Here is a 69,639-nt window from a genome sequence, read left to right as displayed (position 1 = left end):
GGGGCTGGGCCACTGTGTCTGGGGGTAGGGATCCCCTAGAGCTGCTGCTGATGTCCTGGGGTTCCCCTGGCCCACGGGGGTCTCTGAGCAGGGCAATGCTCTCCATCAGACACCAGCACGCTGATCACAGGATTTCTGTCCAATAACACTTAGAAAACCAGGGTGGAAGCCCTGCCTTGAGACCAGGCTGACACAGAGGGTCAGAAGGGACACACAGCATTCCCTCCAGGTGCCTGCACTCAGGCTGACCCCAGACACTCCCAGTGAGGACAGGGCTTCTCAAATACCCCTGAGCTGCAGACCCTGACACATTGGGGGCTCCCGAGTGAGCACCAGCAGTGGCTTTTGGGGTGGGGGGTCCATTAGAATCTCAGGAGAGAGACTTACTGCTGGCTAAAAGAGGATTCCAACACTCCAGGGTGGGGGTCTCCACGGGCGGTGACTGCTGCACGCCCTTCCTCCACGTCACCACCAGGGGGCACTTGTGAACAGCCCATGCCTGGCTCCCAAGAGACGAGCCACCAAGCTTGTCCTGGTTGGTGCCCAGCCTGGAGCTCAGCTCTGTTCCCAGTGCCTCTCACGCCACTTCCTGCCATGCACTTTACATGGCAGCCACCCCCATCCCTGGGGGTCCTGCCACTCCCCTTAGTGGTTCCCCTTCACAACCAGCTCTGCTCCCATACCCTGAAATCCTGGCCGCATTGCACCTGGCTCACTCCTGCTGTCACCTCAGATTACTGACTCAACTGAAGGCTGTCTCTTCCAGGAAGCCCTCAGGGCACTCTCCATCTTGCTTCTCCTCTCCCCCCACCCCCCTGCCCAACCTCCTGAATCTTCCATCTATGTCTTGGCATTTATCACATTTTCTCCTTGCCTCCGCTTGCCTTCCCTGTTGGATGGGGTGCCCTTGGGGGTGTGACTGGGGCCCAGCCCATCCTGAGCTGCTCCTTCGGGGCCTCAGGAGTGTCTAGTCAGTGGCTATTAATGTTCCCGAAGGCACAGGGGTGGGCCACCTCCTTCCACTTCATCCTGAACACCTCCTCCAGGAAGCTCTCCTTGATCTGTTCTGCCTGGGACAAAGAGATTTGTGTCAACCAGGCATCTTCCAGTTGCAGAAAGTCAGACAAGCCTAAGCTTGTTCTGGGCAGGTACAGGCAAGGCTGCCCCAGGGCTCAGGTGTTCCCTGGGGCCATCGCTTTCTCTGTTCCCATCTCTGCGCCTCCCTGCTTCTCCTTACACACTAGCCTCATCCTGTCCTGCAGCTCCCGTCGCTGCTGGGGAATACGCTCCTAAATAGTTCCCCTGGCATTGACCTCACCACCCACAACCCTCCCCGCATCTATGGGAAGGTCTCTTGGAAGGTCGGATTGGCTTCCTGTTACATGCTTACTTTTTGAGCCAGTCAGCCTGGACACGATTATTGGATACCTCGCTTGGCCAGCAGGGGGCGCATAGAGCCCGGAGCTCGACGGTCCCTCAGCTGTGCCCAGTGCAAAGAGCCCTGGGGACAAGAGCGGTGACTGAAGTCCCCCCCCCCCCCCCCCCCCCGTGCAGATGAAGAAAATGAGGCGAGCAGAGGTGAAGCAACCTGCCTAGACACAGTCCAGGGGCAGGGGCTTTTCTCTGTTAAGGGAACCTTCTGGAATGTAAGCAGTGGGCCATTCTGTCTGGGCATGGTTTGCAGGGAGCTGGGACCTGGTGCTCTGAGATGAGAGACCCTCCTCCTTGCAGGTGGGGAGGGGGCTCCCTCTTCCGCCCAATTTTGTGGGTTGCCAGTGACTTTAGTGACCTCACTCGGCCTTCCCCTTGGTGGATCAGAAGCCGGGGTAGGGGATTGGGGGCGGCTGCCTTCCTCTTTTCTCTGCCTTCCTGGCCTGGCGGTGGGGGGGCTCCAGCAGCACCCTTCCCTGAAAATCATTCCTCATTCACTCTTTCCTTCCACTCCCCTAGTTGGGGCGTCCTGTCTCAGACCAAGCCGGGGCTTCAGGCCAGGGGAATGATTAGAAGCAAGAAATACCTCTTGGAGTTTCCTGAGCCCCACACTGCCCCGTTTTACCAAGAATCCCATGCCGTGCTCACCAGGAGTTGGGGTTCCTCGTTACCCCCATTTTATTGATGGGAAAACCTGCATGGAGGTGGGGGGAGCATGTTAAGGGCAAAGCTAGAATTTGGACCCAGGGGGTGCTGGCCCGAGCACCTGCCCACAATACCTGGGTTCGGGGCGTGCCTTTGCCTTTTAGGCCCAAGTAAAGCAGGTGGAGAGAGAAAGGCCTCTGACCCCATTTTTTACGTGAGGCCAGTCACCAGCCCCAGACCGCCCAGCGCCTGGGGCTGCCCCACCGCATTCCTGACCCCAGTCTGAGCTCCGCAGCAGCTGCTCTGGGCCCAGGGAGGGGAGGCCTTGGCCCCATGGGGATCTCAGACTCACCATCCAGCGTGGGTGTTGGAAACCACAGCTGCGCCCTGGCCCCAGGCTCCTGAGTCTACCCCCGAGGAGGGCTGCTGTGGGTTTTGTGAGCACCCTGGGTGGGTCTGCGGCCAACAGGTGGCCCCTCTCGTCTGCAGGCTCTGGGAGTGACCACCAAATAGGGCAGCCTGGTGCAGGGCGGAGGTCACAGGGTGAGGCCAGACAAAGGAGGGGGTGCCACAGCTGCTCGCCCTGGGGGAAGGGGAGAGCCCCCTTTGTCTTGCTGGCATCTCAGCAATGTCCCCTGAGTCCCAGGGCCGGGCATGGTGGGTGACGAGGAGGGAGCGAGAGCAGGAATCACCTTCTAATAAAGCTTGCGGCCAAGGGCACCTGGGCTCATCAGCACGGCCTACCTGTGCATTTGCTGTGGGCTCCTGGCAGGTGGGGGCCTTCCCCGTGGCCCAGCCCGGCCCAGCACCTGACACCAGGGGGCACCTGCTGTGCAAGTGAGGGGGGAATCTGGCAGGGCCACAGGCGGGTCCCTCCGACTCCGCCCTTGTCTGCTGAGCCAGACAGGCCTGATGCGTTGCTGTCCTGGGTCAGGAGGTCAGAGTTCATCCCAGCTGGTGACCCGGAGGTCTGAGCATCCCCCTCTGCAGGGCATGTGGCACAGTCTGCCCTTAACATGCTTCCTGTCTGTGCAGGTATGAGCCTGGGATCTGCAGATTTCAGTCTTGGGACCCCCAAGAGCACAGGGCACCAGGGACACAGCAGAGATGGGACCCGGTGCCTACGTGGCAGGACCCTGTGGTTTGCAGGGCACAGACTAGAGCAAAGCTCAGAGGGAAGCCCTGGGCAGGAGGGGAGTGGCTGGGGGCCCATCAGGGGAGGGGTCTGGGGATGGCCTCCTGGAGGAGGTGCCCTCAAGTCTCAAGAAACCAGTAGGAATTTGCCCACAGAGGGTGGAAGGGCACTGGGGCATAGGGAACAGCATGGCAGAAGCCTCAGGAAAGAAGTGGCCATAGCTGATGTTGAGGGCCAATGGATGTGGCCATAGCTCGGTGCTGAGGGCAGAGGTTAAGTCTCAGGGTGAGTAAGTGCTCTTGGGCCTCCCTGGGGTGGGTGCCGTGAGAGAGTCCAGCATGGGGGATAATGGGCTTGGGGGTCAGAAGCAGGGGGACCAGTGAGCAGGCTGTTGTAGCCGTCCCTTGGGGCCAGAGACGAGGGTGATGTGTGCGGTGAAGGTAGAGGAGAAGGGCTGGAGTCAAACCACCCTCAGGGTATCTGAGGATGGACAAGAGCTGGGTCGCGTACACCCTCGGGGGTGGCCCCGGGGGCCGGGGTTTCCCATCCACTGTCCACCACAGGGACCCGGGTGGAGCTTTCGAGAAAACATACCTCCTTTTCTGGAAAGCAAGAGATGTGTGCAGAAACTCCCCAGTGGGGTCGTCACCTCCCGGGCTGCATGAGGATCTGTCCCTGAATGTCCACTCATTATTGCAAGAGTTAACCAACGAGCCCCCTGCAGCCCCCCTGCCCGTCAGCCTTGGGACTCTGGCACTGGGCCGCAGGGTGGCCCCTCTTGCCCCTCAGCCTTGGTGGCAATGCTGACATCATCTGGTCCTGGTCCCCAGCTCTGTCCTCCGGCATGGGCCTTCTAAAGCCCCGAACACGGGCGCTCCACGGGCTGGGCCCCGGGAGCCCCCTGGACTGACTGGCGTCCCTAGGTCTCCAGTGGGTTCCCTGGGGCCTGATGTTGGGGGCCTGTCTTTCTGCAGGAGAACAGCTCTGGGTCTCTGACCTGTTGTCCACTGTCCCCTTCCCGCGGCCTGGTCTCAGTTCTGAGCTGCAGCTCGAGGGAGGGTACTCGGGTGATGGCCTGGCCCGGCCGAGCGTCCCACGCTGGACCGTCTGCTGTTGGCTGTGGTGGCCAGATGCCTGGATTCCAAGGGCTGCCACTGGCCCGCACGCCAGCTCTGAGGGCAGCCCTATGGGCTTGGCTTCCAATGACGAAGTCACCGGCCCACTCCCCGTTCTCACACGGGGGGAGCCGTGCTACGCAGGAGAGGCCTCACGGGTCATAACCTGGGGGGACGTTCGAGCCAACCCGGCCGTCCTCGGGACAAGCTGATGTGTGAGGAGAGGGGCTTCTTCTGGAAGGTGGGAGCGGGAAGGCCTCTCCCCACCCGCCCCCAAACAGCGCGGCCCTGCACCTCCCCACGAGCCACATCTTTGTCTGTACAAGCAATGGGTTTGTTCCCACAGATTAAGGTTATAGAGACGGAGTTAGGGAACAGAAGAGAGTAGAGCCAGCCTGCCTTCCCCGCCAGAGATGCCACAGACCTCCAGAAAAGGCCGAACTGCCTGGCTGCACCCCTCCCCCAGGCACAGCTGCAGAGACGCCCCTCCTCCCGCCCCGCCCTGTCCCAGGTCAGGTGCAGAGCGGGGATGGGTGAGGCGGCCTCCTGCTTTCCTAGGACTGCCCCTGGGGGTCTTTGTGAAGGCCCGTGACCCTTCTGCTGCATTCACTCACTCATACCCCTAGAGCACCTACGGGGTGCTCTGATATGCAGGTGCCATAGTGAACAAGAGAAGCTTCTGGCCCTTCCTTCCCTACGGTTCACAGAGCATCTGCGGCCTTCTCCCCGAGCACCGGGCCAGGGCGCTCGGCTTGGCCCCGTTCTGTTTGGCTGCGGCTGCGGGTCAGCATTTGCTCCCCCAGTGAGGCCAAGCCAGGCCTTGGGGCTCAGGCGAGACACGCCTGCCCCAGGAGCCCCCACCGAGTGGTAGAGACAGGCCCCCCAGACGCTTGCCCATGGTGGCTAGCACCGTGAGGCGTCCCCCGCCTGCCCCTCTGGCTCCCGACCACCAGGGGCTGGCTCGGCCGTCGTGCCCTCTGGCTTGTGGCCAGCTTTAACCAGTGGGGACACCAGAAGGAGGTCTGAGGGCAGCAGAGAGAGATGGGGTATTTGTCCCACGTCCCTCCTTGTCCTCTGAGCCAACTGTGTCCCTGTGGGCACAGGTCTAGTCAGCTACCTTCTTCACACAGATCTGTCTCTCTGTCAGCCTTCCTCCCCTCACCCCTCAGGCCTGGGGGGATGTTGCAGCCCCAGGGCTCGGCACTTTCCCTGTGGTTCCTTTAGAACCTTCCAGAACATTTGTGCATAACCTCTTTATGGAGCTCTTCTCCAGTCACCCACTTGGCATGTGCCCTCCGTCCTCTGCTGGGGTCCAGGTGACCCCCGCCTGGGTCTGCCTGGACACCCCAGGAACATCGCAGAAGAACCGCTTTTTGGAGGAGGTGTTCCACCCTCACTGCCCTCAAGCACCCTCCCTCGCCCACTGATCTTGCAACACAAGGTCTGACAAAGCAGTTTGGGTGGCAGGGGAGGGGACACCAGAGGGTAGCACTGCGGATTGTGGACTCTGGCACAAAGCCTCGCCTTGTGGGTGCAGGCCGTCTCCAGAAACCACATGCGCAGGGCGGGCAGTGGAGGCGCTGAAGCCGTTCGTGGGTGGGAACCCAAAGCCTCTACTTCCCTCCAAGGAACTATTGGCCCAGACTCGCCAGGCCCCGAGAACCCGAGGTCCTTCCTGGGAAGGATCGGAACTCCGAGGGGCCGCCTTCTCAGTGAGAAAGGAGTCAGACGGTTGTCAGCCCAGCCCCTGCCCTCTGCCAGGGAGATTGCTCCCCTTGGGCAGGTCCAGGAGCCAGGCCGCTGTGAGGCCTCCCCACCATCTAGAAGGGGCTGACATTGAGAGATGGCCCACCGGCTCTGGTAGAGATGCTGCGGGGAGGGAGGGCCCTGCGTCTACTCTCCCCGTGTCTGTTTACCAGCCCACGTTCTCCCACGGAAGGGAACACGTTACAAGGAGACATGTCACTTTCAGGCTGTGACTCACCATCATCCAGGGCCCCCGAACCCCTCCGTGAGCGTCTGACCTCCCAAGCCCAGGTGCCTGATACGACAACGTCTCCTGGTCTGTCCGGGGGACGTCTGCCTCTGGCATCTCCTGCTCGTCTGCATTGTTCCCCTGACTTGGGCGATCTTGAAGACATGGCCCATGTGCATAACCCTTGTAAACTAGGGGTCCACGGGGCTCTGTCTCGGAGCAGTGATGCCCCCAAGAAACACGCTCAGCTTCCCAAGGGAGGAAAGGAATTCCAATCTGTACGCACCCCCCTGAAGAACGTTGAGGGGAACCTCATTTCCTGGAATCCCCTCCCTCCTCCTTATTTTGCCCCCCTCTCCCTGCCTGGCTGCTCCAGGGCCTCTCCTGAGCCAAACCCCAGAACCCCTTCTCTAGGCCCAGGCCCCATAGCTGCATCCTCGCTGTCCCAGCAGACTGACACGGCCTTTCTCCCACGCCCCAGGAACCCCTTCTCCTTGGGGGAGGTGGGGGGAAGAGAAACACAGTGGATCACGAATGTCAGATTCTCTAGCAGGACAGGGAAGGGCATGAACGCCTGCCCAGCACTGGTGTGCAAAGAGCACTTAGTCTTGACTCAGAACAGGAGGGTGCTGGGTGCCTGCGGTGAAGGGTGCGGCGGCTGGGGTCGGGGCCAGCCCTGGGTCGGCCTTGGAGTCTGCAGTTGGGCCGGCGGCTTGTGTGTTGACTTGCCCTCTGCTGGTGCCTAGTCTCTCTGGAAGGCCAGGCCTCTCCTGGAGGCAAGGGAGAGCGCGGGAGAATTTTCTCCGTGGTGTCTGGGGCAGAGCATTAAGGGGTCTTAGGGGAGCCCGCGTGTGGATGGCAGCTGAGCTGTGAGGGAGGACCAGAGCCCAAGAGGAGGGAAGGTGGGGACCGGACTGTCTCTTCCCCTGGGGGAGGGGGTGGCCCTGCAGCCCAGGGTTTGTCCCCGGGGATGTGGCACATCGCCACTGGCCTCCTCCCCACCTGACGTCTCTCCTCCTCCCGCCAGCGTCATCATGACCGGGGCCTACAACAACTTCTTCCGCATGTTTGACCGGAACACCAAGCGCGACGTGACCCTGGAGGCGTCGAGGGAGAGCAGCAAGCCCCGGGCCGTGCTCAAGCCGCGGCGCGTGTGTGTGGGTGGCAAGCGCAGGCGGGATGACATCAGTGTGGACAGCCTGGACTTCACCAAGAAGATCCTGCACACGGCCTGGCACCCGGCCGAGAACATTATCGCCATCGCGGCCACCAACAACCTGTACATCTTCCAGGACAAGGTGAACTCCGAGATGCACTAGGTGCGCGTGGAGCCCCGTCCCGGACACGAGCAGCGCAGCCTGGAGCGGCCCTGTCCCTCCGGCCCAGGCGGCCTCTGCTGGCCACACTCTCTGTTTGAAGACAGGAGTCAGGAGGGCTCACAGCCACAGACCGTGAAATGGACGTGATCGTGGCCTTGGGGTCTAGGCCCTTCATTCCCGTACTTAACCGTGAGCTGCCTGTTCCACGATTAGGACTTAGACATCTCTGGGTTCATGCTTGTCTTCTTCCAGCAGCAACTTTCAGGGGAAGTGGGCGCCCTGGGAACCGCCCCCCCCAGGCCCCAGATCAGGGCTCTGGGGACAGAGGACAGACTCAAACAAGCCAGCCAGGGATTCTTTTGGTTATCAATGGAGCAATTTCCACTGTCTCAGAGCCGAGGGTCTTCCCTTGGCCTTTTGGATCGTGAATTCATGCTGAGAATTGGCAGGTGCAAGCTCCTCTTTTAGTGTCTTTCAATACCCCAGGTCCGGCGTTTCCTGAGAGGAAAGGGGGCACTGGAACCCGCCCGTGTGTGTGTGCCTGTTCTTCTCACCATGTACCCAGCCTTTGCTGAGCGTGGGCCGGGGGCCAGGCACAGTACTCGGCCCGTTAGGTGCGTGGATTCAGTCCCCGCTCCGTGGGGCTCTCCTGTCCTGCTTCACGGTCACTGGGCACCTCGTGGGAACTCACATGGGCCCTGTCCGTGACCCTGTAAGGTGGGTGTCCGTTCACTTACTCCATAAACACCAGCCCCTCACTGAGTGCCAGGCTCTGTGCCAGGCGCCAGGGACGAAAGGTGGAATAATTACCATCCCCACTATACACACGAGGCAGCGGGCCCCGACAGAACGAACAGTTTGTCTAAGGCACGCAGCGACCAAGTGGTGGAGTCAGGAATCCCGAGCACTGGGCGCTTTCCGAGCCACCACGTTGGCAGCTCGCATTAAAGCAGCGTTCTTGCCTGGAAGGTTCTGGAAATACCTCTTCATCTTGGGAGGTGGGCGATGACGAGGGTCCGGGGCGACCCGAGCCGCAGCACGGAGAATGGAGAAGACCCCGGTGGTGCCAAGCTCTGTGTGGTGACTTCAGACCCCCACCCTCTTGGGGGCGCCTCGCTGCACCCACATCTGTGCCCCAGCCCCTTGTTCAGGTGCACTGAGCTGCCTCCAGGTGGAAATTGCATGTTATGACCATTTCAAGATACATTTTCTTTAATGACCCGGCCTCGGAGGACTCTTTCCTGAGGGCCTCAGAGAACGCCTGTCTCCGCAGCACCTGCTCCTACCACGTGGTGGTGGAGACCATGTCCCCCACCCCCTACTCATCTTCTCTGCCTACAATTACAGCGAACCACTGGCTGTGCGTGGGATTCAGAGAACAGAGTGCAGAGGCCGAAGCCAACATTTTTTTTTACAAGAAGTAACCCAACCCAGGAATCAGACCCACCCGAGATTTTTCTCAGTGGATAATGGTATACCTTTGTGTGTGTCAAAGCACAAAACGCATGTGCATTCACTTCTCGCCATATGATATTTACACAAGGAAATGAGTCCGTTGTTTCGTTTTGGGTTTTTTTTGTTTTTTAAATCAACATGAATGAAGAATGTTTGTTTATATATCACTGTAAAATCCAGGTGACCTGGACAGTATTATATGTACATATCTATTCTAATTAAAATTAACAATCACAGGATTGGATTCCTTTTTTTCCCCCCTTTGTAAAGAGGTTCAAGAATGTGGTACCTTGTATAGAAAACCTGTTGAAGCCAAAATCCAGCTCTGAGGGCCTTACACAATTACGCGGATATTTGGCACAATCCGTTTCCCTTTGTGATTCAGACGCTAAGAGGAGACTTGCTTTTGCAGTTGGAGGTTACTACCAGATGGTAGATTTCACATTTACCGTCTACAGAGTAACAACCCTTAACACTGCATTCAAAGGGAGGTCTTAATACAGTTCCTGGTTCTTTACTCCTGTTTTAAACTTTGGATACCAAGCCAAAAAGGAAAAGAAAGAAAGAAAATTGATCTTAGAGGAAAAGCATGTCTTCAGATCCCTGGAAAGTCGTGATGTCCAAAGCAAGTTGTGAATAATGACACATGTTGGGAGGGGGGGCAAGACTAGACGTATGTGGCAGATGGGCCAGTAAAATAGTCACAAACTCTGCTTCTTACTGTTTAAATTTTCTGCTCTTCTTGAATGTATGAGCGTTCACATAGTCATTGTGAAGTTGTTGGGTTGTTCTGTTTTTATTCTAATACTCTGAGGACTGAGCTCTTGGTGGCGTCGGGTATGTGGTGGTAGGTAGGCAGACCTGATCACTTTGGATTCCGTAGCTCATGGGTGCATTCTGGTTTTCTTCGGTATCTCAGATTATTCAACTGTTGAATAAAATTATAAATATGTTAATACCAGCTTTTTCCAATAAAATAACAAATGTTACATCGAACATGAGACTCAGAATGCCGTTTGTTTCTAACGAGGCCAAACCCAGGGCAGTGGGTGCTGGTTCACCTCAAGGCTCTGCGACCTCTAGCTCTTAATGAAGTTTTTAACCTTTGCGAGCTCTGATTTCATCACTGGAGAAATGGAGCTAACCTCGTGAACCGGATAGAGCCTGCAAAGCATAGCGTCTGGCACATAAGCTCTCAATAACCGACCGTTGTTTTGCCCTTTGTTTTGTTTTGAAGCAGGTGCGCATAGCCCACCCAGATTTCCAGTATTCTCACACTCTGTCATGACCTTTCTCACCACTTCAGCATGAGGGTATGGTACAGATGAGGACATGGAGGTCCAGAGAGGTTAAGGAAGTAGCTCGACATCACACAGCCAGCATGTGTTGGAGCAGGTTTCAAGCCACTGACCCACACACTCGTCTGGGCTCCATGTTATCCCTTTTGCAGGGGAAGAGGGGAATCCTGCTGTTATACCCACTGTACAGATGGAGAAACGGGCTCAGAGAGGTGAAGTGATTTAACCTGCGCCCAAATTCACAGATCCAAGGAGGGGTGGAGTCTGGATTCAAACTCAGATGGTGAACGTGCCAGGCACATGGCGGGTGCTCAGAGGATGGTCAGGGACATCATGGCCTCAGCTCCACCAAATCCAGCTGCAACCAGCGCTGACTAAGCACCAGCTCGGGGCTGTGCACGTGTGACCTTAAGATGAGAAGTTATTCCGGGTTATCAGGCGGCACCCATCTGTCACATGAGTCCTTGTCAGCAGAGAACCTCAGAGGGAGAGGAGGCAAGAGACGGAAGGTCAGATGTGGCAGGAGGGTCCCACCTGCCATTTTGGCTCTGAAGATGGGGGAGGGGGCAGTCCACAGGCCCAGGAGCGTGGGCACCCTGATTTATTCCTCACTGACTCCCATAACAACTCTGAAATGCTCATCCTTACAGTCTTGATTTCCCAGAGGAGTTATTGGAAGCCCAGGAAGTTTAGGGCACCTGCCCAAGGCTCACCGCCCACATGGTAATGACCATGCTAGTGACCACTGAGGGCCACCAGCTCAGCCCTTTGCAGTCATTATCTCATGCCACGGTAGGCCACGGGTACTATTACTGCTCCTGTTCTAGAGATGAGGAACTCGAGGCTCAGAGACGTTAGAGAACTTGCCCAGGACCACACAGTAAAGGCAGAGCTGAGACTTGTGTCCTGTGCAGTCGTGGGTTCTGGAGCTGGGGTCTGACCTTAATCCTGTCTTTTCTTTTTTTTAATTTAAGATTTTTTATTTATTTGCGAGAGAGAGAATGAGAGACAGAGAGCATGAGAGGGAGGAGGGTCAGAGGGAGAAGCAGACTCCCCGCCGAGCAGGGAGCCCGATGCGGGACTCGATCCCGGGACTCCAGGATCATGACCTGAGCCGAAGGCAGTCGCTTAACCAACTGAGCCACCCAGGCGCCCCTGACCTTAATCCTGTCTTGACCTCATGCCCAGTTCTTCCAGCATCGACACCCCTGGGGCAAAGAGTGGCCGACCGCGTGCAGCCTGCAAAATCGAGAGACAGCTTTATGATTTCTACTGGTACTAGATTCCTTATTTACGTGCCCCCCAAAGTTGCCGCATGGGAACTTCTGCTGCTTTTTGCCGAAAGGGGGCCCTCTTGCCGAAATTCACACAGCCTCCTCGTTTTAACCTAAACATGAAGTCCTCCAGGTTGGAAAGTGCCTGGGGAAGGTGAGCCCAGGGGTCAGAGCAGCTGTAAGAACTGTATTGGGGGGAGGTCAGGGGGGAACACCGCTGTGGTCAGGGGCCTGCTGGGCACTTCCTTGTTCATCTTCTGCAATCCTGAGAGGGATCCCTGAGGAAGTGAGGCTCAGGCATCTGACATGTAACTGGTGGCTGGTGGGACAGAGATTTGGGTGGTGCTCAGACCCCTCCTCAAGCAGGACAACAGGGAGTCTCTGACCAGGAGGACAAATGATCTTGGCAGGAGCGGGGGCTCAATGAGAGGGGACTGGGGGCCAGTGTAGGTGACCCCATGGCATCTTTTCAATTTAGCTCAGCTCTGGGCTGACTTGGAACATTGCCGTGGCCCCATGGGCAGAAAAACTGCACTTGCCTTAAGCTTCATTAAAGTAAACTGAGGCAGGAGTGATCAAAACGTCTAGAAAAATACAACTGATTCAAGTAAGGAAAAAATGTGGGGCCACCCCCTTTGGCTGGCAAATCCAATAGCCTAGAGGTCTTCATGACAACATTCAAAGGCACCTGGAGACTTTTAAGGGGATTGGGGGTGAGATTCTGGAAGAGACAGGGCTGCTGGCCTGGGGATATGCCGGGGGCGCAGTTATAGGAGACCCGGGTTCAATCCCAGGTTTAATCGCAGCCTCGTCACTGACCAGCATATAGGTTGTATCTGTTATCTACTGCCGCCTAACAAATGGCCCCCCAGTGTAGAAGTCTGAAACAATGGCATTTATGGTCTCACACGGTTTCTGAAAGTCGGGAATCGGACATTGGTGAGCTGGGTGTTTCTGGCTCAGGGTGTCCTTCATCTGTGAAGAATGGACTGGGGCGGAGGTTCTGTTTCCAGGCTCACTTACACGGCTTGAGGCTTTGGTTCCTTGCCGCGTGGGCTGTTCCCAGCATAGCCTACTCACTTGGGGTGACCGATCTAAGAGAGAGACAGTGCCCAAGCCAAAAGCCACGGTCTTTCTGTAATCTCCGAGGTGCTACCTTGGATTGGTCACATAGCCCGATCCTGGGGCCATAGGGCAAGAAGCTGCAGCAGGTGGTGGGGGTCACTGGGGGCCATCTGGAGACTGCCACAGGGGTCCCAGCAAGCCACTGCACTTCTCTGAGCCTAGGGTTTGTTTACAAGGCAGTGACAATAACATCGACCGCATGAGGGGTTTTCGAGAGACTCAGGGGTGCTGATGTCCACAAAGCCACTGTCATGGCATCTGGCACGTGGGAGGTGCCGTGTCTCTGTAGAGACCTAGTCAGCCGTCCCCCGACCCCTTGCCCTGGGCCCAAGTGCCCTCCTTGGGAGGGCTGACATCCCGAGGGCTCTTCCAGCTCTGAGGAGATTGGGAGGCAGGGGGGTGAGCTGATCCCCTCACCGCTGGTCTCCCAGTGGCTCTCAGGGTCAGGTGCCCCTTAGCCTCACCCAGGGGCTCTCCCAAACCCCATGGCCCAGCCATCAGCATCTCAGACTGGGATTCATTCAGCATAGGAACTTTTTAAAGCTCATCAGAGGTGGGATGTCTGGGTGGTTCAGTGAGCTGGGCGGGCCGACTCTGGATTTCAGCTCAGTTGTTATTGTGGGGTCGTGGGATCCAGCCCCATGTCAGGCTCCGTGTGAGCGTGGGGTCTGCTTGTCCCTCTCCCTCTGCTCCTCCCCCTGCTCACTCTCTCTTGCCCTCGCTCAGGCTCTCTCGATGGACTAAATTAACAAAATCTTTAAAAAATAATAAAGCTAATCAGAGGACTCCGCCATCCTCAAGAGATGGGTTATTCTGTTAATTAAATAGGAAAACAGTGCCTTTCTGGAGAGCAGGAAAAGCAAATGATCTATATTTTGTTGGGGGGAAGCTAAAAACTGTGTGTAGAACAGTTGATTTTCAGCACTTCTGGAAAGAAAGACCCAGCGCCCCAGTCTTCTGTTCTGTTTCTCCCAGACTACTTTTCAGGGCCACCTGCAGAAGGTAACCACGTGAGAAAAACTTGAACAAAGGCTTATCAGCTCCGGGGTGGTTTCCTAGCAACAGAAAAGCTTTTCATGCTTGAAATAATTGCCCAACTTGCAAGTGATTCCTTTCAAACAGCCATGTCCCTTTTTTATTTTTTATTTTTTTTTTTAAAGATTTTATTTGACAGAGAGAGACACAGCGAGAGAGGGAACACAAGCAGGGGGAGAGGGAGAGGGAGAAGCAGGCTCCCCGCTGAGCAGGGAGCCCGATGCGGGCCTCGATCCCAGGACCCTGGGATCATTACCTGAGCCACCCAGGTGCCCCTAGTGATTTTTTTTTAAAGATTTTTATTTATTTGTTTGACAGAGAGAGACACAGCGAGAGAGGGAACACAAGCAGGGGGAGTGGGAGAGGGAGAAGCAGGCTCCCCGCTGAGCAGGGAGCCCAATGTGGGACTCGATCCCGGGACTCCAGGATCATGACCTGAGCCGAAGGCAGTCGCTTAACCAACTGAGCCACCCAGGTGCCCAGGATCATCTTTTCTTTTGGCAAATCTACTTAATCATTTGCCCGACGGAGGGCTTCTGAGCACCCACCCGTGTGAGCAGCACGGCTACCCCGTGGCTCCGAGCTGGGACACTGGAGCCCAGCGCTGGGACTCACATCCTGGCTTTGGTGGATCCTTGGGGATGTTAACCCCACCCCCCACCTCCGTGCTTCTCAGTTTTCTCACCTGCAAAGCATGGAGAATGACAGTATCTAGCTCGGGGAGGTGGTGTGGGTTAAACAAGAGAATCTTTACGTAAGTGGTCAGCCCACAGCCGAGCTCCCTGGGAGCCTGTTAATGACATCATCGCTGGTCCCTCCCACTGTGACCCCACCTTCAGCGCAGCCCTGCGGAACGCTGCATCATGGCCCCCACCATCCTTGGGGACACCGGGGACAGCCGGCGTCCGTGCTGAGCATGAGGAGGGAGCACGGGGGTTAGCTGCAGCCCAGATCCGCAGGCTGACCAAGGCTGGCTGGTCTCGTCTAGGGTTCGAGGGTCTCCGCAGGACCCCTGGTGCTGCTGGCCCGAATCGGGATTCCCTGCAGCTGTGCGGGGTGGGAGCATGGTGCACGTCTGCCACTTACAGCCCCAGCAGCCTCTTTCCCTCTGGGCTCTGCCCTGGCCAGGGAAGTCCCTGCTCCCGCTGAGCACAGGGTGGCCGGGGGTGTCAGTGCCAGTGCCCTGCCCCCCTGGTCCCGGGGTTGCCGTGTGGCTCCTGTCAAGAGCCAGGAGAAGAACGGCCTGCGAGGCCCCGCTGAGCCCTGTGACTGCGGAGTGCCTAGTGTGGTGGCTTCACTCCGCAAGGCTGGCAAGAGAGAGCAGGTGCAGAACGCGCCTCTGTCCTTAAGGCCACCGCCTAGAAGTTGCCCAGGTTCCCTCTGATCACTCCCGCTGGCCGGAAATGCACCGGACCAGGGAGACTGGAAAAACGCGGTACTTGCCGCGGGCTCAGCTCTGAGTCGGGTGCTACTCTGTAGGAGGGCACCTGGGGGGACATCGCGGTTGTGTCTGCAGAAAGCCGGGCTGGTGCGCCTGCCCCCCAGCGCTCGTGCCCAAACAACTCCCAGAGAAGCCGGAGTCAGCCAGAAGCCGCCAAACGGTCCTGGCGGAGAGAGGACGGCCGCAGCCACTCGGTGTGACTGTCGCCAGCTCCCGGGGGCCTGCTTCCGGATGGTGGCATCAGTGCCCAACTGCTGACTCTCCCACAGGTTAACGACCCATTCAGGGCAAACAACGCCGCTTTCTGAAGGTGCCGACAGTGAACCGGGGCGGAGTGGGGGCAGGGGCCGCAGGACCAGGGCCCTGGGTGGGAACCTCAGCCTGAGGGCAGGCGCAGGTGAGGCCACAGGAGGACGAGCAGGGTCCTGACATGCGGACTGGCTCCAGCTGGAGAGCCTCTGCGTGGCTGACTTGGTGGGGTGGGGCAGGGAGTTTTGGTAAAAGGAAGAAAACCCCTCACTTCCAAGGGTGAGAAGCAGAGCAGGAGGCACCTGGGGGTGGGGTCTCGGGAGCATGGGACTCCTGACACTCCCAACCATGCTGTACTCACGGGGAGTGTGGAGCTCCCTGACTCCTGGGCAGGGGCAGTGCGTTCCGGGACCCTACAGCTGGCCCACATCTGACGCCCGTCGCTCCCTCTTGGGTGGGCCCGTCACCATCAAAGAGCCTGGGCCTGGGGCACCTGCGTGGCTCAGGCGGTTAAGCGTCTGTTTCTACTCAGGTCATTATCTCAGGGTCCTGAGATGGAGCCCGCATCAGGCTTGGCACTCAGTGAGGAGTCTGCTTGTCCCTCTCCCTCCCCCTCTGCGCCTCCCCACCATGCTCGCTCTTCAACTGGAGGAAAAAAAAAAACAACCAAAAGCCTGGGCCTGTTTTCATCAGCAAGCCAGGGGGAACAAGTGCTGGGACAGGCAGCTTGCGGGACGGGCCCCGCAGGGACAGAATGGAGGAGGCAGCCGGGAGGCGAAAAGGACAAGCAAGAGGAGTCCTCAGGTGCTGGGTTCAAGGAGACACAGAGAGATCGGGACGTCAGCCGAGGCCCAAGGAGCGTCCCCGGGCCGGGGAGTCAGAAGAAAGACCACCAGGTTCCAGTGGCAGGCGGGTGGGTGGCCAGCAATGCTGAGCTGCGGGGCCGGGGGTGAGGCCACACCGGTCAATAGAGATGCCGAGGTAGGGGAGGCAGAATGTGGACGGCGGGGCTCCCCCCGGGACTGTGCTGTGCCACCCGAGGATTTGGGGTGCTGACAGGCGCTTCTGCCTCCAAGCCGGGTAAGAAGGAGAGTGGAGAAGGAGGAGAGAGTGGACCGGGAAAGAGCCCCAAGGTCCTGGGAGGAGGGACGCCCACGCCAGCCCCCGCTGCCCACGGCCTGTCACACAAGGGCAAGTCTGTCCCTGCCATTCGGGGCGCCCGCCTCTGTCAGCTCGACACTCTGAAGAGACCTCATGGTTCTTTGTGCCACCCAAGTGGGTCTTCCGTGAGCAGCTTCCCAGTGCCATATTGTTCCCCAGAAGCATGACCAGACGCTCCCCCCCGACCCCAGTGCAGACCCTCCCTGATGCTCCCTGGACGGTGGGCCCAGCGGGGGCTTAGACACCGTGTTGACTGACAGCCGGCTGCCCCTGGTTCTTTCCTGCCGGCCCAAGGGACAGCCCCTCTGGGCGGTGTTGTGGAGAGAGAATTTAAGCCCCAGCACAGTGTGATTTCTTCGTGGCCCCGGGAGAAAGAGTGGGACCTGGTTCCCATCCCAGCTCTGCTCCCTCCTAGCCACGTGATGTCGGGCAAGTCCTGCCCCATGACGCTGAACGGTGCTCATATGTGAAATAGCGTGTGTGTGTGTGGGGGGGGTTTATGTGGGACCTCTGTGTGTAGTCCAAGTGAGTTCATGTGAACGACGTGCCAGACCCACAGCCCAGCTCTGAAACTGGTTTCGGGGCACCCTTGGCCCCCCAGCAGCGTGAGCTCAGCAAGTGCGTCCACGAGGCTGACACCCGGTCCTGTGCCGGGTGTCAGCAGCCTGGTTATCACCGGGAAAGCGGGACAGCCAGCACGTCGGGGAGCCCCCGGCGCCACGGGCGCCAAGGACAATCTGATGGTCATGGCTCCTTGGAAGTAGCGGGAAGAGCAAGTGTCCAGAACTGAACGGCTCACAGCCGGCCAGGTCGGATGAGAAGCAGGGGACAGCCTTTCAGGGTCTTACTGGGGCCTTGGCTTCGGAGCCAAGAGGGCCTCCCAGCTGCCCGAAGGACCCAGGCGCCCTTCCAAACTGGCCGCCGGACCTGCAGCTGTGTCCAGCAAGCCGTCGCCTCCTGGGCCACGCCTGACGCCTTCCAGTGGGTGCCCCGAATGATGCGTAGTCCTCTGACCTCTCCAACTGCAGTCCCTCCCTTGCTTTCAGAATGGGGAGCACCCTGTCCTCCCAGAGCCTCCTGACCCTGATCCCACCCCAGGCTGGAGGGCTTCCCTCCCTGCTTCCTGTGTCTGAGGTTAGGGGGGCCCTTCTGATGGAATCAGGGCCACTGACATCCGGCCCACGTGACTTTCCTGGGGGTGGGACCTGGGTTTGACTCAGACTGGGGAGCAACAGCATCTGCTCAGCATCACAGTGCAATAAATATTTGCTCGTGGGTGGCAACAAGTATATTCAAGACTCATTAGTTAAGTTAAATAAGGAATGTTTTAGGTATCGGCCAAGCTTTTCTGAATGTGCAGTCATGAGGAATTAAATCTGTAATGCAGGATGGAGGGCGGGACTGTGTTCTGGGGGGCCTGGGGGGTAAGCTGCGGGCAGGTCATCCTGACACCAGGCCCACTCAACCAGACCCAATCTAAACATGGTTATTTAAGTAAAGTTTAAGTTTTTTGTTTTTTTTTTAAAGATTTTATTTATGATGGGGAGGGAGGGAGGGAGGGAGGAGGAGGGAGCAGGGAGAGGGACAAGCTGACCCTGTGCTGAGTGCCGAGCCCAACTCAGGGCTTGATCCCAAGACCCTGAGATCATGATGTGAGCTGAAACCAAGAGTTGGACCTTAACTGGCTGAGCCACCCTGGTGCCCCAAGTTTAAGTTTTTATTTTCATTTACTTATTTTTAAAGATTTTATTTGAGAGAGAGAGAGCACAAGCAAGGGGGAGGGGAAGAGGGAGAGGCAGGCTCCCCACTGAGCAGGGAGCCCCACATGGGGCTCGATCCCAGGACCCTGAGATCACGAACCGAGCTGAAGACAGATGCTTAACTGACTGAGCCACCCCGGTCCCCCAAGTTTAAGTTCTTTTTTTTTTTTTTGGATTAAACTTTATTCACCCCCTCAATGATTTTTTTTTTTTTTTAAAGATTTTATTTATTTATTTGACAGAGACAGAGCGAGAGGGGGAACACAAGCCGGGGCAGAGGGAGAGGGAGAAGCAAGCTTCCCGCTGAGCAGGGAGCCCGCCGCGGGGCTCGATCCCAGGACCCCGGAACCATGACCTGAGCCGAACGCAGACGCTTAACCACTGAGCCACCCAGGCACCCCCCAAGTTTTTTTTTAAAAAGCTAGAGGGGACCTTACAGGTGGTGCAGTGAGGGTCTAAAGGTGCAGGCCTGGAAAGCTTGAACCTGCCCGAGGTCAGACAGCTGGGAAGGCACAGGAGAGGTACTCCCACCTGCCATGGATGATGTTGCCCCTGAATTTACAATAACACCTTCTTCACTCTGTGGATTGGAGTTCTGTACATTTAGTTGAGAAAGGGTTTCATGGCTAAATTCTGGAAACCACGGACATAGCCCAGACTGTCCGTTCTGCAGATCAGGGCACAGGCCTGGGGACGGGGACTGAACCGCTGCCGGCCACACAGGGGTTTGTGATGGAGGCAGGAGGTCTGGGGTCCAACTCCCAATCTGGGGTGATCTCCGAGACCACACCACCCCCTGCACTGAGCAGGCGGCTCTGCTGGGGTCCAAGTGGCAGCGCGGCGGCCCAGGGGACAGAGCTCGGTGCAGCCCTGGTCCCGCGGCTAGTGTGCAGTGTGAACCCGTCTCTGAATCTGTCTTCCCCTCCCTGTGTCAGAGTTGTCCCCGTACCTCCCCCCTCCGAGTGCAAGGATCACATGAGGTCACCGCGTTCGCCCCTCTCTGGACCATCAGTGGAAACTCTGGGAGGCAAGGACACACTGTGAATGCATTTTGTGGCCTCGCAAATCTGGGATCAGAGAGGGGGATGGGCTGACCTTTCACCTCCCCTCATCGCCCAGGGAAGGAACCCGGGAGCAAACCCCGCACAGAGGGATGCCGCCCTGCGAGCACCCCCAGCACGCGGGATTTCAGGCAGACCCCCGGATGATGCAGGAGGAGTTGACACGGGAGGGGTGCAGCTGCCACCCGCCGTGGCCAAACACGGGCAGCCACCCCCGGAACGGTCGGTGCAAGGTCTCCAAACCACAGAAAGAATGTAGGAAGGACTCCAGGTTTCCTGACCTCTGCAAAGACACGGACCCACTGCTCACCGGGGGTCTGCCCCTGGGGAGGGGCGGGGTGGTGACTTTGTCCTCAACCTCAGGGAAGAAGCAAAAGACCTGGGGGACTCAGACGCAGGTCGCTGAGGGGGCATAAGTTTACGGAGGGACCAAGCTGCTCTAGCACCCCTAAATGGCTGAAGTTCTGATGGCCTTTCTGTGGCATCATCCTTGTGCATCACAGGACACGGTTGCACACACTTCTTGCCCACGGCGGCTACTCCAAACCACGAATAACCACGTGTGCGCCATCTGATCCCTGACCTGAGTCTCACAGATCCCTGGGACCACGGGGGCTCCTCCGCCCGTAAGACGTGGTGCGCAGCTGGGCAGCCGTGGGCAACACTGGGGAAGGGGCGCCAGGGTCCGCGCACTGACGGGGGACGGGGAGGGGAGGGGGGGTGGTCAGCTACCGAGAATGTCCGTTCTGCTCTTCGAAAGTCACTTTAGGGAGTCCACTGCAAGTACAGACAGCCGTTCACGAATGCACAAGAAACGTTTGAATAAAGGAAAGACGAAGAGATTTCATGAAATAGTTTTATTTTGGCTGTTTGAGGACCTTCACTTTCTGCTTCCCACGCTTTTCTGGGCGCCACAAAGGGACACTCCTGAATCTTCCCAATTCCTGGTTCCGGTGGCTGCAGCAAGACCCTCGTCAGCTCGCCCACACCCACCCGACAGGAGAGCCGCAGGGCGGGCCGTGGGACCCAGAGCCCCGCCCGAGCGCTCGGCCCGGAGCCGTCGCCCCCGCCAGCCTCGGCGCGCCGCCGGAATCCGCGGGAATCCACGGGAATCCGCGAGAATCCGCGAGAATCCGCGGGAATCCGCCGGAATCCGCGGGAATCCGCGGGAATCGGGGCTGACGGGCTCCCGGGCGGGCCTCGGCCCCTGCGTCGGCCCCAGATCGGCAAAAGGCGTCGAGGCTCAGCAGTGACCGAATAAATAAGAAATGCTCTCAGGGACTTCACACAGCGGCACACGTGATTCTTTAAAAACAAACCCAACACAAAGGGGGGCGGGGCGGGGGGGGGGGGGGGCCTCAGCCGTAAAGGGCTCTTCGGGGCGAGGCCGCGGCTGTGGGTCGACACTGCATGCAACTGCCCAGGGCGCCGGCGCCGCAAGGGCCCAGAGCGGGCGCTCCCGGCGGGGGGGGGGGGGGGGGGGGGCGTGGGGGGGGCTGGCGGCACGTGCCGGGGGTCGCCGGAGCGCGCACGCACGCGCGCGCACGCGGCGTCAGCGCCGTGCCGGCTGCCGGCGGGCCGCACGGGGGCGGGTCCTGACGGCGCACGCAGCCTCACGCCGCCGACAGGAACGGGAAGAAGAAGAAGTCGAAGGCGAACTTGATGGCGCCGTGGACGGTGCTGCGCCAGTCGCGCTCGATCTTCACGTGCCGCTGGGCCGGCGACAGCCGGGCCATGCAGTTGAGGCAGCTGATGGCCTTGAGCTCGAAGACGGGCCACTTGCTGCCCAGGCGGCCCTCGAGGACGGTGCTGAACTCGATGAGGCTGCCCTGGCGCAGGCGGAGCAGCACGTCCTTGAACTCGCCGCTGGCCCGCAGCACGATGTCCTTGGTGACGTCGTCGTCCTCGGGGCTGCGGGAGCCGTTGGCGCCGCTGTACGGCATGCCCACCGTGATCTCGAACTTGTAGCGGTCGAACCTCCTGATGTGGCAGGGGTGCTTGGCCAGGCGCTTGAGGCGGCAGAGCTCCTCCTCGGCCGTGGAGGCGTTGCCGGGGCTGCAGGCCGGGTAGGCCTCGCCGTACAGGCAGCGCATCCAGTCGCCGATGAAGAACGGCAGCATGCTGATGGCCGACTCGGCGCTGTTGTCGATCTCCGTCACCCGCACGTACTTGAAGCGGCCCGTCCACGTGACCCGGTGGCCCTCCAGGTGGCTGCACAGGATCTGCGTGCGGGCCATGTTGGTCTCCTTCCAGGCCCGGGGCCCGCACAGGAAGCCGTACTGCTGCCAGGTCAGCGTGGAGTTGTAGACCTTCATGCCCTCCGACCGGTACACGTAGAACCAGCAGAAGAGCACGATGGCCGTGAGCCACACCAGGATGAGCTTGACGACGGAGCTGCGCGTCAGGGACTTGACCATCGCCACCACCGAGAAGCTGGCCTTGGTCCAGCAGCGGAACAGCAGGGGGATGCTGCACACCACCACGGTGACGACGATCTTGGTGAGCTCCAGGGTCAGGAACCAGCGGGCAAAGTGCACCACGCCCATCAGCGCCAGGCCCGCCGCCAGGATCGGGAGGGCGAACAGGAAGAGGCAGTAGCCCATGGAGGCGCGGACCAGCCCGAGGCCGGTGGACTCGAGCAGGATGACCACAGACAGCTCGCACCACATGAAGCAGACCAGGTAGGGCACCAGGTAGCAGTAGGTGCCCTTGAAGTTCCTCAGCTGCGCCATGCGGAAGAAGAGGTAGAGCAGGTAGACGTAGAGCAGGCAGGGCAGGCTGACGTTCAGGACGACGAGGTGGCCCACGGGCACGGTGAAGAAGGTCTGGCCCAGGAGCTTCAGGTGGTGCCAGTCGAAGGGCAGGGTGGGCAGCAGGGAGAGCAGGCCGGCGGCCACCTCGGTGACCAGGGCCCTCCTGGTGTAGGGCTCGGCGGAGGTGCTCAGGCTCGCGTAGCTGGTGGCGGTGAAGAAGATGGACACGACGGCCAGCTCAGAGCAGGGGATGCAGTCCTTGCTTGCGATGGGGAAGGAGAAGATGACAAAGACGACGGACAGCAGGAAGTGGAGGTAGGGCTCCAGGTGGTTCCAGCCGAAGTTCACCTCAGCCTGCTCCACGTCCAGGTTGGGCTCGAAGCGCAGGAGCAGGCCCGTGAGGGTGCGGAAGCTCTCCCAGGCCCTGCTGTCTTGGAAGACCTTGAGGGTGCAGATCACCATGGAGACAAACGACAGGTAGAAGACGACCAGGGGGACGAAGAAGGCGAAGAAGTCGATGGTCAGGTTGCTGATGATGAAGAAGAAGAGGAGGGCGTTGATGTGGTGGGTGGGGATGATGGTGGACAGCCAGTGCATGCCCGCCCGGGAGGCCACGTCGATTAGGTACTCTTTGATTTCCATGATGGCATGCAAGGGGTACTTGACCACCTGGGGGGGGGTGGACACAAAGACAGGGCATTGGAAGCAAGCCAGCACTGGAGCCCCGCTGCCATCCTCAACACTCTGCCCACCACCCAAGCTCTGCTCCAAGTGAACGGCTCACCCCCGAGCCCCTGGTCCCAGCGGGTCCTTCCCCTGGTCAACACCATGTCCGTGCCGTGACGTCGTCCCCAGGCTCTACGGTCTAGACTGAACCTCCCTCAATCCCACCCAGTCCTGCAGGTTCTGGCTCCTCTCCTCTAGGCACCTGGAGTCCATCCCTTGGCTCTCCTCCTGTCCCAACCTTCTGCCAGGGTTTCTGGACTCCTGTGAGCCAGTGTCCCTTTCTAGACCTCTAGCACCTGGAGGAACGCACCTGGCTCCCCTCCTCCCTCGCCACAGGGCCTCGCTGGTGGAGACAGGAGCCCTGGCTGCCGGGGAGGGAGAGGGGCTTGTGACCTGGCCACCCCTGAGGCAAGGGCTGCCCTCCCGAGCCTCGGCCCCCCCAGTCCATTAAGGGCAGAGGAACCGATACTTTCAAGCCCATGACGGGCTCTGCACATCCCAGGAGCGGCAGTGGGTGCCGGGACTCCAGAAGAAGGGCTTCGTGCAAACGTGAACCGTGGGGGCTTGGCATGTCATAACCAAATGGAGATGATTCATCTGTAAGGGGCCAGAGGAGACGTGCTCGCTCGTGGCGGCGGACCCTGAGAAGCAGCTGCCTGCTACCACCTGCCTACACAGAACAGACACACAACCCCCGCGGCCGCTCCCGCAATCTGCACCCAGTACAAAGGGCAGGGTGACCCTCAGACTTCACACGGCAAAGAACGAACGAGGGACGTGGGGGAGGTGAGCAGGGTGAGGCAGGGGGTGGTTCGGCCACCCAAGCCAGACCCTACACCTGTGCACAACTCCCAGAGGCTTCCGGCCCTGCCAGGCCTCAGGGAAACGAGAGAGAGGCTGGAGGTGCCAGCCGCAGGTGGTGTGGCGTGGAGGAGGGCAGGGGTCCGGGCCCAAGGCGTGGACCGCTGACTGCCCAACAACACCCACGTGTGGGGGCAGGGAAGCCTGGCGATGTGACAGACGCCCGCCCCTGCCCGGGTGAGGTGGGCAGCATGGCCTCTGCCTCTTCTGCCTGGCTGGAGCGTGGAGAAGACTGGCCAACGAGGGGGATCCTGGGGGGATCGTAACTGAGCGACCGTACCCGGTGTGGCTGTCATCTGTCCAAGAACCTTGGCTGTCAACTCAGGATGATCTGGAAGCAACTGGATAGTGTGTTTTCCACAGATGAGAGGGAGCCGGGCTCATATAGGAGTCGGAGATATTAAAGAACATGTGTGCGTGCACGCACACATGTACGTGTGTGAAGAGCTGCATTCCTTCTTACACATCTGTGACAGCCCACTGACTCTCGTTCTAGAACAAGCAAGGAAGTGAACAAACGACCCCCCAGCTCACAGGGGCCACCCTCCCACGTGACCGGGGATGGGCACTGGCGACATCGGGCCCCGGAATGTGAGCCTCAGCGGGTACTTCTGAGCCTCTGTGAACACGGACTCGCTCCAGGCTCCCCTGGAAGGGGCCCTCGGACACAGAGCCAGGCCAGCTGGCCCAGAGTCCCCGCATGCCCCCGCGTGCGTCATCCGTGGCCGGAGCAGCTAATCCCCCCCGGAGGCGGCCCCGCCAGCGGCAGGACAGACCACAGGCGTCCCCCGGGGCTGCCTAGCTCACTGCCCTCCTCTGTGCAGGCAGCCCGAGCCTGAAAACCTGAAGATGAATCTGACGTTCTCCCCTCACCTTCTGAACCATTCACACCTCTTCTTTGTGCCCCTGAGGCCACACAACAGGGTGGAGAGGAACTTTAAGAGACAATGAAGCTTCTCAAAAAAAAAAAAAGCAATCTGGAACTAGAGGGTATCATGCTAAGTGAAATAAGTCAGTCAGAGAAAGACAATTATCATAGGATCTCACTCATATGTAGAATTTAAGAAACAAAACAGAGGAGCGTGGGGGAAAGGAGGGAAAAATAAGACAAAATCAGAGAGGGAGACAAACCGTAAGAGACTCTTAGCTCTAGGAAACAAACGGAGGGTTGCTGGAGGGGAGGGGGGTGGGGGGATGGGGTAACTTGGGGACGGGCATTAAGGAGGGCACGTGAAGTGATGAGCACTGGGTGTTACATATAACAGATAAATCACTGACCTCTGCCTCTGAAACCAGTAATACTCTATATGTTAATTGAATTAAAAAAAAGAAAAGACAATGAAGCTTCTTGAACACGTCCAGTGGTGTCCGGCCTCTGTCTGCACACTGAGGTGCCTGGGCCACTAGGACCAGGGAGTCCCCTCCTTTCAGGGCCCCAACTTGGCCTCTGGGAGCTTCCACCCAAACCTTCCTCTGGGGGCCCCACCCAGCTGGGAAACTGAAAACCTTTTCTGTAGACCAAGTCCAACAAATTAAAACGAGCTGTTCTCTGAGCAGGAAAGAAATTTTTAAAAAATAAGCAGGGAGTCTGTTCTATGACAAGACAGCATCTGTCACCAGGCAGGTCACAGCAAGGCCATCTCAACCCGAGCGAAAGCGTGCACACAGTGGACTTCCCGATGACTCAACGTGTAACTGTGGATTTTTAAATATTGCTAAATTTACTCTTTGCCCCGAAAGGCTGGGGCAGCGCGGGGCTCAGAGGCTGGAGCGCGCCTGTGGGGGCCACGCCGGCTGCCGGAGGCGCCTGGCATGTCGTGGGGGTGGGAAGAGGGAGCGCACGGCCCTTCCCCGGGCTCCACAAGGCCACGAAAAGCTGGGACGGCCTTCGGTTTTAGGGACGCCTGCTAGGATTCATCATCTCTTTTACAAAAGACTTTTAACGAGACAAACTGTAAAGGCATCAAAGTGCTCTGACCATTTCAAAAACTGAAAAGAAAACAGAGCCTCTTCTACTTCTTGTTAGAATACTTTAAATCTCTTTCCCAAAAAGGACTCTCAGACGTTTCTGACAACACTGAGCTTGTCACCCATAAGAAGGGGGACATAATTTACCGTCCCAACCAGGCTACCGTGAAAGCGGGCACCGTTAGCCACTATGCTGGGGCGGGGCATGCGCGGCCTGCCCCTAGTCCTCCAGACTCGCCCCTTCACCTTCGACCCTCACTAGCATTTGGGGAGCGCCTCCTCTTGCCCAAGAACCACGGCAAGCGCTCCACACTCCTCCTCCCATGTTCTAGGGAAACTAACAGCGTCCGTCTGTGAACACACTTAGCCCAGGCCTGTCTGAGCGGACCTGCGGTAACAGCCGTGAGCTCCCTTGGTCAAGCTCCTTGGCCCTCCTGGGCTGCGGCTCAGAACCTCATCCCGGACGCAGCCCCTCTCCTCGGGGGACTCCCTCAGCCCGCTGGTCCCGAGTGTGGCCACCACACCGGCCGCCCTGGGCCATCGCATCTCCCCCCCCCCGGAGGGCGCCCGATCTGAGCCTCCACATCCAGGCTCCCATGAGGGGCTACACGGAGCTGCCTCCAGTGAGGGGACTTCAGCGCACCTCCTGTCCCCGCCACTCCCGCCCGCTGGGGGCCGCGCCACCCCCTGCCCCCCGCCTCACTGATGGTGCTTCACACACACGCCTGCTGAGCTCAGAACAATGGACCCTTGGATGACGAACGCCACGGGCCTCAGGACGATTCGTGGGCTCGGAGCCCCTTGTGCTGACGGACCTGCCTGGGTCAGGTGGCCGCACCTGGGGAAATCCTGGTGTGTCTGCCAAGTGGGAGAGCCGACCTGGGGAGCCCGGGAGAGCATGGCATGGCCACGCTGACCGCCTGCACCGTAGGTCTCAACCACGTGACCCAGAGCGTGAAAGCTGTCACCCCAGGGCCATGGCCCGCCATTCCTGGCTTTCTGCACCTGTTTGTGGGCTCTGCGCTCGTTCCTCGCTGGCCAATGGCAGAGCAAGGGTGCCTCCCTTCCGGCCAGCCCGCCGGGACGTCCTCGCGGCTAGCCGCACCTCACCCATCACCCCCGCAGATCTGGGCAAACAGCTACCCTGGCAGGATCCTCACGGTCTCTAAACACTAGCACTCTGCTTTTGCGGGAAGGTATCTTTGAGAAACCGACCTCCGTTCCGTGCCGTAAATGGATCATTTTTCAAACTGACAAAGTCTAAGTGAAAGTCAGACTCTAGTGCATGGCTCACTGCTGCCCACAGCGCTTTGCCGACAAAGACACGAGGCGGCTCATCCGTCACTCCCGAGCAGGCCCGCCCCCAGTAGCGCCCTTGGCTTTGGAGGCTGAGTGCGTATGAAAGATCCCCAGGAGGAGAACACATCTGTCCTCCAGGCAGAGAGACGGGGAGCCTGGGGAGGTGTGGTGAGCGAATAACCATGGGGACCTGCTTCTCCCTCTCCCACTCTTCCTCCTTGTGTTCCCTCTCTCGCTGTCTCTCTCTGTCAAAATAAACAAATAAAATCTTAAAATAAATAAATAAATAAATAAGCATGGGGACCACCCTTACAGGATGCACCTCCAGGGACAAGCTGCACGGTCCGGAAGGCTCCCGTGTCTGGCAAGGGCCTCCCCCCTACCCCTCCCTGGAGAGCACCAGGTGCGTGCAATGGCAGGTGGGGGCCCTGGTGTCAGAGCCCTCTGGGCCCGCTCACCCTCAGGCGCAGGGGCAGGTCCTCAGGGCTCTTGCCCGCCAGCTCATCGTCATCATCGTCCTGCAGGAACAGGTTGGCGGGAATGATGCCCTTGGCATACTTCTTGGTGATCTCCACGAAGTCGTCCAGTGCTATGTAGCTCTTAGCTGGGCATAAGAGAGAAGGGCACAGGGTCACCCCACATGGACAGGCCAGGCCGCGAAGGTGGCTGGGACCCAGTGGAGAGGGAAGCCGAGCAGGCTCGGGAGCCAAGGCCTCTCTGTCCGGGACAGACAGGTGGGCAAGGACGGCCGGCGGGGAGAAGAGAGACGGGATGGCCTTCACCTCGCCTCCTCGCCTTGGTGACATGCTGTCCCTGCCCTGAGCTTCCGTCTGCTCAGCTCTCAAGCCCAGGGTCTGCCTGAGCGGGCCGTGTAGCCACCTTCACCACCAGCGCCTTCCTGCCCCCTCCTTCAGCCCCGGCTTCTCACAGGCTTGCTGACGGTGGCCCTGCAGCCCTGCCAACTACTGACCCCTCCACTCAGCACGCAGACACCGAGGGCCGACCCAGCACTGGGAATACCTGGATCTGTGCACCAACCCAGCGTGGGCCCAAGTCTGGGCTCCTGGTCTAGCGGGGTCACGCTCAACAAGGCTGACCGCCAGACGAGGCCGGCTGCTCGCCACGGTCATGTCCACGTCAGACTGTCCTCCAGGCAGGGAGAGGGGAGCCAGGGAGGCGCGGTGAGTGAATTAACCCAGCGGTCACATCATGTGCGGGCCGCCAGCTGTGGGGCCGTCACTCACCAGGTGTCTCTGGGGCCGCCCGTGTGGGGGCTGTGTCCTGGGCACTGGGGACACTAGGACAGAAGCCGACCGCAGAAGAGAGCAACAAGCAGCAGCAAGAGCAAAGGCAACAGTGTCAGGAACGAGGCGAGCACCCCGGGGGGGGGCGGGCTGTGGACCAGGGGCTGTGTGCTAACCTGGGGGGCCGGAAGACGTCCAGGACTGCACCCGGGCCACAGGGCCCCCGTGAGATGGGGCAGCCTGGGGTGGGGCCCGCACTGGCGGCAGGTGGACACGCGAGGCTTGAGCTGACACGAGACAGACAGTGGAGAAGACAGGGCCCAGTGGCCTGGCCCGGGCTATGTGCTGGTGTCGTGGGCGGTCTGACACCATGAGACCCGCCCCGAGGCACAGAGTGTGGATACAGCGGGGTCTGAGGACGGGTCACCAGTGACTTGGACAGGGCCATTGCGGTGGACGACGAGGGGGAGGGCCCAGAGAGAAGGGGGAGGGGAGCCAGGATGGTGACTCAGATGCCCCTCTCCAGCTTTGTTAGAAAGGGGAGCAAAGAAACAGGGTGGTTGCTACGGGAGCAAGGGGTCCAGAGAGCGTCTCATCCTTTTTTTTCTGAGGTGAGGGGAATAAGCACATGTTCATAGGCTGCTGGGAATGTCCTGGTGGGGAGGGGCCAGGAGCCTGGACCTGAGGGGAGGCTGGCCTGGCTGGCTGATGGCCGGAGGGGGGAACCCCTAGATGGCACTGTCCACACCCACCACGGAGGCCTGGAGAGGCCATGTCTCTGCCCAGCTCTCACCTCGGGTGGGCTTCAGACCCATCCCTCTGAGCCCAGAGCACGGGGTCTCCCTCAGGACCCCAGGACGTTCTAGCAGTTACCAGGTGCACAGGAAAGTTCTGAGCGGTTAAGCATAAGGTGACTAGGGTGGAGAAGGCAGAGCCGAGCTCTCTCAGGAGGAATTACCCCTCACTGACTTCTGCCTGGAGGCACCTCTCACCCCAAACACAGACTCCTGGCACCTCTGTACTTAAAACCCATCTAGAACCTCTGAGTCCTCTGCTGTCCATCAGCCAGGGTCCTACACTGCTTTGTGTCCCCCAAACACAGCAAGAAAGCACATCTGTGCATCCGTGCCTGAGGCCCTGGGAAAGCCAGACTTGGGATTTGACACGTCACCAGAGTTCCAACAACACCTCACGGACGGACTGCTGATCGGCCCAGTGGGAAGGGGTGTGTGCGCCCCTCTGTACGATGCCCCCTGTCCCGCTCCAACAGAAGCTCTCAGGACTGGTGGGGCCCTTGGCCCTCTAAATCTGACTGTGCACAAGGGGAAACCGAGCCCCAGAGAGGAAAACCAGGCCTGCCTGAGGTCACAAGGAATGTGGCAGAGCTGGGGGAGGAGCCGGGCCTCCTGTCAGTGCTGAGCAGCCCCTGGGTCCCTCCTGTCTGGTCTCCTACGGGACGGGGGCCCTGGCCACCAAGACCAAGAGTCCGCCCACACGGCTGGGCAGCTGCACATGGGAGGATTGAGGACCCCTCCTAACTGGATGTCCCAAAGGCACCCACTTCTGCGTGCCCCCCAACCCTGCATTCCTCACCTTCCCACTGCCCATGCTCGGGGCAGCCCCCACACTCCCTGCTGGGCGCCCCCTCACTGGGCCTTTGTGTGTGGTTCTCCCCCCTTGCGCTTCAGGGGCTGCTTCCTCACCTTGCTGACCTGCTCAGGCACTTGGATGCACTCACGCACCACCCCTGCTCCGTCCTGCACGGACTGTGTTTACTGCCCCCTGTACCGGGTCTCTTTTCCCTCCTACCGTGTGCTCCCGCTGGGCAGGCTCCAGGGCCCACTGCCCAGAACACCGCCAGCCCCAAACAGACTGGACTGAAGACCCATCATGCCTCCAAGACCCTGGGGGCCTCAGGCCTGGAGTCTGCAACAAGGAGTGGACGTGGTGCCCGGGGTGGTGGGCGTAACTGCTCAGCCAAAGGGGTCACAGGTGCAGGACAGGAGGCCATACTCACATTCGCTGCTAACCAAGCGCTCCAGTACACGCCTCTGCTTCTGCAGGGACTTGGGGACCGGGCCTGGCTGTGTCCCTCCATCTGTAGATGACAGAGCAAGGAGAGAATCAAAGCAGGCTGTTTCCATGTGCCCTGCAGCCCTCTAGAAACCGGCCCATGTGCTCCCGGGGTGTCCCCGAGCTCTGGGGACCACAGGGCCTGGGGTCTCCCCACAGCCCTTGATGGGCAGAGTGAGGGCCACCTCTTGGCCCCTGCTGGGCACAGTCATGCCCTCTACCGATGCAGCCTTGGCAACAGACACACAAGTTTCTGGTCAGCATAACTTATCCCCAAATACCTCTGCTGGCATCGTCCCTTGGCATGATTTTCCTCTGGAAAAGACTGAGCTCTCTGGGGGCCGGGCCTGGCTGTCTCCCCAGCCCTGTGGCTGGAAGGCGCTCCACACAAGTCTGTTCAGCGGCTGAGCGCTGAGCCCGGACTGAAGTATTCTGCCCTTTTGTCAACATCCACCCCCTGCCGCACCCTCAATCTGGCGAGCATTCAAGTCTTCTGCATGCCAGGCACCAAGGCATGCCTTTGCGGAGTCAGGTCAGGCAGGAGACAGACAACATGAGGGGAGAGGCGCTGTGACCCAGAGAGACCGAGGGCCATGGAAGGGGCTTGGTCGGGGGGGGGGGGCAGCAGGTGGGGGCTGAGCTGCAGCACTGCAGGGTCTCTGGGGCCCCACAGGGGTGGCCCCAAGCTCGTCACATCAAGCATGGCTCTCCAGGGTGCTGCCCCTCTGAGACCCAGGCCTCATGGACATCTCTGCTCGCCCCAGCACATAGTCTCCCCAACCCCTGTCCAGAGAGCAGGCTAGTCCCCAGAGGGTCTAGCTGGACAGGAGTCCTGCCCGGAGACCCCAGGAGAAGGGGCAAAGGTGTCTGCCCAGCAGCCTTCTCTACTGCTCTGCTGTGTTGGGAGGGGACCCCAGTCCTGGGGGGCCAGAGAGGGCTGGGTGCAGCCTGGGCAGAAATCACATCTGAACAGCTAGAGGCAGGTGCTCCTCCAGTAACGGAGAGGGAAAAGTCAGGTCAGGCCTGGGGAATGGAGCAGCCACGCCCAGTCAGGGCCGCCCGTTCTTCTGCCCCATCCGTCCTTCCGGCTGGCTGCCTGCTCAGAAGGCTGGGGGAGGGGCTGTGGAGGCCGGTGATGAGGCCTGCCTCAGGGAGGCCGTCCGAGCCACAGTCGGCTCAGTGCCCCCTGGAACCTCGGGGATTCAGGGACCCAGGTCCCTGCCTGCATCTGTTACTCTCCCCCGGCTTCTGTCCCCTCAGGAGGAACAGGACACCCTGAGAATGACGAGATCTGTGGTTCTGCCCATGGACTGCACCAGAGCTCAGGGCAGGTAGGGGACCCCAAGGACAGGATGACACCCCAGGAGAGACCCTCCCTGGGCCTTAGAGGACACCTATGAGGTCCCCACAGCAAGGTCCCTGGGAGCCCCCAGTTAGGCTCCCAGCGTCTCCACAGGGCTCCCATAGGGAAGCTCCAGAACTCCCACAGAGAAGCCCATGAGCTCCCCATGGGAAGGCTCACGTACCGTGCTCATTGACCTGACCAACGTTCTCGAGCAGCTCTGACATGGCCACCTGCTTCTTCTTCTTGGGGTTGAGTTTCCAGTACATGACCAGGGCAGCCTTGCGCACAGCCCTCTCCAGGTCCGTCTCGGAGGAGAGCTGCTTCACCTCTTGCTCGTTCTCAGAAGTGATGCCTACAAGACAAGAGGCATTACCGGCCTTGTCCCGTCTGCCTGGGGGCCGCTAGTGACGCTCTGAGCCCTGACCAGCCCTGCCTGCAGGGGCTTGGGAGGGGACTCACGCAAGATGCTTTGCAGGCACCCCTGGTCACCAGGGCAGAAACAGACATCCGACCAAAAAGGACATCTGGCTAAAGACCGTGCTGGGACCCATTCTCCAGATTGGAGGTCAGCCTGGTCCTTCAGGGGACCCTCCCTGTTGTGACCCCGAGGACAAGCACATGCCAGGCCTTCCATGCTCCTGGCAGACCTCCCCAGATGACCCCCCCAGCAGGCATGTGCTAGACCTTCTTGTGCTCCTGGCCCGCTTCTCTGTCCAATTTCCTCCTCACAAGCACCCTCAGGAGTAGGTACCGCTCCCTCATTTACAGATGGGGAAGCCGAGGTACAGGGGTGTCCTGGCTTGCCCGAGGCCAGGGAGTCGGAGCAGGCAGACCGGCAGGTAACCATGGGAGTCAGAGACAGGTAACCACGGTGACCGGCCTGGGTGCAAGAGTGGGCCTCCCCTGCGTCCACAGCTCTTCACAGGCCCTGCCCCTCCTGAGGCGGCTGGGAAATCTGGTTCCCGCACAGCCAGCCCTTTCCCAGGGAGACAGAGACTCCCCGTGGAGAAAGATGGGCACAGGTTTCATAGGCTGGTCTGCGGCCGCCTTTTTCCCTTCACCCCCAACTGTCAGGGCCATCGGCGGCCCCCCACCAAGAGCAGTAAGACTTGAGATGGGGGACGGGATTTTTTCTCCCTCTAAACATCTTCCAAATTTTCCACCTGAGCGCACGTTTCTTTCAAGATCAGGAAGCACTTGGTGTGAAACAGTGGGAGGTGCGGGGTACGCAGGGATTCCCGTTGGCCCCCTGCAGTACACGCCCTTGGGCCTGGTCCTGACCGGGCCCCCTCCCTCACTGACTTGGTCCACAATGGGAGGGCAGGCTGGTGAGAAATCCTGGCTGACAGAACCCCTCTGTTCTGTTTTCAAAGGCATCGGTCCAATTTCCAAAAAAAAAGGAAGATTCTATGTAATAAATGTAACTCTTAAAAACATTATGATACAAAACCAGAAGAAAACACACCAAACTAGAGAGCATTTCTCTGGGTTTCAAGGTTATGGGTAATTTGCATCTTTTTGCTCTCTATATATTCCAAGTTTTCTATGATAAATATAAGACACTTCTACAATCCGGAGAAAATCATTTAAAAAACCCTTTATGACACACCCTTCCGTTTTTCTCTGAAGTTGAAACTTCCACAAGCACCGCTCATGGCCCCAGGGACGAGCCACATCCCCGGGGCAGGATAATGGAATAAGTGGCCGTGTGTGGCAGGGCTCAGTCTCACTGCCCCCACCCCCCACCCGCTCGCTTCCTGGCAGCGAATGCACCTGCGCAGTTCTTTACTGGCCTGCGGTCCCCCAGCTGTTCAGCCCAGACTGGATGCAAAGTCAGCCCAGAAAGTTCCATCCTGACCTCAGGCCACTGTCACATTCTCCTACTGCACCCGGTGAAGCTGACCGCCCGCAGGCTCTACGATCCACTCCTCGGTCAAGATTAGAAGCCAGCAGGGATCTACCGACAGGCACCAGCACACGCTGAAGAGGGGGACAGCGGCTTTGCTCGCTACACATCCCATGTCATGCTCCAGAAACGTCTACATGACAAGCCGCCGGCGGAACAGAATTTACACCTGCTGCAGATTTCCTGGCGTCACCTGCTGATTTAGCCAGCAGCGCGCGTCCCTCAGGCGGGACGCCTGCGCCGAGCCGCCCGCGGACCCACCTTTCCTGTCCGCCAGGCACCGGCGAAGCAGCTTGACGGCCTCGCGCCGGCCCTGCTTCGCGGCAAGGATCAGCCAGCCCACCGCCGTGCAGCTGTTCAGTTCCTCGTCCACGGTGCCGGCGAGCTGCAGGTAGCGTTTCCCCACCTGCGGCGAGAGGCCCGTCAAGCCCCGCCTGCTGTGCCGGAGCTCCTGCTCCGCGTCCTGGCCTCCACCTGCTCCCCACAGCCCGGCAGGCTGGGGCTGCCCAACCCTCTCCTGCCCCCCGGGGCTCCTGGCTAGCCCGCCTCCCCACCCCGCTCACCCCGGGCCAGGAAGACGCGGCGGGGGGGGGGATACGGGTCCCCTGGGCGTCTACCCCCGGTGGGGCCTGTGGGACCCTCGGGGCCCTGGCTCCTCAGAAGACTGTGGGGAGGGTGTGGGCCCCCCCTCCACAGATGACAGGAGGGGGGCCGGGGCACCGAGGGGCGGCAGGAGGCAGGGAAGGCATCCTGGAGGAGGGGGTGCCCAAGATGGGGTGTGAGCTGGACATGGGAGAGAACACGGGGTCCACAGAGGGCGGTGGGGAGCAAAATGACACAGAGAACATGGGAACACTACAAATGGGAGCCCGGCAGCCCTGCTCCCCGTTCACACGGCACCAGCCTCTCCTGGGCCACTGTGCAGGGGCCGCGGGCTGAGCCTCCCGACACGCAGTCCTCACCTCCGTCTGTGCCTTGGGGTCCCCCGCCTTGGCCTTCTCCAGGACTTCTTCAAAGGGCACCTCCACGTCTCCCTCCATGGGCCCTTTAACACAGGAGAAAAGCAGACAGAATGTCACGAGGCTGGTCCTTGTCGCCTGTTTGGGAGTAGAGGGGACTACAACGATGGGTTCGGACCCAGGGCAGCTTCATTAAAATCCAGGTCAGATGCAGATAGAATATGCCAGAATGCTGCCTTCCAGTGATGCAGACAGCCCTGGACACGGACAGCAAAACTCCCACCGACGGTGGTCTTCAGTAACAGCTCAGAGCGGCGGGAAGGACAAGGGGGCACAGACCCCAGTCCTACCCTCACCCCTGAGCTCAGGCCTGCTTGAGCTGGGCTCTAGAAAGATCCCGGCACCCCTGTGCCCCAATGAACAAACCAAATCCATGTTTTCCAAGACTGCCGTCTATATGCACATGATTTTTGGAGGTCACAATTGGTGCGCGCACACACACACACACATTTATGACAGTGAATCGTAACCAATTTCCCACATTGCTCTGGTGAAATGCACCGTTTCCACGGTTCAGAAACCCAACGGAGAGACATGCTCAGGGTGCTGGGCCTTTACATTATTCCCAATATTCACTAATTTTATAAAATGGTGCCACAAACCACTCTGCGTATACATTTTCTTTTGGGGTCATTCTCCCAGCGTAGGTTTTCAGGTGCATTACTAGGCCCAAGGGCCCAAACATCATACGGCTCACACTATAGTCTCCTTTCTAAAAAGTTATCCTGAGTTACGAAAGCCAACTTTCACAACCTTACCAGCAACAGGCAGCATAACTAACAATTTAAAAAAAATAGTTTTTTGCTTTGTTTTGTTATTTTTTACACTTTTTACCAGTCTGATTTATACAATGAATACTCGGGGCCTCCACCCCGCTCCACACCCCACCTTGGCAGGTACGACAACACACCTCTAGGCAACCCGCGGGATGGACCACCAGCACCACGGACTCCACTGTAGGTGCTCAGTAGACACTGACAGACTCTCACTCTCTAGAAGTTTCTGGAAACAAAAATGGTCCCCCGTAGCACCACCCGAGGACCAGCCCTCCTGATGGGTTCATCTAGGCCTTTCCCAGCACCAGCTCTGCCAGGCTTGGAGCTGGCTCTGCGGCCACCAATGCCACCAGCCCGTGTTCCAGGCACCCGAGTCCACAGGACACAGGACCCCGGGAGGAGGCGACAGGGGCCAAGGTGGAGAGGCACGGGGGACTGCAGACAGTTCAGAGCGCGGAGGTTTCTGAAGACCTCACAGCTCAGGTACACACTGCGGCCCTCTTGGGGGACGGCTGGAAAATACCAGGCCACCTCTCCCTGAGATCAGACCGGGCTTCCTCACCGAGGTCCTCAGGGCCCCTGCCCAGCGTGGCCTCAGCATCCCCTCCCTTCCCTCGTGCCCAGGACCTCGGTGCCTCCTGAGCCAAGGCCACTTCTCCCTTCTGGCCGCTGTCACCCACCCCCTCCCCACCCCCCCGGCCCCTGGATGCACTCTCTGGCCTAGAACAGGAGAACACAAAGCCCTAGGTTCCAAGCCAGTCCCTTCCACGGGCTCCCAGGGGAGCAGCGTGCGCACGGAGGGAAACCTGGCCTGCGTGTGACTCTGCCTTTAGCATCCAAGTGCTGCGTGACCCACCCAGAGTCATTTTCAACCCAATCGTTAATATCCATCCAACGGGACGGTGAAGGACAAGACACTTTGTATTAAGTGACTGGGCCAGAGTTGGCATTCCCGAGGTGGGGGTTTCTTTTCCCTCCCCACCTCGCACCTCTCGGCTGACCCCAGGGCCTTTGCTGCTCACTGACACTGCACTTCCCACTGCAGCGCCCACCAGGCAACCTCCCACGGGTCCAAAACTTTTCTTGGCTAGCTGAATTCGCAAGCCCACGTTCTTTCTGTACTTTAATCAGAATATAGAAGATTCAAGCATGTATCTGCTGGCTAAAGATTCTGTCCATGATTCATTTTTCACCGAAGTTGTTCACAGCCTGGCATTTCAAGACGCCTCCCCAGTAGACAGAACCTCCTTGAAACACATGCCACACCTTCTCCGTGACTCCAGTTTCCACTTGGCACTGCCAGAGATATTTCTACAACTACTCAAACGCTGGGCCCGTGCTGCAATCAGAGGGCTCTGGCTCTTCATGTGAGGAGTCTTCCCACAGGTCAAGGGCTCACTGTTCAGTGTCATGAAGAACACCCGCCAGAGCTGGCTGAGTCAGTGTGGACGAGGACCGTGCAAGCCCACTGTTCTTTGCATGCCCGACCTGCATTCCTGGCTTTTTCCGGTCCTAGCGCTTTGATGTTCCTTTTGGGTACCCGCCCTTCCCCATCTCGGCCGTCAAGTTCTGGTGGCACTGTCCTCACCCAGGCTGCGGGGAGGTGGGGGGATGTGCAGCAGAGGCTCCGTCTCCCTGACCACAGCATTTGGTTTTCAGGGATGGACACAGACCCAAGCCAGGTGGGGTTTGTGCTGAACTGCTGGGAAACCAGCCTCCTCCTTCCGCTAGGTCTCGGCTGATGGACGTCAGCTGGGAGCCCGGGAGGGCCGCCCAGTGAGGAGAGCCCACCTGAGGTGAGGGAAAGCGGAGCTGGGGTTCCTGATCACATCATCTGAGCCCCTGGGTCCAGTCCTGTGTGAAACCAGCACACCCTACGCTCTACAGATACCCGGAACTGAGAAATTCCTCTCAACCTGTTTTTTTTTCTGGCTTATGTCAATGTGCATCGTGTCTCTGTGTCACTTCAACTGGAGGGGTCCTGACTCTAACTCATTTTTGAAAGGCTTCCTGTCATAAAGCAGCAGTAATCAGAGCTGCGTGGCCTTGGGCAGGTCTGCACACCTCTGCCAGAGCCCACGGAGGACCATGTCCACACCCATCCCCATCTTTTCATTGTTTTTCTCCCCAGATCCTGTGCATTAGAAAGATGTGCATGTGCCCTGCTGACTTGGTACATGACCCTTCATCTTCTCGGACCTGGCAAGGGGAGCACAGCCCCAGGACGCTGTCTCCTCTCCCCAGCGGGGTCCTTTGCCGTTTTCCCACCGCAATCTGGGACGTGGTGTCTCATAGCTCCCCCAGGCTTCACGGGGACACTCTGTCCAGTGGGTGGGTCTGACCCAACGCACCCCAGCTGCCGGCACAGCGCTGGCCCCCGCAGCTCAATAAGCGGTGCAGGATGGAGGGATGAGGATGGGGGCCACCGGCGGCAGGATGGCGGGCAGGGTCTGCGGCATTCCTGTCTCCCTATATCCTGGCGCAGGGACACAGGACACGCTCCACACGGTGACTGCGCTGCAAGTTCAAGCCCCTGCCCCTGCGGCCGGAGCAGGCGCTCTGCAGAAAGGGAGAAGGTTGGTGAGCAAGCCCCGCGCCCACTCTGGAGCGCATTAGGACCCTGAGCCGTGAGCGGGGAAGCCCGTGCACGAAGCTCTCCCAGACATAGTGGGAGCAGGACAGAAGCTGGCTCCCTTGCTCCCTACTGCTGCTAGCTAGATCTGCTGAGTGCATGCCAGAAGCTCCGGGAAGGGGAGGGCCACCTGAAGCCTGCCGAGGAGAATGACGCAATACTCCCGTCTTCAGGCGGCTGCTGTCAGCTCCTTCCTCACCGCCCCCCAGCCTCCTAGACTCCCTGGTCCTCTCAGGCGCCCGCCATGGGGGCTGCAGGGAAGGGCAGGGTGAAAAGCAACCCAGGGTACATCGTGTGTCCCCCTCGTTGCTGTGGCCACCTTGTACCAATGCCCCACACATGGGATGGCTGGGCTGCCCTACACCAACAGGGTGGCCCACACACATGGAGCTGGGGACGCCTTGCACCAGGGGGTGTCTCGTCAGCCTTTGTGATGCTGACTCTGGTTCTCATGAACAAACAGGGTGAATAATCCTTGCCACCCCATCTCTGCCCAGGGCTGGCTAAGCTGAGGCAGGGGGTCCTGGCCAGGAGGTCCACTCTCCTGACAGCCTCGGGCACGGGTCGTGGATTCAGCTCCTTATCACACACCCAGTAGATGTGTACTGAGCACTGGCCGCGTGCCAGCCGGGGACACCAGGAGCTAAGGGCACCAAGCCGAATGAGGCAGGACCCCCGCCTTCAAGGCCCATCCAGAGGCTGGGCGAGGACTGTCACATTTCATCAGTACGGGCTGTGGAGGTGTCAGAAGTCATCGATCCTGATGGGGGGGTGGGCGGTGCTTCCTGGAGGAGGTGACGCCTGAGGCTTGGAACGCAAGTAGATAGTTAAAGGTAACTGATGAAGGCACACGGCCAAGTTTCCAAAGGTCTCAGGAAACCACCACACCCAGGACTCACCCGACCCTGCCACCCCGCCGGCTCATGATAGGGCATCCTATAGCTAGGGGGTCATCACACGGGCACGACCATCAGATGGAGCAGGGCTTATATGGGGGTCAGGACAAAATATCGTGTGTAGAAAAGTCCCTCGATTGTCATTGGCCAGCACCTTGACCAGAGCACAAAAACCCCAGCTGTTTATCGCTGTGACTTGTCCCCAGGACGGCAGGGCCTCAACACTCTGCATCTGCTCACACTCTCACATTGGCATCGGTCCCGACCGACCAGCTCTGCACCCCAGCACCCACCCATGGCTCCAGCCAGAGACCTGGGGGCCAGCCTTGCTTCCTTTGCCCCCTCTCCACCGCCCCTCGGCCACCGCTCTGCCCAGTAGCTGGGGTGGCCTCCTCTTTAATTTGACACAGAGCATGTCATTCCTCTGATTTAGACCCTCTAACGCTCCCCCAAACACCCTTCTTATCATGACCCTTGAGGGCCTGCCTGGCTGGCCTCCTGACCCTGCACTCTGACCCCTGCCCAGGGGGCCATCAGTCTTGGAGCCCTTGGGGTCCAGCACGCCCCCACACTGTGCAGGTCCTTCTTCATGTAGTCACCCGGGATCCCTCCTAGAGGTCAGGGCCCCACCTGCCTCACCCATTGTCTCTTGCACCTGCTGGGCAGGTCCTCCATCAGCACTGGGGTGAATGCTTCCTGGCAGCTACACCTCTGCCCAAGGGTTCCACCACCCCCGTCTGTGGCCCTGCAGCTGGGAGGCCTCACGGCGCTGGCAGTCCCGTGGCGATCAGCTGGGGCCCACCGCGGGTAGCAGAAAGGGTGTCTGTCGCTCCCCAGGCCCCCACAACATCAGCTGTCCCCCGCACAGTGCCTGCCCTTCAGGATGGTTACTGTTTGCTTCTGGCTCTCCCTGGCCCAGGGCTCCTGGAGGGCAGGCCTGAGCCTCACCAGAGATCACCCTGAGGGCCAGCTGACGAGCCCAGACTCCAGCCCAGCCGGCTCTGCTTCGGTCCTGCACCGGGCTCCCTGGAGAGGCGGCCCAGAGTACTGGGCACACGCGATGCCCACCTGCAGCCCTCCGATAAGCAGAGAGTCCCAGAGTGTGTTCAAATCTCGACCTCATGGCTCACCGGCTGGGGGCCCTGGGGGCACCCACTTCACCTCTCTCTCTAGGTTTTCCTGTCTGAACATGTTGGAGAAGTGAGCGGGCTAATGCCCGGCACGGAAAGCGTTACTTCCACACTCACGCTCGCTGTGACCTGTGGGTACCTAACCGGGGCTCATTACACCTCTGTAGACACGCAGGTGAGGGAACTCACCGGAACAGGCCCACAGAGCCCTTCCCCGGCAGCCGCTTTCTGGGCTGCACAGGGCCGGCAGGGTGGGGCCCACTGCGTTCGCCTCGGTGACCTGTGAGGGACGCAGAGCAGCATGGCCTGGACGTGGGGGCTGGGACCCCACGCCTGCAAGACTGCCAGGGCCTGCTTCCCTCCCTCTTTAGGGGGGCGGATGGCAAACAGAGCCCACGGCTGTTTCCTGACTCCCACCTGAAGCTTCTTGCGGTCTTGCTGCTGCCCTTCGAGGACGGTCTGCACTCAGGTTGAAACCAAGTGTGCTTACCCAGCCCCGGTTTCTGTGCTCTGCGCCGTGAGGCATCGTGGCTCAGAGCCCAGGGTCAGGACCCCTCGTCTGCCCAGAGGCCTTGGAAACAGAGCAGAGAACACGGCGGATCTTCAAGGAGATGCAAAGATCACAAGTGCCTAAGGACTGGGTGAGTTTCTGGAATAAATCAGGCACTGGCCTGGCGTGAACTTGCACAGGGGAGACTCTAGCCCGCTTCCACCACAGCTCGATCTCCGCTGGGCAGGGCTGGTGCTAACCCGGGAGACTCGGGTCACCTGCGGGCCCGTCACTCGGCAGCTGGGTGCTTGGGCAAGTCTGTGCCTCAGTTTTCTCATCTCTAAGTGGGGTGACAACAGAGCTGCCCTCACAGCTAATCCCCATGAGGGGATCAGATGTGGCCCACGGAAAGCCCCGAGGACAGGGCTGGCCACGTGGTACACACAGATGTGCGCGGCAGATGCTCATCGCGGGTTGGGGGTTTCTGCGTGGGTGGCACGGCTGAGCTGGGGGTGGTCATCTTAAGCAGCGGTCTCTCTAGAGGAAGGAAAAAATGACAAAGCCTGGGGGAGCTGGAGAAAGGGGAGGTGAGGTGTGACCAGGTGGCGGCAGGGGCTGGACTTCCTTAAGTCGTCCAGACCACCTAGGGGAACAAAGCCTCCTCTCAACGGCCTGGGACTGAGGAGAGATGGCCCAGCATCCCGCCCGTGGTGGGGGAGGGGATAAAGAAAGCCCCGCCCCCCCCCCCCACCACGCACCATGCACACGGCCAGCCTCCCGTGGGGGAGAGAACAAATCTGGAGCATACACATAGCAGCTAGACACGCACAGCCCTGAGCTAACATGAAGCCAATCACCAAAGAGGTTCGGGGGGGGGGTTGTAAAATAGCGGGCACCCCCCAGGGGTCTGAATAGGATCTCGGGGAAGGAACCAGGGGACCAGGCTGCTTGGGGACATGAAGCACAAGGTACGCACCATCTCTGGGCCCCCACGCCAGGTGCCTGTGGGGACGAAGGGGCCCCGTCTCAGCACAGCACCCCCAGCTCCTGCGTGCACCGGGGCCTGAGGGATGTCCACCGAGGTGCACGGTCCCGGCACTGGTGTGATCCCCACGCAACACCACATTGCTGGTGTGGTCACGCCCACTTTACAGTGCAGAAACAGGCCCGGTATGGCGTCCTGACGCCCTCAAGGACACATGGCTCAAGGGCATGGGCCAAGAGGGGCCTGTCTCTGGCCCTCCCTGGGCCACCTCAGGGCCCTGACGATCGGTAACAGCTTGTGTGGACAGACACGTGCTCCAGGGAGTCCCAGCTGGGAAATGTTCATGGAGAACCAGCGCTGGAGCCAAACTGCAGAAAGCGTTTTATAAACTGTGGGTTTCAACACAGCGAATCACAAAATCCATTCAACTGTCCACGAGCAGCATTGCTTTTACATAAAAGGAACAGAATGGCCCTGATCAGACTCCGCACGCGCGATAAGGAGAAGCGGTGTTTGGGAAGTCTCTGTTCCCACTGAGTGCGTGTGAGTGCGTGTGCGGGAGTGCATACACACACGTGTGCGGGGGTGCACTTCAGCTGAGGGTGGCACGGTATTTCCTGCTGTGGGTCGAGGCCAGGAAGTGTAGGAAGCAGTGGTGCCCTCTGAGCGGGTAGGGTTTCAGCAGGTGGAGCTGGGGAGGGCACATTTTGGGTGGAGCTTCCCGCCTGGCAAAGGGAGGTGGGGAAGCATGGAGGCAGGCCCGGAATATGGGGACCAGTGTTGCTGTGGGGGGAGGTGGGGACCTGGTGCGAGCGGGACGGCACGACCCCATCTGTAATCGGAGCGAACGGTCTACATGGTAGGGCTGGTTCCCTTGAGAGGAAGACACCCAGCGTGCTGGAAAGCGCTGTGGAAAGCACCAGAAAGAGCAGTGCGGGGTACCAGTGACATTTCCCACGAACATCAGAGCCAGAGGCCTGGGGCTCCTCCCGCCCACGGCAGCCCCTAGAGCATGAAGAAACTCTCAGACAAGGCTGGGGCTCCGGCCCAGGGACCAGTCCTGACCCCAGCTCCCTCCTGGTGTATCTCCATCATAGGCCAGAGCCACGACCATTATCACCCTGAGCCCTCCTCCCTCCCCCCTCCCGACCCGTCACCTGGGAGGCCTGGGGCTCTCATGGCCCCACCTCTACCCTGGGCGAGGCCGCCTCTTCCTGCCAGCCCTCACCCCTGCCAGGCCCTCTCCTCCCATCCTAACCCTTGCTCAGCATCTCCTCTTCCCACAGAGCAGGCTTCCCACCACCCCAGCCCTGGGTCCAGGGCCACTTCGGTGCTCCCCAGGCCCTATGCTTCCCTCTGCTCCCCACCACACTGGACTGCTGGGGGTCGGGGGCAGACCTGACTCACCTGTGAAACCCGTGGCCACTCAGGGCCGTGCTCATGAGCAGGAGGTGGACGGAGGATGGACAAAGCCCTAGCGCCCCTGCCCCAGGGTCAGCAAGGTGGCCGGCCCCATGACCCACCGTCCTGTCCCACTCAGGTCCTCACACCAGCTCACCTCTGCCCCTGGGAGGTGCCTCCGGGGAAGGCCTGGGGGAGCAGAAACCTGAGGAGGCCCCAGAGTGGCGGGGGGTGGGGGTGGGGCGGGCAGCCTGGGGATGGAGGACAATGGTCCACAGCGCATTGGGGACCCAGGCCTAGGGGCATTCCACGGTGGCAGCCGGATCCTGAGGGGAGTGGCCAAGGACCAAGTAGAGCTGCCGACCAAATGGCCCTGATGGGCAGGGGACCACGTGGGCTCCCCTGAGCGCTGTGCGGGACTAGGGTAGAGGGTAGTCTTCCTCTCACTGCTCTCATACTCCAGCGCCTGGTGCAGAACTGCCTGGTCCAGAACCAGCCCAGAGTGTGCACAGATCGGCACTGGAGCCATCAGGTCATAAATAAAATAGGGAAATGTGACCTCTGCTACCCTCCAAGTGCCTGCATCAGGACCAAAGCCCACTGTGCAGGAGACAGCCGAAGAGGCCTGGCTCGCAGGAGGAACTGGGCGGGGCTCCTGGGCCACGTGCCAGGACTTGCTGCTCGCCCGGCTTCCACGCAACAGCCCCGGCGTGCGTTCAGGACAGCCAGCTTCCAGCCCCAGCCCCTTACCTGTTTGATCTGCTCTTTCTCGGCTCCGAGCACTCGGGGCCCGGGCCACAGCTGGGGCAGCTGTGTCTCCCACATCTGGTCCAGGAGCTCGGGGCGCCTCACTCTTGTCCTGTTCCACTGAGGCAGTGGCATTGAGCCTTGAGCGGGCCTGGGGCTGCAGGGGTGGTGGAGGCTGTGGGCCAGAGGGGCAGGCAGGGGGGGCACTGGAGTCCATCCTGCTGGTGAGAAAAACCGAGGGTCAACACAGAAGGGCGGCCAGGCCCAGCCTGCTCTGGCCTCGAGTGTTGGGCAGAGAGGGGACAGAAAAGAGAAATGGGGTGGGGAGCCACCTCATGTTCTATGTGGGATCTCATTCAACCTCACAATAGCCCCTGAAGACCATGCCCATTTTACAGATGAGGAAACTGAGGGAAGAAATTCACTCAAGGCCTCTGGCTCAAGGGGTCCCACAGCAGGCATGAGCTCGGGCCCTACATCGTGAGGCCTGGAGTCCCTGCTTCACTGGATACGAGCCATCTGACCTCAGTGTCCGCATCTGAGTGGCAGGGATGGTGCAAAGCTGTGAGGGTCCAATGAGATAATCCACCTGGAGCACTGAGCATGGTGCCTGGCTCGGGGGGCTGCAGGGTGGCCTCCACATCGTATGTCTACCCCCAATCCGTGAAGGTGACCCTACTTGCAGATGTAATTAAGGATCTTGAAATGAGATCATCCTGGATTAGGGTGGGCCCTGACCCAACAACCAGTGTCCTGAGAAGAAGAGGAAGGAAACACAGAGAGAAGAATGCCATGTGACGGAGCCAGGGACAGGAAATGTGGGCTGCAAGCCAAGGGCCACCAGGGATCAGAAGCCTTCAGCAGAAGCCAGGAGAGAGGTGGGGAAGGATGGCCTCTCAGAGCCCCCCCCAAGGAACCAATCACAGAGCAAGGGTTAAATAAATGTTAGCAGGTAAGCGGAAGGGAGGAGGGGAGGGGTGGGGGGACCAGGAAGCGGGAAGGCAAACAGCCAACTGAGCCAGGATTTAGGCAGATGTGCCCGACTGCAAAGCCCTCCATGCGAGGCCTAAACCGCTGGGCTTAGATGCCACCAGATACGAATACGCACTAAAAAAGCAGAGCGAGGTGCCTAAGAACAGGGAACGAACTGGAACAGACTAGGCAGCGCGGTGGTTCTACAGCCCTCTCATGACAGGCAAAGGGGCTCAGTCAGTCAATAAAAGGGACCTCATGTGCTGATTAGCAAAACGGCTGGAACCACCACTGACACAATTGAGGGCAACAAGTCACCGAGCCTGGAGCTGAAAGCCCTGGGAGGTGCCCCAGCCCCAGGATCCCCAACCCGGGGACTCAGGATGGACTTCACGGGACACAGGCCCCTGAAACTGCTGGGATGACGTGTGCACTGGGTGGGGGACCCGGTGGCTTTTCCTCAGACTCCGAAAAGATGCCGTGACCCTCCACAGACTTAAGGCCACGCCCACCCTCTTCACTGCGCTGAGGAAAGTGAGCGCGGAGCAGGAGAGGCTGCCAGTGTGGAAATCTGGCCCCTCGCCCCCAGCTTTGCCGTCCTGAGCAGGCCACGCCCCTCTGCTTCCTCCACTGTAAATGGGACAATCCTCTCAAGTGAGGGCCCCTTGGGGACCAGATGTGACTACAGGCTGCACACGGGGGCCAGGCATCCCCAAACGCCCAGCACCAAGCACCAGGCCTGCCAGGGTAGGGGCCCCCTGGATGTTTCTGGAGACAAATGTCACAGGAAGAGTTGGGGCGGCCCCAGGTGCCACAAGCCTGTTCCCCGGGGGGCTACACAACCATGCCTGCCCTGTCCCTGCCACAGTGGGTCCTGAAGACGGGATCTGTGTCCATCACTCCCAGGAAGGAGGCACTCCTTGCCCCCAGCTCTGCGGTCCTGAGCAGGCCACGCCCCTTGAAAGTTATTTTGACTGCCGTGTGACATGCATAATACTTAGCCCAGAGGCCAGCCACAACCTGTGGTTGGGTCCCTGCAGTTCCTACCAGAATGTGTTTTCCAATGGAATATGTCCTTGTGGAGCACCTGGGAGAACTAGCTTGGGTTTATCTGGTTGGTTGGAGGTCGGATGGCTCGTGCCTGGTGAGGCAGGGACTCCAGGCCTCAAGACGTAGGGCCCAAGCTCATGCCTGCTATGGGACCCCTTGAGCCAGAGGCCTTGAGTGAATTTCTTCCCTCAGTTTCCTCATCTGTAAAATGGGCATGGTCTTCGGGGGCTATTGTGAGGTTGAATGAGATCCCACATAGAACATGAGGTGGCTCCCCACAGATTTCAATCTGGTCATTCCTCCGTCTGAAGGACTCAGTCCTTATTTTAAAACATCCCCCAGAGGCAAGACCAGAGCACGGCCAAGCCAATAAATCTGCTTGGAAATCAACGCACTGCTTCATGCTGTTTCCAAACTGTAGGCTTCAGGGAGCCCAACAAGGAGGCGACTTCTGTGAAACTCGCCATTTAGCCACAAGTGTAGACCAGAGTGAGCACGTAGCCAGCCACGGGCGGGGGAGACCCACGGTGACGCGGCACACGGAACCCAGTCACACAGGTCATCCCCTGACCCAAGACAGCAAACACGTCAGTTCTTTAGACCACATGGGGCCACATCCTGCCAAGCCACCTCTCGTGGCCTGTTGCCCCCAGAATCAAGGGCCACCTCCTTGGAACAGCAGAGCGCAGCTGGCCTTGACGAGAGCCAACTTGCGTCGGGAATAGCAGCAGGAACGGACGTGTGTCTGGGCGCGCTCTGCTCTCCGCGCTTGCCGTGCACAGTCTCGGGGTGCCGCACACAGCGCTGTAAGCCAGGTCCTGCCACTAGCCGGTGTGACAGACGGACAGGTGGCTTAGCCTTCAACCTTCACCCCATTTCACAGACGAGGAAACACGGGTCCAGAAAGGTAGGACCCGTGCTCGAGGCCACACAGCTCACGGTGTTGGAGCTGGAATTCAAATCCACCAAGCCTGTTTCTGAAAAAGGGGCCTCTCACAATCCGACCCTGGCCACGCCTGCCCTGTGCTCTGGCAGAGAGAGCGCCCTCTTCCTCCAGTGCGGGACCCAATGTGCCTCGTTCCTGGGAGTGTCCCCGATGCCTCTGCTGAGTCGTGTCTCAGGTAGTATCCCCCTCTACCAGGAGACCCCAGGCCAGGAGGGACACAATTTTACTACCACGAGACATGGGGAGTGAGTCTCAGTTTTACCCGGGACCTGCAGCTACTTAATCTCACTGTGTCTCAGTTTCCTCATCTGTAAAATGGGAATACCACCTCCCATGTAGGGGTGCCATGGGGATTAAGGGTGGGAAGGAAGAGAAAGTCATCTGCAAACTATGAAACATTAAAACGAACAATCAACCAACCAACCAACCAACCAAATAAACCCAAGCTAGTTCTCCCAGGTGCTCCACAAGGACATATTCCATTGGAAAACACATTCTAGTAGGAACTGCAGGGACCCAACCACAGGTTGTGGCTGGCCTCTGGGCTAAGTATTACGCATGTCGCACGGCAGTCAAAATAACTGTTTCAAATAAAATCTCTGCTTAGTAAGAATGGATGAATAAAAGAAAATTAATTTTCGGATTCTCTAAGAGTTGGTCAAGCCCTTTGGGGAGCAAAGGGCTTATTATTTTTTTTTTTTTTAAGATTTTATTTATTTATTCGGCAGAGAGAGAGATAGCGAGAGCAGGAACATAGCAGGGAGAGTGGGAGAGCGAGAAGCAGGCTTCCTGCTGAGCAGGGAGTCCGATGTGGGACTTGATCCAGGGACTCCAGGATCATGACCTGAGCCGAGGGCAGACGCTTAATCAACTGAGCCACCCAGGCGCCCAGGGCTTATTATTTTAAAGCAAATGAGACAATTCACTGCCAGGGTTGGGTCACAGGGAGGATCCCAGACCATCTCCTGGTGGAAGGACCCACACAGGGTCTGGCCTTTCCAGCTGTAACACGTTCTCTTTCCTGGGGTTCTGGGAGCCTGCATCTCATTCCCCTGGAGCACCTGCAGCCTTGCCTGGCACGCATCGGCGGCCTAATGTGCAAGGCACACCAGGACAGCCTGCCCTCAGGGAAGCAACAAGCTTATAGGATCTTGCTGTGTGACTTTAAGCAATTCCCTCCCCTCAGACCCCAGCATCCTGATGGCAAAACAGGAGCGTCTTCATCCAGCTTGGCCCCAGCTCCAAGACTCCTCCAACCTGCCTGCTGGTGGGGCGGCCAACCCCACTGCCCCCTGATGGCCAGGGCGGTAGCCTGGAAACCTGTCATTGTGTAAGATCCAAAAAAACAAAATGGCTGGCATTCTTTCCACGTGAGTCCCAAGGCATATTTTTATCCCATCAAAACACAAAATACCAGCACCAAGGAGCTTGGCCGAGGAGCTGCCACCCCCAAGGAGGGCTGCAGGGACCATGCATCTATGGAGACATGGAGCAGAATGACCCCATGTGGCCTTCTGCCCCAAACGCTCTAATCTGAGTGCAGGCTGGCCCCCACTCTGGTCCCCCGGGGGGGCAGCCCCACCTCTGAAACGAGCCGCCACACTACCATCCCAGCCCCAGGGAATAAGCAGGGGTGCCCAAAGGTGTCACACACAAGGGGGTGTGACACTAGCAAACTTGCCAGCACCATGCAGAGATGGCAGTTAGGAACATTGCAGCCCCTCAGCACGGTGCTCCCCTACAAAGATGTTAACCATGACCCCGTATACAAATAAATGTTTAAAGTCGAGGCAAATGTTGGTGTAACACGGTTAAACAGGATTTAAAGCAGCATGAGAATTACCCTGTCTCTTTAGAATGAAAACGAAATCTACCTGCAGAAAAAGATGAAAGAAAATGTCCCCCGAACTGTTAATACTGGCTCTCTCTGGGTGGAGGGATTATGAGTGGTTTTATTTTATTCTTTTTCTAAATGTATTTCCCTGATTTTCTATGAAAAATGTGTAAGGTGTGTGAAATGAAAACAAAACATATTTTAAAACCCGCCTGTGACTGAGCCCTAAGGGAAAGGGCCCAGGGGTTCCCAGGGTCTGAGAAGGCTGCTCCAGCATGGCCCGAGGCAAAGGGCTACTCCTCAAGACAAGGGCACAAAGCCCTTGGAGGCTCCCAGATACTTATTTTTGCTGCAGAGTATTAAGGGCCAAACCAAGGAACATTCCGATTCCACTCAATGTGCCAAGTCCATAGAAACAAAGTGGGAGGCAAGTTGGGAATGCCCAAATCCTTGACCAAGGACAGCCACGAGTGTCTGCCCAATGCCGAGCCCACACAGCACACCAGGCACCTGCTCTGAGCCCAGCCCCGGCGGGTCAGCAGACACGGACTGGGGGCTGATCCTTCGCTGGGCACTGTGCTGGGCCTCCCGGCCCCAGACAGCACTCCCATAGGGCTGGCCTTCGAGCAGCTCATGCCCAGTGGGAAGGATGACACCTAAACAGACAACTACAAAGATGGAGCAGCATTTGGGGTGCAAGCACCCAACGGGGGGGTCTCACTCAGCTTTGGAAGGCAGGGTAGGGATTGTGGAAGAGAGCCCCTGGCTCAGCCTTTAAGACAAGCAGGTGTGAGCCAGGTGAGGGTGGAAGGAAAGAGGAATGGAGGAGTGTGGGCATTCCAACAGGGGACTGCCCAGGAGAAAAGACAGCAGAGGGAGAGTGACCAGCCATGTGGCCAGGAAGGTGTGGATGGCTGGGAAGTGACCGCTGGGGATGGGACACAGGAATGAGAGAAGAGGCTGTGTGGGCAGCTAGGGCAGGTCCCAAGGGCCTGAAGGACTCCAAGCTTTGGAGGCAGAGCTGAGCCTAGGGCCAGGAGGAGTTCGGAAGGACAGTGCTGAGCAGGGAAGTGATAGTTAAAGAACCACTGGGGCTGTGTGGGGACAGGATGGAGAGCCCAGGAAAGGGGCTGGGTGACCATCCAGGGAAAGGTAAGGAGGCCTGGTCCAGGGCCAGCATCTGACAGCAGCTCTGGGGCCAGAAGAGACAGGAGTATCACCAACTGAATGTGAGGGGTGGGGAGCAGAGGGTGGCTTGGTTTGTGGCCGGGGGCCACAGCAGTGGTGCCACTTTCTGGGGTGGGGACGTGGGAGAGGGCGAGAGCCATATAAAGCATAAAGCTCCCTCCCTGTTATGATTCTTCTTATCACCATCATAGACCAGGGCTTGATCTCTGTCCCAGAGCTCAGGCACTTCTGGGGGCCGGGACTGAGCTGGGTCTCCTCTTTGACCAGCCCCCAAGGCCTGTCCAGCCCTGGCGTAGGAGGGGCTGGGGAGGCGTGAGCAGGGAGCCCTCCACATAGTCTTCCATCCTGGCAAAGAAGGTGTGATGTGGTCTCCCAGCAACCTTCCCTGTTTTCAAAGGTCCATCTGCTTGGGGGTTGGGGGGTGCAGGGGGTGCAGCAAAGGAGTGGTTATATAAGGGAACCTTCCTCTAAATCTCTGGTCAGACACCATGGGGCTCCCGTGAGAATCACAGCCCCTTAGAGACACAGGGGCCAGGACGGGACCGTGGAAAGCGTGGCCTCTGGGTTTCCGTTGATATGGCTCCCTCACTAGGGCTGCAGTGAGAACAGGCGACCAGCACGGAGGGTACCCAGGGCACTCTGCAAGTGACAGACCCCAGCAGAAGGGAAAGCCCTTTATAAACAGGCCAAATGCCAGGGGTCACTGTCCAAGGTGAGGAGAGGCAGGACTGGGCTTGCTAGAGGAGAGTGCAGATCAGGGTGCAAGTCTTCCCCCAGGCTCTTTGTGGTCCTGGGCAGGTCACCAATCCCCAGTAAGCCTCAGCTCCATCATGTGTCCACTGGGGCTATAATTCCCACTCCTATAAGCCGGGTGGGGGAGGGGAGTGTAAATATTGGACAAACGTTAGCTCCTTAGAATTTCTTAACATCAACTACAAAAACCGTTGGGAGGGCATGGTTTCATCACATCCCTAAGGGCTGGGCGAGATTCCTCAGAAAGTTTCCATCTGTCACAACAGAAATTAATGGTGCGGAGGGCCGGCGGCCGAAGGCCGGCTTCACCCCAGCAGGGGCCGGGAGGGACTGCCACTGCCCCTGCCTGCCCCCCTTACCGAGGAGGAGCCCCAGGGGGAGAGAGAGCGCCGCACTGATTCTAAGTGGGCTCTGGGGGGTTCAGCCTGACCCAGGGGCGGCCCCCTCCGGTGGGCCCGGTCCCCAGGGCGGGCTGGACCCCGGTCGCCCCCGCCGCCCCAACCGCGTCCCCGTGGGCACTGAGGGCCGCCCTGGGTCCCGCCGACGGCCGCGGGGGAAGGGCCATGACTGGGCACCTCGGGACCGGCGCTGCGGGGTGCGGGGAGGGGCGCCTCCGGCCACCCTCTGCCCACCCGCGGGTCCCCGGGGGCCACGGCTGCTGGCCTCTCGGTGCTCGCAGCGCGCGGGGTCCCGCGACTCCCGAGGGGGCGCGCACCCCCCCCAGGAAGTCTCAACCCAGGCCTGGGCGGGGGTCGCCGTGGGCGTCGCGCTGCGGGACCCCAGCCCCCCACTTTCTGGGGAACTTGTTGGGGGGGCGCTGGGAGCAGCCGCGCAGATGGAGAAACTGAGGCCCAAGGCGGACGGCGCCTCCCGGGTCTCTTTCCAGTCCCCCGCGCGGCCGTCCCCCTCCCCGAAGTACTCACCCGCCCGCAAGTGGGCCGCACGCGACTCCGCGACGCCTTCGGACCTCAGGGCCTGTCGCAAAGTTGCTCGCGAGGAGCCGGGCGCCCAGAGGCGGGAGCTAAGCAGCCGGGCCGAGCTAGCGACGCGAGCTGCTGCGGGAGCCGGCGAGCGGGGCCCACCGCGGAGGGGCAGGGCCGGGGGCGGGGCCGCAGGCCGCGCTCCACTCCCGACGCGGCTCGCAAGACGCGGCGCCGGCTCGGCCCGCTGTGCGGCCGGCACGCCTGCCAATCACCGCGCGCCTCCGCCAATCACGGGGCGCCTCGCCTGGCCGCCGCGGACTGCCCCCTGGTGCCGCGGGGCCGCAGGGCGCCGGGAGGGCGGGTCCGAACCGCCCACAGCGAAAGTTTCTGAGCCGAGTCGGCCCCGGCCCGGCCCACCGCGTCGTGGCCCGGCCCCCGCCCCCGCCCCCGCCCCGCCCCCGCCCCGCCGGGCCACGCCCACAAGGCATTCCATCGCAGAGGGAGGCCCCTTGCCTCTCTGTCAACAGGTGGTTGGGCCCTTGGACAAGACGCGGGCCACCTTTCACCCACCACTCTGGCCCCAAGGTCCCCAACTCCAGATTCATAATCGTTGCTATTGCAATATTAACTAACAATTGAGTGCCTGCTATGAGCCAGACCCCTAAATTCCAGCCCTGCCAGAGACGGAGAGGGCTCTCCCGATACAGGGATAGACAAATATGGCCCATTTAAATGTGTACAAGTAACCAAGTGCAGCTTTAAATGCACGAAATTAAACGCAATGTCGCACGCTTTTCACGAGGTAATTATGGGATTCGTTTAAGAAAAGATATCAGCCCTGATGCAAGGCTCAGGCAGTTTGGAAACGCTCTTCTTTCAGTCTCACCTCTGTGTCTGAGGAGGTGCAGCTTGGAGATGAGGGGAAGGGTCTGTCCTTAAGTCAGGGCCTTGGGAATGTGAGGTCGTGGCCCGTGACCCCCCCTGGGCTGTGTCTGCTCTGTGTCTGGTCCTCCTAGCCAACCTGGGATGCCTGTCCTGGTCATCATGACAGAACCTGGTTCAGAGTGGCTGCCAGAGATATGTTACCAACATGTGGGGAGCAAAGATCCCAGATGGTTTTGGAGATGGATTCTATATACTGAACACACAGCCCTGGGGACTTTCTTTCTTTCTTTCTTTCTTTCTTTTTTTTTAAGATTTTATTTATTTATTTGAGAGAGAGAGAATGAGAGAGAGCACATGAGAGGGGTTAGGGTCAGAGGGAGAAGCAGACTCCCTGCCGAGCAGGGAGCCCGATGTGGGACTCGATCCAGGGACTCCAGGATCATGACCTGAGCCGAAGGCAGTCGCTTAACCAACTGAGCCACCCAGGCGCCCGCCCTGGGGACTTTCATCAAAGCTGTGTGATTCACACCAATCACCTCATCTGATTCTTCAGCTGCCCCCCCCCCCCCCGGGGCTACCCTGTCTCATCTAAGGCTGTGAGGCTCACAGGGGAAGGAAGGAAATGGGCACAGAGCAGCACCTGCTTGGCCCCAGGTTCAGTTTTGGGGAGCTTTCATACATTGAGGTTTTCACTGCACCCCTAATGAGTGCATGGGGCTTGTTTTAACAATGAGAAAATTGAAGTTCAGACATGGGTAGTTATTTGCCCAATGCCACACAGAAATCTTTCACCTCTTATAATGTTTTTATTACAGAAAATTTGGAGAATTACAAAAGGTAGAAAGAAGAAAAAATCATTCAAAGACTATTACTGTTCATGAGTTGGGATCTATGCATATTGAAGAAGGGGTTTCCAAAGGTCCCTGTGTTCACACTGCAAGTGTGTGCACATACCTGTTTAATTAGGGCCAAGTCCTAGAAACAGAAGCACTGATCCTGGTAGGCTCTTTCAGGTCTCTAGATACATTTTTACAAAACAGATTTCTCAATATTGTTTCCAGTTCACATCTGAGGGGTACACACTGGCATGGGGAACTACCTTTCTAACCCCTTTCCTACTATAGTAAATGAAAAATGGCCTTCGTAACCTGCATTTCCATGCTAACTAATGAGGCTAAACTTTTCATGTTTCTTGATTTTGTTTTTTTTTTTTTAAAGATTTTATTTATTTATTTGATAGAGAGCAAGAGAGCATGAATTGGGGCGAGGGGGAGAGGGAGAAGCAGACTCCCCATTGAACAGGGAACCTGACCCTGGGCTTGATCCCAGGACCCCAGGATCATGACCTGAGCCAAAGGCAGATGCTTAACCGACTGAGCCACCCAGGCACCCCTCATGTTTCTTAATTTGAAAAGCACCTACTTTCTGATTCATCTATTGGGCTTCTTAGGTTCTTTGAAAACCGATGAGATGAGTTCTTCTATTTCCAGCCTACCTTCTTTACCACCTGTCCTCCCCATCAGCTGGCAGGATGGGGGCAGACCTGAAAGGCCTGTGCAGCCCACCCTTGGGGCCAGCAGCCATCCTCGCACCTGGGAGGCTGGGAGCAGACAAGCCTCCTCCAGGGACATGGGAGCACCTTGCCAACACTGTCTTCCTTGTCTACAAGAACATAAATGACTCGTCATTCACCCCCTTGCTGGTTGGCCACCACCCAGGAGACCACCATAGCCTGGTCCTTACGGGCCTGACACACGATCACAGAGAAGCCAAGACACTCCCCTTCAAGGGGACTCAATAAGCAGAGGACGAGGATGGGTTGAGCAGCCGGGGCCCAGCCTGGAGGCACTCCATGGAGCGAAAGACCTTGAAAATCATTGGCAGATTCAGAAGGAGAACCATCAGGGCGAAGAAAATGAGCCAAAAGGAAGATAACATGGAGCAAATGCCTTTCAGGGTGGAGGAAAAACACGTGAAAATCCTCTGGGAGAAAACGAGAGGCTGCGGGCAGTTCCAGGAGGGAGAGCACCCACCTCTCAGGAGCACCAAAAGGAGTTGGTGGGCAGACAGCAGTGAAAGAAACAAGGAAATTTCCAGAGGAAAATGTCTTGGGCTGAAGCTCTGCGGTGAAGGCTCCAAGGCCCAGAATGGGAGACCATAGCTAGCAGAGTTCCAGAAAGAACTAGTCCCAGGTGAAGGCAGGAGAACCAGCATAGTGCCAGTTCTTAGGGGACCTCGGAACAACTTCCAGGGACTGTGATGATCTGATCAAGGAACACTACCCCTGCTATGATGGAATTCTGCTGGGGAAAAAGAAAGAAAATACCCCACACGGCAAGAGGCACAGAGGGTCCCTTTTATCCACAGAAGGTTCCCTCTCACTAAGACAATTCAAGTACAGCGGAGATCTCAAGATAGAACAGAAGCAGAGAACAGAAAATGCTGGTGGGCAGTGACCCCTGCAAAATGCTCGATTTAATCTAAATATGCCTGGGATTTTGTACAATAATTGCTAAGTAAGAATTCTTGAAATCTGTGCCCCATACTGTAAGGGAAACCCGTATTCATCTGGGAGTAAACATAGAATCAATCTCAGCCACCCCCGGAGTTGAAAGAGCAACGGGCCCTGGAGAAGTCGGAGGGATGTTCTCGCATCTGGTGGCAGGGAGAGGCTTGGACAAAGGGCTTGCTCTGCTGTGAGCAGGAGGGGTGGGAAAGGAAGAATCTTGTGGGGGGTGCTGTTACTGCTTACTTTTCCTACATTCACAAGGGAGTATCAGTGTAATTATGACTATCAGGAGCTGGAAGAGGCAGGAGGGGGGAGCAGGTGAGGGTGTCAAAATGAGCAGGGAAGCAAAATTAAGGAAGGAGGAAAGAAAGAAATGATAGCAATAACAAAGTTCAGTCCAAGTAAACACAAAGTGAGGCAAAGTAAATAAAACCGCACATATTGGCTTTCGTATACAATGGGAATGGGCTGAATTTCCCATCAAAAGCTTATAAGATTAGGGTAAAAATAAAAATCCAATAAAGTTGCAATTTACAAGAAATGCCCTCCAAACTGACGAGAAATAGAGGCCCAAAGTGCACAATGTTTGAAAATTAAAATTAAAAAATGACAAAAATGGCAAATTTGTATTACATCAGGAAGAATTCAAGGCAGAAAGCATTCACAGGAACAAAGAGGGATATTATGTAATGGTGCAAAGTACAATCCACAAAGATTCAATAATCATAAATCTGAATGTACCAGAAAATACAGCGGCTCTGATGTGCTGTATTTTATGGGATGTGCTTTTATATGTCACGGTGGCCAGGCCATGGTACCTAGCTTTGGTCAAACACCAGTCTAGATGTTGCTCTGAAGATACCTTTTAGATGAGAGTAACATTTGAATTAGTAAACTTTGAGTAAAGCCAATTACTCTCTGCAATGTGGGTGGGCCACATCTAATCAGTTGAAGTCCTTAAGAAAGAAAGACTGAGGTCCCCTGATGAAGACAGAATTCTGCTGGCAGGTGGCCTTCGGGTTTGAGCTGCAACATCAACTCTTCCCTGGGTCTCCAGTCTGCCATCCTGCCCTGCAAACTGGATTTGCCAGCCCCCAAAATCGCATGAACTGATTGCTTAAAATAAATCTTTTTCTCTCTGTCTTTATAATGTGTGTGTGTGTGTGTGCATGCATGTGAGTGTGTAGGGCAGGAAGACTGTCTTCCCTCCCCCACAGAGCCAAGCCCTGAGCTTGGATGGATGAATAAATGAGTGAATGAATGAATGAACGAACGAACGAATGAATGAACAAATGAACAAGTTGCCCTATGCAAGGACCTCATAAGGAGCTCTTTCTTGTCATCAGGACAGTGCCCAGACTCTTTAATGTGACATCTAAATATGCCTCCCACACTTCAGCCCTCGGATTTTTTCTACCCGCTTTCAGAGTCTGCATTCATGCCCCCATCCCACTTCCTTCCCTACCTGCTGCTTAATCCGTCAATTTACCCAGCAGACATTTAACCACTTCCCACCCGTTCCAAGCCTTGGGCTGCAAGCCAAACCTACAAAGAAAAGTGAAGAAGGAGGTTGATGAGTTATCTTCTGGCGGAGAGCTGGGTTAGGGGCTTTGCAGACTGTCAGTGCACTAGACCGAAAATGACCCCCCGAGATACAGGTCCTGCTTCCAGGACCTGTGCATGCTAGCTTATTTGGGAAAAGGTGTTTGCAGATGTGACTGGATTACATATGCTGTGTTTGCATGAGATGGGGCAATTCTCCCAGATTCCTGGGCAGGCATCTAGATGCAATCACAGGTGTCCTTCAGGAGAGAGGTGGGGGCTGGGGGGATCCACCACACGCAGAAAAGGCAACATGGAGATGGACCAGGAGACATATGGAGATGATGGCCTTGAAGATTGGAGGGATGGGGCCATAAGCCAAGGAAAGCCTGCTGGCACCGGAAACTAAAAGAGGCAAGAAATGGATTCTCCTTGATTTTTTGGCCCAGTGATCCTGATTTCAGACTTCTGGCCTCCAGAATTGTGACAAAATACATTTCTGCTGTTTGAGCTCCTGCATTTGTGGCAATTTGTTATAGCAGCCTTGGGGAACTAATATAATCAGCGATGTGGCAGAACTCTGGTGTCACTATTATCTGGTGTCCCCATGGGGGCCTGCAGATGAGCTTGGGTGCGGCACAGAAATTCCGACTCTTGGCAAGCTGGCTTGGGGTAAACACAACCGGAGCACTGAACCAGCCCCTTGGCATTCAAATCAATCGTCAGAATCAAGGAATCAAGGGGCCAAAGCACCCTTTGTGGTTCCCAGGAGAATAAGCAAGCGGTACTGATAGTTGGGAGATGCGCTCAAAAGACCAGGCTGAGTGTTCCAGAGGTTCTATGGCTCTCACGACATCTGCGGCACTCGGTGACCTCAACTCTGAGTGTGTGGGTTAGTCAGATAAGAAGGACACATGGGAACATGCCTGGCATGCCCCACTTCGGACTGCTACCACCGTGTGACCTCAGGGCCCCCCCATATCGGTATCTGCCCCAGAGCGAGGCCCAAGAATCTGCATTTCAATGGTTGCCCAGGGAAGTCCTGACCTACAGGGGGATTCGATACCCATGACTGTAGAGCTGAGTGATTGCAATGGATCTGTCGCTGGGCCAGCAGGCACTGGAATCCTTCACCTGGTCAAGTGTTCGAAATGCAAAACCCCTCATGCTTCCTGAGTCAGAATCCACATCTGAAAGAGACACCCCTGTGATCTGTATAGCTATTAAAGTCGGAGGGGCCCTGCTCTAGGTAGGAGGCTCCCAGCCCAGGCTGCACATATATCAGAGCCACCGAGAGCCTGTCCTGCCCAGGCCAGCAGAACTGGAAGTCTGGATTCTGTGGGCCATCCTGGAGAGATAGGGAACTGAGGAGCCACATTCAGGATTTAGCAAGGTCTAGAGTGCACGCAGGTCATGCTCCCACCGCAAGCAGGATCCCTTCCCAGCTTCCTTGCTGGAGGCTGTCCCACCCACCCTTGGCCACATTTAGGACAGAAAGGTCCCTGGTGTCACTTCTCAATGGATCTTCCTGATGCCATGGCCAACGGGGTGGCCTCCCTCCAATTTCTGAGGAGCTGGAGGCTCCCCACGGTCACACCATGGTCGGTGGCAGAGCATTTGCTCTGTCCCTCCACCCACGCACCCCCATGTCCCATGAGCAGCTCCCCTCCCTCCTTTCCTACGCTCCCTGATGGAGGGCTTGGTGCTGGTCACGTGGCTCTGTGTCACCAGGACTGGGTGCTACATCAGGGGCTCCCAGCCCCACCCTCCCACGCCTGCCTCCATACGTTGCCTTGCGGCCAGGCAGCTGAGGCCCCCCACGAGTCTGAGTCGTGATTTACTCAACTCCGAAGGCGGAGAGTTAATGCCACTTAATGGCCTTGTGATGAGTCACCAAGTACATTGTGAAGTTTCATATGGGAAAAAAGAGCATTGAGAATGGGCACGTAACTTTGAGGCAGAAGAAAGACAAATGGCCTGCAAGAAGAGAAGTGCTTTTCCAAGACCTCTCCTGTGTCCCGTCACCCCACTGACACTAGCCATGAGCCATTGGTCATTAGTCAGCATTGTCCAGAGAGACAGAACCGATACAACAAATATAGAGATATAGACACACGGGGGACTGGCTCACAGACTTGCAGAGGCTGAGAAGTCCCACGACGCTGGGGGCCTGGGAGAGCCGTAGTACAGTCCTAGTCCAAGACAGAAGGCCCGAGCCCCAGGAGCGCTGGTGTCCAGGGGCAGAAGAGGAGGGATGTCCCAGCTCAAGCACAGAGCCCTGCTGCACCTGCGTGTTCTCTTCAGGCCCTGACCGGATTGCACGGTGTCCCCCACACTGGGGAGGACGTGCTGCTAAGCTCTCGCGGAGACATCCTCATGTGCTCAGAAGTGTGCTTTAACAGCTCTCTGGACACCACTCAGCCCAGCTGAGTCGACGCAGGAGCCCCTGGGGACGTGGTCAATAGGCCACGTGGCTGGGTGTCACCAGGGCTGGACCCAAGGGCTGAGCAACTTTTGCTGAGCACGTGCATGAGCCTGGCGCCCCGCCATCTCCCATTTGATGGCCAGGCCATCTCACACACATCCCCCATGGACGGGGGCACAAAGAGGTGCCTCCCTGGGCGCCACCCACGGCAGGGAAAGAAACACCCCGTCCCTGCTCTGGAGGGGCTGATGGGCTGGTTGGGTTCAGAAGCCAGAACGCCACCCACCTGTTAGTAGACACAGGGTAACCAGGGAGAACCCACACTGGCCTGCAGATTCCTGAGATTGGGAGAAATTGCAACCAACTGCGGTGGTCAGTGAAGGCTCCCTGGAGGAGGTGCTGACCTAAATTTTTTTTTTGTTCTTCTTTGTTTGCTTGTTTTATTTATTTATTTATTTTATTTAAATTCAATTAGTTAACATACAGTGTATCATTAGTTTCAGAGGTAGAGTTCAGTGATTCTTCAGTCTTATATAACACCCAGTGCCCTTCTTAATGCCCATCACCTGGTTACCCCATCCCCCCACCCCCCGCCCCTCCAGCAACCTTGTTTGTTTCCTATAGAGTCTCTTCTGGTTTGTCTCCCTCTCTGATTTTATCTTGTTCTATTTTTCCCTCCCTTACCCTATGATCTTTTTTTTTTTAAATAGACTTTATTTCTTAGAATAGTTTTAGGTTCACAGCAACATTGAGTGGAAAGTACAGAGAGTTCCCATATGCTTCCTGCCCTATGCACATTCTTCCTCACTATCGGTGACATCCCACACCACAGCGGCACATTTGTTACAATCAATGGACCTACATCAACACATCACAGTCACCCAAAATCCTGAGTGTACATTATGGTCACCCTCGGAGCTGTACGTTCTCTGGGGTTTGACAGATGTATAATAACACGTATCTACCATTACCGTATCACATAGAGTGGTTTCACTGCCCTAAAGATCCTGTATGATCTGACTATTCATCTTCCCCCCAACCCCAGCAACGACCCATCCTTTTCTGCCTCCACAGTTTTGCCTTTTCCAGAAGGTCATGTAGCTGGAATCATATTCCTTTCCCTGAGTAATGTGCATCCGAGTCTCGTTTAGTCTTTTCATGGCTTGAAAGTTCATCCCACTGCAGCGCTCAATAACATTCCATGGTGTGGATGGACCACAGTCTATCCATCACCTACTAGAGCACCCAGGAGGTGCTGATTTTATATCACAGAAGTGAGCATGAGAGGGTCATCAGGTAAGTCTGGCTAAGGTGACTCACAGACCTCTCGGAGGGTCACCTCGCATCCCCCGGTACCCTGTAGGTTGTTGGGACAGTCCACAAGTGCTCAGTGGGACTGCTGGATGCTGGTTCCTTCCATAGCACCCAGAAACCATCGCCACCCTGTACTGAATGGTTACTATACCTGGTGGCTCATTACATCCACACAATGGCCCTGGGAGGCAGGTATTATCCCCAGGTTACGGACGGGGAGCAGAGGTTCTAACAGGTTGAGGAACGTGCACAAGATCATGCTGAGACACCTCTTTGATCGGATTGTCCCCAGTCCCTGCTGGCATGCCACTCCCATCCCCCCTCCCCCCGTAGACCCCATGTCTGAAACCCAACAAGCTCCCACGTGGGGCGGGGTTCATGTGGCCCTAAAGCACGTACACCTTGTGTCACGAAGGGCCTCTTTGAAACAAACGCCCCTGCGGTGTGGGTTCCTCACATCTGTGCCTTTCCGGGGCTGGAGGAGGGTGCGGCTTCTCCTCCCTCCCTTCTGAAGCGAAGTATGCTTTCAGTCCTGAGTTCCAGCTATCATCATGACAAAACCCAGAGCTGGTGGGAGAGGGGACGTCTTGCTCACTTCACCAGGAAACAATAGAAGAAAATGTAGGCATTTCAGCGCTCGGGAAATGTCAGGGGGAGGTGAACACTACCCGCTTCAAAACCCTCCCCAAGACTTTGCAGACGGTGCTCAGAATAACAGATACGAGCCGCGGGGAGACTGACAGGGAAGACTGAGGGAAAAGCACTTCTGATGTTTGTGGGAGCAATTTGGACACTTAAGCAGAAGAGATACTGTTTTTGACAATTGTTGGAAATATAAATTACCCAGAAAGCTCACTGTGATCACAGATAATTGTTTTCTTTAAAATTTCTATACAGTGGAAGCTGTCAGGTTCTGATTGCAACCTGCTTTGGGGCATGCCGGGGAACTTCCAGTACGAGAACAGAGCAGGAGCCTGGGTACGACATGATTCTGGTGCTCACTTTGGGACTGTTATTGTGTGGGGCATGAGATGTTGCACGGATTCATTGAATTGAACATTTTTTCCTGGAGGAAGCACAGTGTCAGTAGCTAATCTCAATGCCGCTTGCCTTTGTCCTGCCTGAGGCAGGGACCACGAGCTGCCATCCTCATTGTACATCTGCCCTTCAGCCCTGAGCAAAGGGGAGGTGGGTCTGGCCCGACGTCAGCATGGAGACTGGCCTGGGGAGACGCAGGGGCCCAAGACACATGCCATGTCAAGGGCAGCCAGTAGTGCTTTTCCGAATAAGGCTCAGACGCATGCATGAAGGCCTGTGGAGTCCAGCGGTGCCTGGGGGCCGCTGGGGAAAGGGTAACATTGGAGCTGGGGCCTACAGAAGAAAGGGAGGTTTGCTCTAGGAAGGGGAAAGCAGGGCCCTTGAAAGAGAAGGCAGGAAGGGATGGGTGCAGAGCCATGGAGGGCAGTGGAGTAGGGGGTCCTGGCAGATGTTTGGGCTGCTGAGAGCAGAGGTGGTGGGGGCAGTTGCCCATGAGGCCAGAGAGGACCAGATTTTGGGGGGGGGTGGAAATGGTCTGATAGGGAAAGGAATAGTACCCCGTTCCCCACACTCGCTTGTCCCAAAGGGGTCCCCTGTGGAGAGTGAAGGCATATTTCATGAGCCTTGGTCATCTATTACCACGTCCTAAACCATGCCTAGACTTAGCAGCTTGAAACAAGTGCTTTACTTGCTCATAATTCTGGGGTCAGGAATTTGGGCAGAAGTCAGCTGAGTGGGTCTTTTGCTCTATGTGGCATCAGCTGGGGGCAGTTGCTCAGATGCATGGAGCTGGTGGTGAGCAGGGCTGGAAGGTCCAAGAAGGCTTCATTCACATGAAGAGGATGTTGGGTGTCCTCCAGATAGCTTCTCTCTCTCTATAGGGCTGCTTGGGCTTCCTGCCGACATGGTGGTCTGGGGCAGTGCGGCATCTTGCATGGCAGCTGGCTTCCATGCAGGGATTGGTTCTAAGGTGTGCAAAGCAGAAGGTGCACATCTCTTAAGGCCCCGCCTCAGAAGTTAGCATTTACTTCCACAAGATGTACACGGGCTTTTGTTCAAAATAGTTACAGAGAAACCAGCCCAGTCTCGGCGTGATGGGTGATGCAGAACATGCGGGCATTTTTAGTGTCCCACAGCAAGGGAGCCCCAGGACATTGAGTGAGCAGCTTGGTGTCACAGCCGAGGAGGGCAAAGTCAGAGCTGAGCTTCTCTCCAGGGCGCCCCACCAGGTTCCTTCTCTGTTACACAGTCCTCCATGGCACGTGGTCAGCACAGGAAACTGTTTCAGCTGAAGAGTCAAATTGCTGGAATCAGGGCTCTGATTTTCTCCTCCACTGAGTGCATGGGACTTTTTAAAGGGTCTGTTTAGCGGAAGGAAAAGAGCAAGTAGGAAGACTTTGTCTTTGGGGAAAAAAAAAAGAAACAGGAGACAATGTTACTAAGCAACAAATTGAAGGTAAAATGAGCAGCACCAAGTTAAATAGGGCTTTCCGATCTTTGTCACATCACAGCACACACAGAAAAAAGTACTTGTGCAGACTGTGGTGAATGGTTGAGGTTACTTGCATGGGTGCTCACTGGTCCCTGGAACTGTGTATCCCCATGCTGAGGAAACCACTATCCAGCACACAGGAACCCATCTATGATCACCAGCATCACCATCATCATTACCATCATCATGATCACAATCATCACCATCATCATTATCAACACCATCATCATCACCATCCCCACCATCATCATCACCACCATCCCCACCATCCTCACCATCACCATCACCACCATCACCATCCCCACCATCCTCACCATCACCATCATCACCATCACCATCACCACCATCATCATCATCATCATCACCACCATCATCACCACCATCAGCATCATCATCATCACCATCATCATCACCACCACCATCACCCCCATCACCATACCATCATCATCATCATCCCCAGGATCATCACCATCACCACCATCATCATCATCATCACCACCATCACCACCATCATCATCATCACCACCATCATCACCACCATCGCATTCTGCCTGACTGTCATCTACGGAGGATGTGTGTTTGTCTCAGCTCTATTCAGAGGGCAGGAAGGGCAGCCATCACTGCTGAGGGCCTGCTGGATACCAGGAGCTGTGGAAGAGGAACTCAAGGGTCAGAGAGATGAAGCGACCACATCCAACATCTAATGCATGGCTGTGGTAGGATTTGAATTTAGGACATTTGGCTATGCCCTAATTGGGGACATTTGGCCGTTCTGGAGGACAGAAATTAACCCCAACCCCAGGCAGTCCCTAAAAACATTTTGGTGGCTCTCGCCCCTAGCCACACTCAAATCTCTTGGAGAACTTTTAAAAACACAGATGCTCAACAGCCCCCCTACCCTGCCAACACACTGATTTTTGATTCTGCTGGTTTGGGTGAGGATGCCCAGGGACTGTGATGCGAAGCCCAGGTGAGGGCCACAGTCTGTACGTAGGTCACATGCCCAACCCTACACTAGCCCAAATAGCCCTATCCCTAAGGGCCCAGCACCCAGGACAGGGGCAGGAGAGAATTTCACAGTGAGAACTTCCTTAGGGCCTACAAAGAAATTATTATGTACATTCAGAGGCAAAAGAAGGTATTTCTACCTGGGGGTTCAGGGAAGAGCAGCTAGGGTGGGCACTTGGCATTTGAGCTTTAGTTCAGTGAACATCCAGTTGTCCTTTGACCACAGATTGCAGAGAGCGGGTTCAGGCAGATGGAGCAGCGTTCACGAAGGCTTGGAGGTGGGTAAGTGGGGATGCCTCTGATGGTCTCCCCACTTCCACCCTTGTCCCCCATCTCAGTTTGCTGGGGCAGCCAGGGTGATGTCAGGTCTTGTTGTTCCTTGGACTAAACCCTCCAGGGGCTCTGCCTCTCTCAGCGTAGAAGTCGAAGTCCTTCCAGTGGCCCCCGAGGCCCTTGGCGCCATGTTACTCTTGGACCCCATCCTCCACTCCTTTCCTTTTGCTCCCTGGCCTCATGCTGGCCTTGCTGGTCCCAGAACACACTGAGCCCACTCTTGACTTGGGGTCTTTACACCTTCTGTTCTCTGCCTGGATGCTATTCCCCAGCCCCACACTTCCTGGTCTCGGCTCAGGTGCCACTGAGAGGCCTTCCCTGACCACCTCGTGGAACATTGCAACCCTGCCGTTCCATCCCCCTTGCTTCCCTCCCTGCTCATTGCCATAGTTTACGGTTGATTTCTTGCTTGCCTGTCTCCCCTTGAACATGAGCTTGGCCAGGGCACGGTCTTCTCTGCTCACTGCTGCCTCCTCAGGGCCTGGAGCAATGCCCGGCACCTGGTAAGGGCTCTATAATAGGGGTGAGAGAAGGCGGGTGGGCAGGCTGACTTGGGCTTATGTACCAACGCAGCCCATGGGCCTGATTGGCAGGGGGCTGCACGTGCATTAGCAAGATGGTAGTGTCCCAACTCTGAAGGACATTGACACCAGGCTGAGGCGCGCGGGATCATGTGCTCCATCGCTCAGGCAATAGGCAGCCACTAGGGGCTTTTGAGCAGGGGGATGGCATGGTCAGAGCTGTGACCAGGCTCTGGGATGACAGCCCACCATGTGGCCCACCAGGCTAGAGTTAACGTCTCTGGGGCCAAGTGGAGAACCGATGGCACCCAGCTGTGAGCAGAGAGACCCCTTCTCTCTTTCTGGCAGAAACCCCGACAACACTAGGATCGTGGGCAGCCCCTGCAGGCCTCGTCCTGTTCTCTTGGCCAAGGCTCTGAGCTCCCCTCTGGGCAGCAGGTCCCCGTGAGAACATCAGCTCCCACGGGCTATTTCCCCCCAAAGACCCAGTCAATAAGAATCCATCCAACTCCCGAGGAAGGAAGCCTTGAGCAAGTGGGCTAGTGCCCTCAGCCCCTGGATACTTAGGCTCTAGTTCCAGCTTCCCCATTGACTCCTCTAGGGACCCGGGAGAGCCACATCCTTCCCTGGACCTCAGTCCCCATCTGTGTGATGGTTGGTTTGGTCCAGCTCTGTTCCTCTGCCATCTTATGCCTCTCTACCCATGCTCAGAACCCTCTCTACGTGGCACGGAGATGAATGTGCCATGGCCTCCTGAACGCCAGGTTCCTTAAAAGTCCAGACCTGCCAGACACCCTGAATTCCAAAGCACAGCCCCTGGTCTCCTAGGGCCCTGAAGGCCAGAAAGAGGACATTTTACTTGTGGAGACAGGAGCCTGGAACTTGGTTCTATTTCTTTGGCAAAGTCGGGGGCCCAGGACAGAAAGCTGCAACAGGAAGTGAGGGGGACCCTGAAAATCTCATGGTCCAACTGCCCATACTTTATGGATGGAGGCACGTAGGCCGAGAGAGGAGAGGCGGCTTGCCCGAGCACTGGTCCTTGGCTCCCCCAACCCACCAGGCTGGCCTTTACCTGGGGTTTCCCCTGGGAAAACCAGCGATCTGACCTCAGAAGTGTGCCCTTTGCAAATGCATATTTCTGATTAAATATGCCTTTGAGGAGGTAGGCAGAAGTTCCAGTACTGGGGGAAATGGCAACTCCCAGCGCCGTTCTTGACAGCCTCTCCCCTCCCCAAACTCTTGGTTGGCAAAGCAAATCATTAATCACTTGGCTCTGGTGACCTCTAGTGGACAGACTTTTAATAGCAACACCGAGGACGCAAAGGGACAAAGAGCCTGGACAGGTTGTCCCCAAGCGCTCTATCTAGGGTGGTGGGTCTTAGACTCCCACATGCCTACACTTCATCTTGGAATAAATAGCATGAGAATGCAGAGTCTGCCTCCGCAGGTTTGGGGTGAATTCGAGATTCTGCCTCTGTCCCGTGCTCCCCGTTGGTGTCGATGCTCTGGGAGCTTGTTACCTGCATTACCATCACTTGGCTATGTAACTGGTGCAGCTCAGTGGAAAATAAAAATGTGGGGCCCCTTTTGATTTAACTTAAAAGCAGGGGGAAAGTGCAGTTGAAAGTATTAAATATAAAGATCTTCCCTTTAAAATATTTTATTACTTATACACTATGGTTGCGACAACAAGGGACACATGGGTCACAACACAAACTTGCAAATTGTAAAACCAACATTTTTGGTGTCATAAATTATATAATACAACAAATAACAATACCTTATTAATGGGAGAGCTTGATTTTAAGATTTCCCGGATTTGCTTTACTGCAAATTCGTTAATAGGTCAACGAAATGCGTATTTTAGCAGCTCGTTTTCAATCAGTATAATGGGACGGCACATCCAATGCTCTTGGCAAATTCAAGGTCACAGATCGTTTCTGATAATTTTTCATCTTGAGGACCTTTCTGCTGGTTGCAACCGTTACTGGGGCTGCTGAGTATTCTGCAGGTTGTGATAACATTGGGATAAATTTCAGTTCAATTATTGATTTGAAGTATGAATTTTAGCATATCTAGAGCTGAGGGTTGTTGCAGAACATTTTCCTAAAAAGATTCAACTCTTTTCAGTAAGTCCGTTTCATGCAAGTCTGAATTTAGTTTTAAATGTAAATTTATACCTGTTATTTTAATGTCTAATGTCTGACACTTCCTGTAACCTGGGTGGTTTTACAAAAAACCAGGTGGCTTCATGATTTGTATATAGTTCAATCTCCCGCTTATGCATTCTATCACTCCATCTTGAATTACAAGGGAAAACTTAAAAAATTGTCTTCCTCTTTTTTTTAAAAAAATATTTATTTATTTGAGCAAGAGAGAGAGAGCAGGAGAGAGAGAGAGAATCTCAAGCAGACTCCCCACTGATTGTGGAGCCTGACGTGGGGCTCGATCTCATGACCATGAGATCATGACTTGAGCTAAAATCAAGAGTTGGACACCCAACTGACTGAGCCACCCAGGCACCCCCCAAATTGTCTTCCTCTTTAATAATGGGCTTATCAAACTTTGTACAGAAACAGTGTTCTTTTCTACCGAACGTAACAATCTTTGCATTATTCCTAATTCTAAACCTTAGGATATTTGCTTTATAATGTTGTAATTGTTTTTAAAACCAGAGATTCTAAACTCATTGACGAATTCTAGTAAGTGCCTTGCTTTATTGCAATGTCCGCGTGTTCACTTCTATCCTGTAATAACTTACTGACAGAGTTTACTGCCGAAGCCTGGCAGATCCTGTCCTGGTGCTCAGGCCTGAGAGTTAATATTTATGCAGGTGCTGAAAGGACAGCTTCTGGGCAAGGAAGGGCCAGCTGGTCTCCCACCGCAGTCCAGGCACCGATCCCCGGGGAGCCCTTCCCTCTCCCACGGTCGCCCACGGCTGCCATTGTCACCATCAGCACCTGTCATCCAAAGGCCAGGCCAGCTTCTTGGAGGACGTGCCGCCCACTGTGTCCTCTACTCAGGGGCATGCTCCGTTACTCCAGCAGACGTCACTTACAAAACCCGAGTTCAAAGAGAAACTTGCTAAGATTTTCAAGAGGGTGACAGTGGAGCATGACCCCAAGCGGACCTCTGTGTGACTCCAGAGGCGGCACACCCGGGAAGCTGGCCCGGACTAGCATCACGGCCGATGTTGACCGAACTCGCCACATGCCAGGCCCTGGTCTACGGACCCATTCAGTCCTCACAATCCGGTGGGGTCCTGCTATCAGCCCTGTTTTACAGATGGGGAAACTCAACATGCTGCCCGTGAACTCAGCCCAAGGTCACATGGCAGCAAGTGGGAGTGTCCGGACCCCAGGCAGTAGGGCTCCAGAGCTGTACCATTGAGTCCTCCTTCCGCAGCAAGAGTATGAACAGCCCCCTCTGGCTCTCGGAGCGTTCGTGTCTCACCCCAGTGCATGCCCGCAGGGAAGCAGGGCCAGATGCTCAGCCCTGGTTTCTTGCCTCCAGCATGAAGAGAAGCCAGAGTTCAGGCCTGGAACTCCCACCTACCGAACTTCAGGGCGCCGGGGTGAGGATGGCTGAGAAATATTTTAAACTGTGGATAATGACCTATAAGGAAGTCCTGAAGTCAGTTTGGTGGGCCGTGCCCGGCAGTTTGAAACCATGAAACCGAAAAAGGAGACAGAGGGTCAGAGTGCACCCCTGAAGTAGGGCAACTATTGTTCTGCATTGGGTTGAGTTTTAGATCTATTTGTGTGTGCTGGGTCACATGTTAATTGCATTTCTTTCTGTGCCTCCTTGGATTCTTCTGTTTCAGCTCCGCTGGCTGGGGGCGGGGGGCACACTGGACATGCTGTCCAAGTGTGGCCCCCATTCCTGAAATCCAAGTCCCACCACCCCAAGCGATTTGGTTTCCCTGGGGTGGGTCCCATGGAGGCCTGGGCCCGGAGCCAGACCTGCAGGGAGTCACATTTCGGGGGTGGGAGCAGGGTTGCTGCAGGTGCGCGGTGAATGGAATTGCTTCGGCCAAGAGGTTCGGATGTGGGGACAAACATGAGACCTGTGTAGCACCCGTCAGGGGGTCAGTAAAGGTGTCCTTGTCACTGTATGTCCCAGGATGGGTCCTGGGACAGCTGTTGTCAGTAACAACGGGAACAACCGTGTCTGGAGCCCCTACAGCAATGTGTAGGCACTGTGCCGGGTGCTTCATAAAACACAGCTCCTCTTCCTCTTATAATAACTCTGCCAGGCGTTGATATCCCTATTTTACAGATCAGAACACTGAGGCTCAGGGAGCAGGTGCCTTGCTCAGAGCCCTACGGTTGCTACGTGGAGAGAACATTTGGGTGTGGGTATGGTTTTGGCTTTCAGACGTCAAGTATTAAACCCGAGCTAGTCGACCTCCCTTGCAGTACGTGGCGATGTGCTCCAGGTCCCACAGGCTTTCAGAGGTAGAGCCGAGGCCAGAACCCAGCCTGCCCAGCAGCCACAGGTAAATCCTTCCACCTGCCACCTGAGGAGGCCGGCCCTCACCCCCTGGACCCCTGGGCCCGCCCCCTTCTCACTTGGGACCTTCCACTCCCTGCTTCTCTTGGCTGTTCTGTGAGAAAGTAGGAGTCTCAGACCCTGGCAGCCGGGGAGAGCTCAGCGACCGCCACCAATTTGCTGTGTGTCCTGGGAGGAGTCCGTCTGTTTTCCCAGGGATGAAATGCAGGGTCCAGCTGTAGGAGGTACCTGGCCTGTGAGGCACTCGCACTGGGTTTGCCAGAAAAAATTCAGGATGTCCAGTTACATTTGAATTTTAGATAAATAATCAATTTTCAGTAGCAGTATGTCCCAAATATTGCATAGGATATACTTACACTGAAAGGTATTTACTGTTTATCTGTGTTCAAATTTAACTAGTGTCCTATATTTTTATATGCTAGATCTGGCAATCCTCTTCAGGGTCTCATTTGGATAATTTGGGTGTTCTTATTCAGTAGGTCTTGCTGAGTGTGCACACGGGGACAGCCTCTGTTTGGAGGAGCTCTTGACCGGAGGCAAAGAAGTAGAATGGCCGATGACCATGGGCTGTTGGCAAGTGGGGGGTCAGCGTGAAGGGGGGTGGGGTAACTGTAGGGAGGGAGAGGCTGAGCTGGTTTGGAAAGAGGAAGACGTGCTGGTGCCA

At 57.2% G+C, this 69,639-nt stretch overlaps 2 protein-coding genes across 3 annotated transcripts in view; one reads left to right on the top strand and one right to left on the bottom strand.

Moving 5' to 3' along the window:
* PPP2R2C (protein phosphatase 2 regulatory subunit Bgamma) overlaps positions 1-10,064 on the top strand; it is a 133,773-nt gene extending 123,709 nt beyond the window's left edge. The window contains exon 9 of the mRNA XM_035005334.1: positions 7,329-10,064. Within this exon, the coding sequence (XP_034861225.1) occupies positions 7,329-7,620 (292 nt within the window). The 3' untranslated portion in view covers positions 7,621-10,064. The remainder of the gene's footprint in view (positions 1-7,328) is intronic.
* A 10,911-nt stretch (positions 10,065-20,975) lies between these two features.
* On the bottom strand, positions 20,976-51,546 carry WFS1 (wolframin ER transmembrane glycoprotein). 2 transcript variants are annotated; one of them, XM_035005333.1, is made up of 8 exons: positions 51,397-51,546; positions 43,734-43,951; positions 34,617-34,699; positions 33,916-34,060; positions 31,930-32,100; positions 30,348-30,428; positions 27,545-27,690; positions 20,976-22,901 (listed from the first exon to the last, which is right to left on the bottom strand). In XM_035005333.1, the coding sequence occupies exons 2-8, from the start codon at positions 43,945-43,947 to the stop codon at positions 21,093-21,095; spliced, it is 2,649 nt and encodes an 882-aa protein (XP_034861224.1). In that variant the 5' UTR covers positions 43,948-43,951; positions 51,397-51,546; the 3' UTR covers positions 20,976-21,092. The 2 variants fall into 2 exon arrangements, with proteins under 2 accessions (XP_034861224.1, XP_034861223.1); XM_035005332.1 differs by having other exon boundaries at positions 43,734-43,948.
* Between the last annotated feature and the right edge of the window lie 18,093 nt (positions 51,547-69,639).

This window comes from Mirounga leonina, unplaced genomic scaffold (assembly GCF_011800145.1).
Source record: "Mirounga leonina isolate KUSES-001 unplaced genomic scaffold, KU_Mleo_1.0 Mir_129, whole genome shotgun sequence".
NCBI lineage: Eukaryota > Metazoa > Chordata > Mammalia > Carnivora > Phocidae > Mirounga > Mirounga leonina.
The sequence above is the reverse complement of the archived record's forward strand: the minus strand, read 5'-3'. Positions and strand labels throughout refer to the sequence as shown.

Bases quoted from the DNA above. Each gene is read 5' to 3' on its own strand.
- WFS1 (XM_035005333.1), bottom strand. From the start codon at position 43,947: ATGGACTCCAGTGCCCCCCCTGCCTGCCCCTCTGGCCCACAGCCTCCA. The intron at 34,700-43,733 runs GTAAGGGGCTGG...CCTGTGTTAAAG, and splicing joins AGAAAGAGCAGATCAAACAG to GGCCCATGGAGGGAGACGTG. The intron at 30,429-31,929 runs GTACGTGAGCCT...TGTCATCTACAG, and splicing joins TGGTCAGGTCAATGAGCACG to ATGGAGGGACACAGCCAGGC.